The sequence below is a fragment of the Triticum urartu genome, chromosome 4A (genome assembly GCF_056163025.1).
Source record: "Triticum urartu cultivar PI428250 chromosome 4A, HENAU_Tu73, whole genome shotgun sequence".
Lineage (NCBI taxonomy): Eukaryota > Viridiplantae > Streptophyta > Magnoliopsida > Poales > Poaceae > Triticum > Triticum urartu.
Window position 1 is genome coordinate 592910163 of NC_141876.1, and position 72089 is coordinate 592982251.

The 72089-nt window shown below is 45.1% G+C and overlaps 2 protein-coding genes and 2 pseudogenes across 2 annotated transcripts; 2 read left to right on the top strand and 2 right to left on the bottom strand.

The window, feature by feature from the left end:
* Positions 1-1887: 1887 nt before the first annotated feature.
* On the bottom strand, positions 1888-2548 carry LOC125554944 (uncharacterized; annotated as a pseudogene).
* A 9630-nt stretch (positions 2549-12178) lies between these two features.
* Positions 12179-14465, bottom strand: LOC125535209 (uncharacterized; annotated as a pseudogene).
* Positions 14466-27032: 12567 nt separating this feature from the next.
* On the top strand, positions 27033-28779 carry LOC147976962 (zinc finger protein STOP1 homolog). The gene has a single exon (XM_087519112.1). The coding sequence runs from the start codon at positions 27336-27338 to the stop codon at positions 28590-28592; it is 1257 nt and encodes a 418-aa protein (XP_087375238.1). The 5' UTR covers positions 27033-27335; the 3' UTR covers positions 28593-28779.
* A 31648-nt stretch (positions 28780-60427) lies between these two features.
* LOC147976963 (uncharacterized) lies at positions 60428-63556 on the top strand. The gene is made up of 5 exons (XM_087519879.1): positions 60428-61252; positions 61636-62214; positions 62372-62514; positions 62605-62757; positions 63045-63556. The coding sequence occupies exons 2-5, from the start codon at positions 62175-62177 to the stop codon at positions 63402-63404; spliced, it is 696 nt and encodes a 231-aa protein (XP_087376005.1). The 5' UTR covers positions 60428-61252; positions 61636-62174; the 3' UTR covers positions 63405-63556.
* The last annotated feature ends 8533 nt before the right edge of the window (positions 63557-72089 follow it).

The following is a 72089-nucleotide window of genomic DNA, read 5'->3' on the forward strand; positions in this document are numbered from 1 at the left end:
GTCGGCATGTTACATTTTCAGGCCTTGATTGGAATGTCGTTTCCAGCGCTTTTACACCTGTAAAATATACAGACCACGATCCGTCGTTTTGATTCTCAGCTGGAATTAGCACACGGCCGGTAAGATACACTTGTAAAACAAATACAGGTGTAAAAAAATACACCGATTCCAAGCAGGGCTTCAGAGTAATTATTACTACCAACTACTCTTAAAACAATGCCACATGTATTTATCTTTTCTCATACGCAACGCATGCTCCCCGGCTCCCGGCGGATGGCCACGATAGAGAAATAATACCACTTAATTGTACACGTGACATGTTATCCAAACCAAGCTATAAAAGGCAGCATAGAACAAACATGACGGTTGCTACCAGATACGACCTAATAGTCAGAATAGAGGAAGGAATGGGAGAGCGCGAGCAAGAGTTAAGTTTGCCAATAAAGGAGGCAAATTTTCCAGAATTAAGTTTACAATGTCACGCATACCCGGACTCAGCCATACCACAATACGGGGGGTTCTCCTACGGTCCTACCGTAAGCAGCAAGAGCATGGATAATTTTAATTTGCGAGCGACAAATAGACGTAAAAGAAATGTCCCTAGTCTCAGCATCCTTCATCCTCTTAATCCCCTGAAGGTTCCTCGAATGATCCCTTGTCGAAGCGTGGAATATGTTCACAGTTTCTACACTATCCATCTCGATGAGAATGGGCAAATCCGTATGGTGCATGGCCAGCTCGAGCACCTCCCTACACACCGCCAACTAGGGTACGAACGTGGTGTGAAAGTACTTCCTTCCGGCATACGTTGTGACCATCACCAACATTTGCACGTCGCCTCGCATCACCGACGGCGTCATTGCATCGGCTCCCGAGAAGAATGGTATCTTCATCGTTCCTCCACATATCTCCTCGTCATGGACGAGTGCAAACGTTCATTGGTGACTGCAATGAGGAAGGCACCTGATGGTCATTGCACCATCTGGAAGACCATATAGGGGTGGCCTGCTCCCTCAAAGGTATGCATCTTCACATGGAGGCTGGTTTCCAACTCGCTTGCCACAGGGGCAAATAAATTCTTTCGTCACCTCGAGCTTTCTGACGAGTGTCCCCTTTGTGGTGTGGAATGAGAGAATAGCTTCCACGCAATGTGTAGGTGCCCCCTAGCAAAAGAGTTGTAATGTGCTATGGCGCTTGACTAGCCCATCCCCAAGGTGGAGAATATCATCCACACTAGTCTAGAATGGTTATTCTCACTACTGGAGCATCTACGTGATGCTACACGTATGATAGTCCTGATGACCATGTGGCGTGTGTGGTATGTGCGGAATGAATAACTCATGGCAAGTCCAACCTCCAACATAAGCATCTCGCAGATTTCTACAAGGTTATATCATTTTTTTGTTGTGCATTCATCGATGGCCCCAAAGATAACATGGAGAAAGTGAAGATGGTTGTTCAGGTTAGTGTTTTGGCGCCACAATAGCACGTTCAGCAGAATGTGGAGCTGCGGTGGACGCTACCCCCGGCCGGATGGACAAAATTGAACGTCGATGGCAGCTACATACCGGTAACAGGAGCAGCTGATGGGGGCATGGTTTTGCGGACAGACCAAGGGGGCATCATCTTCACTGCCGATAGATTTGGTCCTCGTTGATAGTGGCCATCAAAGACGAGTACAAATTTTTGTTGCAAGAGGGTCACGGTCAAACACTATTGAGCAGTACTGGCTACACCCGTCGCCCGAGACGTGCCTAAGCACGATGGTTGGATTTGGTTCTCATTGATAGCAGTCATTCGCAACAAAAAAGTAAAGTAGTCATGGAAGATGGGTTGTCGATCATACAAAGTTTTGCTGCACAACAGAGTCAAAGACACGGTCGGTCATTATTCATCATCAGCAGTATAGGTTGCGTCCATGAACTCCCCGTCCTCGATGAGCCTAGCGAGTGTCTCTGGGGCAAGGCACAGCTCCAGCGCCATGCTGCCTCCGACGCGTCGGCCCTCGTACATCGTTGTCTTCCCATCCACCTTGTTCTTCAAGCCGCTCCGGACGGCCACTTGCGCGCCCCACCTGAAGTCGTTTCCATACGCATCGAACCATAGCGACCTCCTTGTGAATGTCCCCGTCGGAACGGCGGCCACGAATGCGGGCAGGCAATTGAAGCTAGGCTCATGGGGCCACAATGCAAACTTGTCCCTAGTGTTGAGTTTGTCGCATGACGCCACGGTTCAGGAGCCAGGTCGCCCAGCCCAGGCCCTTGCCCACGATATTGCCGGCAGTGGACTTGGCGCTGACGTTCCCTGCCGCTTTAACCTGCGTAGGATGCCAGTATGCCAGCAACACGACCACGGAATACCACAAGGACAATGTATGATGTCTCCTAGAGTCTTGGTCTGGTGTGAACCGCTAGGCTCAGCACAAGGCGCGGCGTGCCACAGGCGCACGAGTAGGGCCTACAGTGAGGAGATGGTGATAGTGGTGTCGGCCGGAGATGGGCATCTGGGCAATCGCCTTCGCCTTGAGCTCATGCCATTGGTGCGACATTGCGTGACTCAATATGCTGGACGACACATTGGTGGTGACTCAATCTGATAGGGAATACCCACGACACTGCGTGATACAAACGTACGCCATCGAATTACCTATTGCATAACAAAGAAGTTCAATCAGTAGTATCACTTCTCATACACCAAGTGACACAGAAATGAGCCTACTTTTTTGCCTCAACTACTTCTGGCCAACCCTTCTCCCGTGCGATAAATTAATTTGGCATAGGCTTTAAACTTCAACCAAGCAAAATTAAGGTGACGATGAAGCTGAAATGATAAGGGCAGCAACTCATTAAACATTATCCCCCATTGGATTATAGACTTGATAAACATAATATATTATATCTAGATAAATTTGCTCCTTCTTTCCTGTATATCCCGTATTGTCTTATTTTTAAAACGGAGCAAAATCTTTACCTCATCTCGTTAATAAAATAGAAGAGAATTGTCCGGTTAACAAACGGAAAAACAGACGAAAACCATCACAAACGTCCACAAACCGGGCCGCACAAGCCAACTCTACCCACATTTTTCAAAGGGGCTTTTTATTACTTAAAAGATTTAAGTATTATACCGGCTCTGCACAACTAATATGCACACAACAAAAAAAATCCTTTCACATAAACGAAAAATAAAAACGCGAAATACAAAGAAACATGTGGAGTAAAAATCCTAAGATGGAAGGGGTCAATCCTAAGATCATACTGCCACCTATGTTGGGTAAAAATATTCCTCGCCGTGGCCTCTAATTATGTACACACCACCGTAAATAGGTCTCGATTCTCCATGCGTAGTAAGGAGGACCATAAATAAAGAGTCCCGATACATCTGTAGATAACCTGCATAAGAGAAGTAATTTTATCAAGAAGTGCATATATACTTGGCTACCCACATGAAACCCAAACACACCACCGAGAAAAGAATATCATCATGGCTGCCATTCAGCGCCATCATCGTCGCTCTTCCACGAGCCAGCGACTCCTGACTTCACCCTAGACTACCACCGATGAAGCTGTCGCCACACAGATGCTGGAACCCATGCCAAACAGTCAGCCAGCCATGCTAGCAACCAGACAGCCCTAACTCTAGTAGTGAACATTGTAGGAGAAAAAAGCAGAGCTGACGCCGACCAGACCCTGCAGTAGGCCATCCATCTCATGTCATCATCACTACCAAGGCCCCTTCACGGCAGCTCCGACTTCATGACAAAGCAACAAGGCATGGAAAGCACATTACACCCTAAGAGATTTGGACGAATGTGGCATGTTACATTTTCAAAGTAACTATTACTACTTACAACTCCTTTTCTTTTCTTTGCGAACCAACTACTACTCTTAAAACGGTGCCATGTGTATCTATCTTTCTCGGACGAGCAATTAAACATGCTCCTTGGCTCCCTGTCCATGGCCACCACAGAGATATAATACACATCCCTGTACAGACGACATGTTACCCAAAACAAGCTATAAAACATAGCATAGATCAACACATGGCGTTGGCTACTACTTCTCTGAATAGTCAAAATAGAGGAAGCAATGAAAGAGAAAATAAACAGGTTGAGTGAAGGCAATTTTCTAGCGGCTAAACTCTGGTAGGCTTGAGAGGCATCAGAAATCAGAGGATCAATTGCGACCCCCCAATGGGTTCACAGAGGCAATGATGAACTATGCTGAGTAACCACCGGCTTCGGCCGGTTTTGATGCATATCAGCATCAGATACATGCCTCGATGAACATACACTTTTTTGCTGCAAAAGAGAGACACGGTCAGTCATTATTCAGCAGTAGTGGCTGCACCCATGAACTCCTCGTTGGCGATGAGCCTAGCGAGGGCCTCCGGGCTGAGGCACACCTCCAGCGCCATGCTCCCTCCCATAGTAGCCGGAAACGGGGAACAGTGGGCCGTTCCTCGATCCGGATTCATCAACCCAGAATCAGATTCAGGAACAAAGGTCGATTCGGTAAGATTCCATGCGGATTCGGCGTTTCCGCAGTCGGATCGTCGATTCAGGTTCGGCGACTCGACAATCTTGGTTCTTGAATCGATCGAGTAAGCAAAAGGTCAGCCATATCAATCACGAACTCCTCGTTTTACTCTCTGCCCCATTCTTTTTCACTCCCCTAAATAACTCCTCGTTCTGCTCTCCAATTACTCCAAGGCTGCTAATAAATTTGCCATTGGGAAGGAGATGATTTATTTTAGTCTTCATGGATCGATGGGAGATGACCAACTAGTACAGATTCACGTTCCTCGTTCCATGGTACTGTACCGGATTCATCATACCGAAATTGATTGGATCGCGTTTCCGCTTTAGAAAAATCATTCTAGAGATGTATACCCCCGCTGTACCCTATTTTTTCCATCCTCCGACTCTCGTCCCCTGTTCCCGTTCCTCATTCCCACCGTACCGGAAACATGGCAACTATGCTCCCTCCGCCACCTCGGCCTTCGTACACTGTTGCCTTCCAATCCACCTTGTTCCCAGGGCTGCTCCGAACGGCCACTGGCACGCCCACCCGAAGTCATTCCCGTACACATTGAACCGGGGCGAGCTTCCCGTGATCGTGCCCGTGGCAGCGGCCGCCAAGAGCACGGGAAGGCACATGAAGCTAGGCTGCTGGGGCCAGGACGCGAGCTAGTGATAGCGCTGGCTTCGTCAAACGACGCAACGGTCAGGTTCAGGAGCCATGCCGCCCAGCCCAGGCCCTTGTCGACGATATCGCGGGAGGTGGACTCAATCTGATAGGTAATACCCATGACACTTCGTGATACAAACAAACGCCACCGAATTACCTATTGCATAACAAAAAAGTTCAATAAGTAGTATCACTTCTCATACACCAAGTGACACAGAAATGAGCCTACTTTTTTGCCTCGACTACTTCTGGCCAACCCTTCTCCCGTGCAGCAAATTAAGTTGTCATGCGCTTTAAACTTCAACCAAGCAAAAGTAAGGTGACAATGAAGCTGAAATGATAAGGACAGCAACTCATGAAAATTTACCTATTGTACCGAAGCAAAAGTGGATAAATGTGCTCCTTCTTTGATGTATATCCCATATTGTCTTATTTTTGAAACGAAGGCAAAATCTTTGCCTCATCTCATTAATAAACAAGAAAAGAATTGCCCGGTTAACAAACGAAAAAAACACATGAAAACCATCATAAACACTCACAAACCGGGCCACACAACCAACTTGGCTACCCACATGAAGCCCAAACACACCATCGAGGAAAGAAGATCATCATCGAGGTTGCCACTCAGCGCCATCGTCATCACTCCTCTATGAGTCATCGACTCCTGACTTCACCCTACACGACAACCGATGAAGCTGTCGCCGCAGAAAATGCTGGAACCCATACCGATCCATGCCAAACAGTCAGCCACCCGTGCTAGTGACCAGACAGCTCTGACTCTAGTGATGAACATTGTAGGAGAAAAAAGGAGAGCTCACGTCAACCAGGCCCGCAGTAGGCCATCCATCTCATGTCATCATCACTACCAAGGCCCCTCCACGGCAGCTCCGACTTCATGACGAGGCAACATGGCATGGGAAGCACATTACGCCATAAGATATTTGGACGAATCGTGGGCATGTTACATTTTCAAAGTAACTATTACTACCAACTACTCGTAAATGGTGCCATGTGTATTTATCTTTCTCAGAGGAGAAATTAAACATGGTCCTTGGCTCCCTGTCCATGGCCACGGCAGAGAAATAATACACATCATTGTACACACGACATGTTACCCAAACCAAGCTATAAAAGCTAGCATAGATCAAACATGGCGTTGGCTACTAGTTTTATGAATATTCGAAATAGAGGAGGCAATGAAAGAGAAAATAAACAGGTTGAGTGAAGGAAATTTTTTCGCCGCTAAACTCTGGTAGGCTTGAGAGGCATCAGAAATCCGAGGATCACTTGCTATCCCCATATGGGTTGACAGTGGCAATGATTAAATATGCTGAGTAACCACCCGCTCCGGCCGATTTTAGTGCATATCAGCGTCAGATTCGCGCCTTGACGATCTTCCCACATGCAGCTGACCTGCGAGATCAGTGAACTTGGCTTTGTACTAAGGTTGCTTTCTTGCCCCAGTGAACTTTGTGGCCGCGCTCTAGGTTCTACAATGTTCATCCCCGTGATCATGCCCGCTCTAGGTTCTACAATGCTTGCTTGTCCTGTGATCATGCCCATGGCAGCGGCCACCAATAGCGCGGGCAGGCAATTGAAGCTAGGCTCCTGGGACCAGGACGCTAGCTTGTCCCTAGCGCTGGCTTCGTCAAACAACGCAACGGTCCTGTTCAGGAGCCATGCCGCCCTGCCCAGGCCCTTGTCGACGATATCGTGGGCGGTGGACTTGGCGGTGACTTTCCCCCACAGCATTGCCCGGCGGTGACATCCTCCAGATGCAGAAGGGAAGAGCGATGGGGACGGCCCAACAGCTGCCGAGAAAACTCCTGTCGAACACGGGCAACGACGTGGAGATCATTACATCGTAGCCAGCGCCGGCGTTGTTGGCATGGCTTAGCTCGGACCAGGTGTTGAAGAACTGCCAGAATGCCGTCCCGTCGGCTAAGACGTGGTCCATCGACACGGCGATCAAGATGCCGTCAGCGAGCTCGGTGACCTGCGCTGCCACGACCGGCCGCGAGCCCACAGCGGCGTCTGCACCGAGCAGCCTATAGAGCAAGGTTTTTAATTTTAAAAACAAAATAATTTCGGAGCCAATTGAAATATGCGAATTTTCAGAAATTTCGCATATTTCGGAAATTATTTCGGATTTTATGATTTCAAATCTAGCTTAATTTTAGTGAATTCTAAAATAATTTAAATTCATTTGAAAATCTGTTTGAATCTTCATCAAAATTTTGGTGTTGATAATATTTCGAACCCCACTGAAATATGCGAAATTTCGTTGAAATTTTTAACCCTGCTGTAGAGGGGGAGGATGGACCAGACCACTCGCGGAACGACTAGCGAGGCTGTGACGTCCGCGACGGTGATGCCCGGTGCCACGGCGTGGACGAACTCGACGCCCTCACCGTTGCAGCGGAGGGAAATGGCGAGGCTCTGGCTCTGAGCCGCTACCTCAACTTTTGCCCTAGTCTAATTTAGAACCCCAAACTCCAATGACATCTACATTACAAACTTGAACTCTTCAAACCAGCCAGGATTCAACCCTAACCTCCCTGATGACCGGGTTAGACCCATGGACCATCCCGTCAGCAAGCCACGTCAGCAAAAAATTCTAGAAAATATTCAAAATAATCTGTAAAATAGAAAGAATCCTGAAAATATAAAATTTCTATAAAATAAAACAATTACATTCAAAAATAAAGTTTGGGGTCGTTTTCTGGAGAAAAAAATATCATAATTCTGAAAAATATGTAAAATTAAAAAAGTTCAAAAACTTTTCCAGATGCTTAGTATTGTTTTCTTGATTGTTTGGGTTTATTTTTTGACCAAATTTGAAGAACAAATTGGGTTGAAAATTTTGATTAAAATGATTTTTTAACATCTTCATTTTTTATTTGACATATTTTTTCCTTTTTATATTTTTATATTTTTATTTTTGAAATTTTACACAAATATTTTTTATTTCAGAGTTTTTTGTAAATATATTTTACGGATTTTTTTCTGGAAATTTTGAAAAAAAATTGTTCACATGGCTTGCTGACTGGACATGTTGACTGGATGGTCAACGGGTCAAAACCGTCAACAGGGAGGGGAGGGTTGATTCTGACTAGTTTTGCCAGTTCGGAGTTGTAATGTAGACGGTATGAAAGTTTGGGGTTGTAAATTAGACTAGGGCAAAAGTTGAGGATTGAAATGGTCACTTCTCTCAAACGATTTAAATGTCTATAGAAAATATTAGGACACCGCCCCCGATATCTGATCCTAATAAGGTGGTATACTGAGTTATCCCAATATCCTTTTCAGATTATCGGGGGATGTGCTTTTGCAGTTCGAGTAACTTGTCCATAATAATCCATTCTCTTATGCTGCTCTCTATGCATGTGCATATAAACACTATAAAATCTTCAGTTTCACATCGCCAAGTCAAAACATTATGTCTCTACCGCAAATAATTCAACATCATTTCAAATCTGCAATTTCCAAATGTAAATTCAAACATGTAACATAGGGCTCAAGCATAGAGCATTTGTAGTCCCATCTCTAATCCGACTCCCTCACACCCTTGATGCTTGCACATGCATTGATTCCACATATACTCAATGTGTTTCATCCGGCCCAATGTTGTCCATGAACATGAATTTCTATTCTGCTTGCTCCATATCTTCGCAAAGAGTTTATTTCCCGAGATCCTCAACTTCTCTTCAATTGTCATCTTACGCTCCTCATACGCCACCTTGTGCTCCACCATGCCCTTGACCTCCAACCACTTTAATTCCTTGTCTTGATTCCTCTGAGCACATCTCCCTCTTTGTTGTGATCATGCATTAAACTGGAGCGCAACACCATATCCTTTTTTCAATTTTTTATTTCTTCCTTCCCAAAGGCTTTTTTGGTGGTGTTATTGAGTTTGTAGTGGTACTTCGACCATCCTCCTCCTCATCTTGCTCATTGACTTACTCGGTGTTAAACTAGCGATAACGCCTCGCTTGACCTCTTCTTTAGTGGATGATGATCATTGCTTCTCCTTTCCCACTTCTCATTGTGGACCATTAACAAAAATGTGACATAGGAAACACCTTGTTCTTCTGTTCTCTTTGCTTGCAGAACTCATGGTTGTAGTTACTATGTCATTTTGAACAATTCATGGCAAATAAGGTTGAAATATTTCATATGAAAATATAAATCCATTATCTGACCATATTTGACTAATTAGATCATTAGCCGTCACTCCAATTTCATGGGGAATGATCAACGCGATGAACTAACCCCACCCACCCACCCACCCACCCGCCGGTTGCAACACTCTTGAGCTGAAGTCTATCATTGACAAAGTGAATTAAATGATCGGTGCGAGCTCCTTTTCACATTTTGGTAAAAGTGCTCCACAATGATCATTGAGTAACTCATTATGTTGTGATCATGTTGTAACCAAGAGGCTTCATTTTCCTTTACCAAATTATTGGCCAACCATAAACCATTTTGTCTTTGTACAAGGATTAGGTTTAACCTCAACAGCATCTTTGTCAGCACCTGAATGGATTGGACAAAGAGATAACATCTATGTTCATGGATTGCATGTACACAAATGTGCTGCTAAAGAAAACTACAATAATTTATGCCTACAATTGCTCAAATGCATAAAACTATAATCACAATCACTGTGCATTCTGTAAATTACCAATAAAAGAGGCAAAAATAAAAATTACAAACCTTGAGGGCATTTCATCAAACACATTGTGTGTGTCATCCATGTTGACATCGAACGTCAATGTCAAAGTCAATAGAGGTCACCGTTGTGGTTGCAATGGGTGGTGGCATAATATGAATATTTGTGAAATCATAAATTTGTTTCTCGGACATTTTTAACACATCAAGAATGATGACCTCACATTTACAAGGGACACGGTACTAGTTTGGTTTTTTCAAATGTCATTTCTCCCGAAAGAACATTTATACAGAGAGCTAAATTGACATTGAGAAATTTTGATGTAAATATTGTGGCTATAATAATTATGGGGGCCTCTGACAAATCAAATGGTGTGGAGGCAGGTTAGGCCCTAAGAGATATAGTTGAACATGCACATGTTACATTTGTAGAGTAGTAATTTCTACCAACTACAGTTAAATGATGGCATTTGTACTCTCTTTATATTTTCTCAGATGTGCCACATGCTCTCTGGATGCCCTATCCATGGCCACGATAGAGAGAAATAAAATTATCTTGTACAAGCGAGATGGTACCAAAACGATGTTATAAAAGGTGGTATAGAGCAAATATGATGTTGGCTACCGTATACTCCCTTTGTAAAGAAATATAAGATCCTTTAGATCACTACAATAGTGATCTAAACACTTTTATATTTCTTTAGGGAGGGAGTACTACTTAAAGAGATGAATGAATGGAAGAGGAGAGACAAAAACATTGTTTGCAGGCCGAAAATTTTAGCAGCTCAACCCTGGTAGGCTTGAGAGACATCAGATTCTCGCGGATCGCTTGTTTGATTGTTTGATTATTGATGGTGACAATTTTGGACTAGGTTGAGTAACCACCCACTTCGGTACTCATACACATGACATTAAAATCAATGCCTGAATTTTGCCCCCACGCGAAGCTAAGCTACAAGATCATTAAACATGGCTTTGTATTGTGCCTGCTTGCTACAATATTATCCAAGTCCTCTAAAAAGGGAATTCTAGCATGCACACGCTCGACGTAGCGTGTGCTAGCGGCGGGACATCAGATAGCTTGAGCTGTAGAGGACGAGGGGTAAGGAGCGAGCGTGCTGGGGAAAGGCATCGTGGCCGGGGGAGACGTGTGGAGCAGCATGGTCGACCGAGGGTGCGCGAAAAGGAAGAAGAGCTGGACGGTGACACGGGTGTTAGGAATAGGATTAGATCACATGTTAATTTACTAATTACCATGTGCTAATTCACAGGTCGCCTCAGTTGTTCCGAGTAGGAGTACTCTGTTCTGATAGTTCAAGGCGTGGATCGTAGACGGTGCGACCATTCGATTGATTCATCCGTTGGGATGACCTGGTCGGCCAGAGGAGGGTATGAGCAATAATCATTGTTGTTTGTCGTTGTTAAATATAAACATACATGTCAGATACAAAAGAATGCGAACAAAACGACTTTCAGATTATTCACTAGAGACCTTCTTTGAATAAATCAATTTTTTGATTGTTTGTTCTTTGAGCCTATGGATGCAGTTGGCCATTTCAGATTTTTATGTAACTTCCATTTTATGTTTCAAGTACTAGTCTACTTAATTCACGGTTGCAGTTTGTCTCTACACCAATGGCGCAATGGGTCGCTTGCTTAACTTCTGGTTGTAGTTGACCATCATGAACAGTCTCATCTCATCGAAAGAAAGTCGTCAAGATATAGCTATGGGTAGTGATTTTCATCAAGGAAAATATGGCCATAATGATTTGCAAACGGTTGAGAAAAGAATCTTTCAAGTAGTTCATTTAAAGTCCGGCCTGTAGTTGGTTACTATCTTCGTCCTGGTTTATTGGTCCCCATTATATTTTGTTACAAATTTTGACTAAAGATTTAGCTAATAAAATGTTAATGTATGTGACCAAAAAATATATCATTGGATTCGTATTTGAAATAGTTTTTGATGATATTATTTTTGATGACATGCATTAATATTTTGTTAGTTAAATTTTTTGTCAAAATTTAACATAAAATACATTGAGGACCAATAACCAGGATGGAGGTAGTAGTTCACTTAGCTCTGATTTTATGTTTCAAACAGTTCATTTAACTTCGAGTTGTATCTGGATAGTTGGTCTCTTCAAATAGTTCACTCGACGTCCATTTTATATTTTATATAGTTTACTTAACTTGTAGGTTGCAGTTGAATTCTGCACCAATTGGGAAGGTAATTGTACAAATGGAACTCCCACCAATGATGCCTGCCATTTTTTTCGAAACGGAGGCAAAAGATTTGCCTCATCAATTAATTAAGCAGAAGAGAATTGCCCAGTTAATTAACGGAAAACCAGGCGAAAACCGATACAGACCAACTATAGGTGGACTACTCACAGAGTGACCACCATATCCAACACCTAACGTCCACCAACCCGCACACTGTTACAACATGAAGACACCCCAACGAGAGTAACTCTGCCGAAAACCACGGGCACCACCAAATCCATGAAGACAAGCCAGACCATAAGGACAACCCAGGAGACTGGTAATCATCCATCAAGCAGCTGCGGAAGCCTTTCTTGTGGCGTCACTCTTCTTTCCTTTGCTCCTGAGAGCCTCCTCCACAATCGCCTTGCCAGATCCAGGGCTCACCCTCTCCAAACGTTTGAGCAAGCTGTGAAGCTCTATTTCGAAGAGAATCTCATTGAACTTGTCACGCACAGAAACCTGCCCAATGGTCACATGCGAGTGGGTGATTGCAACATCGGAACCTCCACGCTCAACAGAGGCGAGCGACTGGTTGGGCTCCGAAGGATCAGGCGCCAACACACCAACCGCCTCAACATCATTAGTCACGGATACCACTGGCACGATGGACTCAGGCGTCTCCAGTTGGTCACATGAAAGAGCCTCAGAGTTAGGTGCCAACACACCTATCTCATCAACCTCGCCACTCAAAGACGCCACATGCACAATGGCCATAGATGAGGCATTGACAGAACCAACCAAGTCTCCACAACCCGGAATGGCAGGCGACTGATAGGACTCTGACGGTGGTAGTGAAGGTGGCATGGCCACCACCAAGGACTCCAATGCGCTCAACTCCATCGGTAACACCATAGATAATTCCCCACAAAGCTCCTGCAACTCAGGCATAATCTGCAGAACTGGAGTTACGACCTCCGTGATAACCGCATTCCCACGAACAAGCGGCGTCACATGCAGAGCACGAGGAGAAAAATCTCCAAAGCAACATTCAGCATCCTCATCAATGAAACCAACCTGAAGCTCAGGCAGCAAAGGCACAACCGATGCAACCTCAAACTTGGCTAGAGCGTCGCGAAGCTCAATGCGGAGCAGCTCAACCTCCTGAAGGAGCTCCGTGCGCAGCAGGGCAAGCTGCGACTCCAAAGCAGACACCAAAGAGGTGCAGACATTGGAATCCTTGCAACACCCAGATTGAGACCTTGGCGGCACCGACACACACAACGACGAGTGGCCCACAACCTCAACCCAACTCCTGGCCAGCGAAGGACAAGGCTGGACGGGCGGGGAGCGGCTCCGCTGACGAGGAGCACATGTGACCGGAGAGCCACCGCGAGCGACCGGAGAGCGGTCGCGAGCAACCGGAGAGCGAGCACGACAGAACCTCTCCCGATGACCAGGGCGACGACAGCGAATGCATCTGAATGGATCACGACATGCACTGACTTGGTGGCCACGCTCGAAGCAACGAAAGCACCTTCCTCAAGCCCAACGCTTGAAGGCGAGGCTACGCTCGAGACCTTCCCTCGACGGCTCGGGGGGAGCTCGTTGGCCGGAATGTCACCCCCGACCCACATGCACCCAGCCCGCCCCGGCTACAATAGCGGCGGTGGCAGTAGAGAGGCCGTTGCATGCCGACACTAAAGATGGACCAAGCAGAGGAGAGCCCAACTTCTCTGGAGCCTCTGCCAGAGCATTGGGAGCTCCCTGCACTCCTATTGCCACATCTGTCACAAGCGCCGACACGACCGGCATCGAAGGCAGCAACAGCGTTTGAGGAGCCAGCCCCCCATCCACCTGGGCAGGGGCACGCAGCTGCCCGTAGGAGGGGCGCAGCAGAGCTTCTGTTTTCAGGTCCGTCTGAACAGGGGCTGACGATGAGGGCGGCAGCAGCAAGCCGGCGGAGGCGCCCGCAGAGGGAACCGCGGCCAGGGCAGCAAGGGCGGCGGCCGGTGGTGCCGGAGTGGTCGCCGTCGGTGCCACAGCAGCAGTCGGGGTTGACGGCGCGGCGCTGGCAGGAGCAGCGTCAGCACAGGCCGGGGACGGAAGACACACAAGCCCTCCATCCAGCAGGCCAGGGGCACGATCTGGAGCAGTATGCGCGACGTCTAGGGCGGACAACGCGGCGACGCCGGCCGGACGGGGGCTCAGCAGGGAGCGCAAGCTGGAAGGCGCCGTCGGAGATGCTGCCACATCCGGCCTCGGCGGGAGTCCGGCGCGGGACAGACGGCCACCAGCTGCCGGGGCGGCCCTGCGGGCGGCAAGTGCAGCCGCGGCCAGCGCGGCAGCAGCAGCCGAGGCGGCCGACGGAGCCGGAGACGACGACGCGGACGCGAGGGCCATGGGCAGCTCAGCGAGAGCCTGAAGGGGTGAAGGAGTGCATCTGAGAGAGGAGGCGAAGAGCATTCCGGATCTGGTCACGCCGGCTGGAATGGTAGCCGATGGAAGGAGATCGATGGGGCGCCGCGGCCGGCGGGCGCGGGGTCGCAGGAGCCATGGAGACTCGACCAGCCTTTTTCGTTTGTGTGTGTGTCCTCTTAGATTTTGGGGGATGCCTGCCTGCCATTTTGGGTGCCGAGTCGGCGTAATGTCATTTTCGATAGTCTATGATAGCTTCGTGCAGGATTGCGTCCATTTGCTTCTACTGCTCTCGCATGGGGCATATACGAATAACTTACTGTGCTGCCCGACTAGTATTCTTTTATGTTTTTCCATTCTGCTCTCCTATGCCTTCGCCTCGCCTTCGCTACCCAGCTCTCCTGTGCACGTCATTTTCCTACTCTGCTTTGAAGGCATCAGACGCCTGATGTCGCTGAAGATCCGTGCAAGCAAGAAAGGGAGGATCGGGGATGGCTCATGTGGAGTAGGGATGTATCTGGTGCACCGGGGCAATTTGTGCTACCGGTGCACCGGTCGCCCGTTACACATTTAAAAATATTCAAAAAATCTGGAAAAAAATCTAGTGCATTGACACAACATTAATGTACGTTGTCACAAAAATTTAAATTAATATTTGAAACATTGCTCGAGATACAAAAATAGCAGATTTGACACTGAATAATACATAACACAAGTTGGGCTTCAGGTTTGGCCCATTAGCACATTGAGGTCAAATTTATCATTTTTGTATCTTGAGCAATCTTTTGTATTTTGATTTAAATTTTTGTGACATTGATACATTGATGTTGTGTCGGTACACTATTTTTTTGAATTGTTTTTAATATTTTTGAATATGCAACGGGGTCCGGTAGAACCAATTGCCTTGGTGCACCAGATACGTTCCCATGTGGAGTAATCGATGGCCGTGAGGTCGATGGTGCCTACGGGTTGGTTTGTGATGAAGCTGGCGGTGAGGAACAACTGAAGAAGAATCGGCTCCTGAAACTGGTCCGCGATACATGTTATATATTCTCAGTGGCATAGGATGACTATTTGTGGAATCATAAATTTATTTCTCAGATGGTTTCAACACATTAAGGATGATGCCCTCGTATTTCCCAGGGCCACTGTGCTAGCTCATTTATTTAAAATGTACTTCTCCTTTTTTGCAAGAAATTCCTGATCTATTCATCTTCAATCATGGCAGTAAAAAAAACATAAAATATAATAAAATTTACATTCAGATCATTTTTCTCTGCTGGCGTGAGGTGGAGGAACCCTAAACTTTTTTGGGGAGAGGAGGCGACGGGGGCTGCGTGAGGTAACAGTGTAACACAAATTTCAAAATTATTTTTCTCCTGGAAGCGCATTTATATAGAGAATTAAATTGACATTGGAAATTTTCTATGCAAATAATGTGGCTTAACAATTATGGGCACCACCGACAAATCAAACGGTGTCGAAAACATGGACATGTTACATTTATAGAGTAACTGTTACTAACAAGTAACAAGTCATGTTAAACGACGTCATTTGCATTCTCTTTATCCTTTCTCAGACGTCCCACATGCACCCTGGTTCTGGTTGCCCCGTCCATGGCCACGTGAGAGAAATAATGAACGTGTCTCTTTTTTTTTGAGGGGTAGAGAAATAATGAACGTTGTTGTACGCACGATATGGTACTGAACGTCTGAAACCATGTTATAAAAGGTAGCGTAAAGCAAACATGGTGTTGGGTATCACATAAAACAGGGTAAGGAATGGAAGAGGAGAGGCAAGTAAGTCGAGTGAAGGCGGAAACTTTTAGTAGCTCAACACTGGTACGCTTGAGAGACATCAAGAACACGGGGATCACTAGCCCATCAGGTTGATGGTTCACAGTAACAATGCTGAACTAGGCTGAGTGACCACCCACTCCGGTATTCATACACATAAGCGTCTGGACGGTCTCCCCACGTGTAGTTGGCCTCTCGAACCATTCAGTCTGGCTCTCTACCGTCGTAGGACGCCCTGGCCCCAGGGCCGGCCCTGAGGGGGGGGGCAGGGGGTGCGGCCGCCCCGGGCCCCCGAGACGAGGGGCCCCCACCGAGGTACGTGCTGCGGTAAAGATAGGCCTGCTGGGCCTCGGTTGGATGGATGGAGTTTCCGTACGTAATTAGCGGAGGAATCGATCCTAAAAAAAAGGAAAAACTTAACGGAGACATCGCTGCACACGATTATTACTTTGACGGATTGACCGGACTCTAGGCACAACAGCACGATTGCACGAAGCAGCAAGAGTTGCCTTTTTGTCTTTTGGCGATTGGATCTGTCGTGGTTGCATCGCCCAAGCTGCTGATTGATTCGCGTACCGCCTGATCACGGCCGCCGCCTAGTTACTGCCAGGAAGAGTAGCGCTACAGCCTGCCGGCCTGAGAGGTGGACTTGCGCAACCGTTGGTTTCCATGTGACAATGTTGAGAAGCCAGATGCCGATTTGAGAGAAGGTATAGTGAGTTTGCCATGGTAATTGATATTTTTGGGGGATAAATTAATAGAGATTTTATTGGATTGATCTATATCTTTTGGTAATTTTAAATTGCTTATTTTTTACTTCAGCACTATCATGCGGTTGACGGTGATAAGAGAGTAAATAGCATAAAACTACTACTTTACAGGTTAGGGTTCCAAAAAACTACCGATTTTTAAATTTTCTCACATAACTACCAAATGGGATGTCGGCTATTTCAAAAAACCAAAATCGCTGATTGCTTATCAATTGATCACGATTATGACAGGTCAGGCCCACGCCTAAACGAAGCGTTATTTTGACCGTTAGTTTGACCATTGACTGACATACTGACATGTGGGGCCTATATGTCAGTGTCTCTTTGTCATAATTTAATAAAAAATTCAATAAAGCAATCAGGTCCCTGTAAAAATTGAAAAAAAGCAATCGGGTCCTGCAGACTTAAAAAAAGCAATCGAGTCCTCCCGTGCTCAAGCTCGCCCTCCCAGCCATGGCGCGCGGCTCCCGGCGCTCCTGGGCGCGGCTCGCGGCGGCCCGTGCCCGCCTTGCCCCGGTGCGGCTCGCGGCGTCCCGTGCCCGCCTTGCCCCGGCGCGGCTCGTGGCGGCCCCTCAGCACCTCCCGATGGCGCGCGTCAGCGCGGCGACCGTGCCGGAGCCCCATGGCGCGCGCGGCAGGGTCGCCGGCCTCTGGTATGCCTCCTCGTCTCCACCTTGCCACCAGGAGCTCCGGCGAGCTCCTACCATCAACAGCAGCGTAGGGGGGCTCGGAGTGGCATAGGGCGGTGGCCGGACGTGGCACAGAACGGCGGCATGGAGTGTGGTCGGCGGCCATGGCGGTTCTATGCTATTCCTGACGAGCAGGGAGAGTGGAGGAGAAGGGAGGCGGAGAGGAGAAGAGGAAGATAAGAAGAGACACTGACATGTGGGCCTCACATGTCAGTTAACGGTCAAACTAACGCTTCGTTTAGGTGTGGGCCTGACCTGTCATAATCGTGATCAATTGATAAGCACTCGGCGATTTGGGTTTTTTGAAACAGCCGACCACCCATTTGGTAGTTATCTGAGAAAAATAAAAAATCGGTAGTTTTTTGGAACCTTAGCCTGTAAAGTAGTAGTTTTATTCTATTTACTCGATAAGAGAGCACCTATGCATCCGTTGGTAGAATCAACTAAAGGATCCATTGATATTTTATAAGAGAACATGCATTAATCCACGACAAGTCGGTTGTATTCACTGCAGAGGAACAAACTAAGCAATCTAGAAGAAAATAATCCTAAAGAAGACAATGTGAACAACAACACGGGATGATAACAATGTGAGTGACCATGATCTCATATTTAATTCACCTGCTGCACGATACAATGTATATTTAGAGAAGGAACTTCTTTTTACTATGGATATTGATATTTACAAATCAAGAAATAGGGTAATCTTGATAAAACCTATATAACACGTGCATTGAATTGTATTTTCATATTTATACTAAAGGGCCCCACACTCTTATTTGGCCCCGGGCCCCCAAAACCTCAGGACCGGCCCTGTAAACAATCTCCACGATGATCACCAAGATAAAGCATCACAGACAATGTGATATTACCAATCCTTGTCAGACTTGCATACGCGGCCACAACAGTGACATACTTGTGGTTACAAGTGAGCATGCCATGCTTCTCATAATACGGGCAATCCTCCATTTTCCTATCCCTTGAATTAAAGGAGGCAAGAGTAGATGGTAGTAGTAATAGTTATTCTAGAAATGTAACATATCGCTTAGCTAGGGTGTAATGTGTGTCCACACCGTTTGGTTTGTCGGCGGTGCTATCATCCTTTTCAAGAAATAAAAAGAGCATGGTTGTTCACCAATTTTGTGCATTAATTTGCTTCGGTACGAGCAAGTGGTACCGATCAAGGGGTTGATCCTCGTTGATAGCAACCGCGGGAAATGAGTGGTTGACAATACAAATTTATTCCACAACCGATAGACATGATCATTATTATTCAACAGTAGTGGTTGCGCCCATGAACTCCTCCTCCGCGACGAGCCTAGAAACCGTGGAAAATGAGTGGTTCCTGCAGTGAATGACGTAACAATATATCACCCACAAATTAAAGATGATTGAATGCTCTTCAGCCATCATATTTTACTTGGTATAAAATTTGTCGCAGCTAGAGAACCATATTATATTTTTTTGCCAAAAAAAAGAGATTACCATATTATACATTCTCTGTGGCATAAGATGAATATATATGAAATCATAAATTTATTTCTCAGACATTTCAGCACATCAAGGATGATGAAGGGTATGAGGGCCACTATGCTAGTTCAATTTTTTTTTAAATATTTCCCATGAAAGCACATTTATATAGAGAATTAAATTGACAATGAAATTTTCTATGTAAATACTATGGCTATAAATTATTATGGGCGCCACCGACAATCAAACGGTATGGAGCATATTACGCCCAAATCGATCTGGGCGAATGGGAGCATGTCACATTTCAAAGTAAGTATTACTACCAACTACTCTTAAACGATGCCGTGTGTATTTATGTTTTCTCATACAGGCCACATGCTCCCTGGCTCCTCATCCATGGCCACGACAGAGAATTAATACGCTTCGTTGTACACGCGGCATGTTACCCAAACCAAGCTATAAAAGGCGGCATAGCGCAAAGATGGCGGTTGATACCAGCTACCACCTAATAGTCTGAATAGAGGAATGAATGGAAGAAAAAACAAAGAGGTTGAGTGAAAGGCAGAAAAAAATTAGCACCTCAACACGAGTAGGCTTGAGAGACATCAGAAACCCGAAGATCACACATGGTCAAGCTCGTATATGGGTTCACCGTTGCAATGCTAAAGTAGGCCGAGTAACCGTCCGCTCCAATTTTGATGCATATCAGCATCAGATAAGTCCCTGGACGATCATCCCACATGCAGGATGCAGCTGACCTCTGAGACCAGTGAACTTGCTAGTACATCCATAGGTAACGTGAGCTACACTTACCATGGCTTAAATTATGCGATCATGTCCCATGCCTCTGTTAGCTACGTACGAGAACAAGCATTAGGAGGAAACAATCCACCTACTTGTCTGGCTGCTTCTTCGGTACCTGCTTGCAACCCGTCGGAGGTAGCTATAGCTAGTTCGTTACATGCGTGTCTCCAGCCTCGGGTGTATACTAGGCGTGTTCCTTCGGAAAGCAATCGATTGGAGTGTCGCGTAAGTTATCATTGACCTTGTCGGAAAGTAGTCTACGAGGTCGGGGCCAGCAATTGGTAAGCTTTGGAGCTATGATGTGTTTTTTGAAAGGAACATAAAGGATCATGTCGAAGGAAGCATGCAAGGTGATCGTGGAAGCATCTGACGCGGCTAAAGTAATTGTCGTGCGCGGTTCGCCGTACCCGCGGCTAAATATATTGTTAAAAAGTTTAAATATTAATGAAATAATATAATTTTAAAATATATATTAAATATTGATTGTGTATTTTTCAAAAATGATATGTATAAGCAAAGGGGACTGCTACGCGTCGGCCGGCGGATCATTTTAAAAGATCCGCCGCCTCGCAGGTCGTTAGATGCGTCACAATCTACACTACAGCACGGACGACATTACGAAGCATTCTAAAACGCCTCTGTAGGACGCAAAAATGCCTCTGGATGTTTTTATTAGCGTTTCCCAAAAATGCTAGAATTGGTCGCGAAGGGAAAGGCCAATCGAGGTAACGCCTGCAAGATCTGGCATTTCCTTAAATTGCCACTAAAACTTCTCCGTGCATCTATACAGGTCCCCCCGTCCTGCGCACCTGTAACTTAACCCCTTCCCTTGCCCCCCATCCGTGTATATAATTAACTGTACACGTCTACACGCACCCTACCTAACCCTTGAATACAATGTAATAGCAAGAGAGCATTCACCTGTTAATCTGCTTTCTGAAACGGTACGCCCTCCTTCCATCTATATAGGGCCTAATGTGTTTTTTAAGACCGCCTTTGACTATCGACAAGATTAATAATACATGACATGCACAAAGTAAAAATTATATCATTGAAAACTCCTTTCACACACGAATTTAACGATGTGCTTTGTGTAAGTTGCATGTCATATTATTGCTTTAATATTTGGTCAAAGTTAGCCTCGAAAAACTCATTAGGCCCTATATAGATGGAAGGAGGGAGTACCCATCTTTCCTCCTTTTAAGTACGTTCAACTGTTATTCGCTATCCGGTATGGGACTAAAAATTTAAGTTAAAATGTCGCGCGAGCAATGAATAAAAGCAGCCAGTATTCGTACACAGCACCGCTTGAGACCAAGGTGACATTGGTTACCACTAGAATAAGAAAGCTATTCTTCTTAGGTACAAAGCATACAGAGTTAACTACACGGAGATAAAAGAAAAACCGATCTATTCTCCTTTTTTTTGTGAACGAACCGATCTCTTCTCCAACGCCAGCGTTCGGCTGCCCCGGCGCTGAGATTAAACGACGACGCCCAGGAGATAGAGTCTCTGTGTATGCGCGCAGCAGCAGCTCGGTCACCTGCCGCCAACGCACCAAGCTGCAATACCGGCCAGCTGCAACTGAATACGCCTCCAAATCTGCACTAATCCGAGGCGTTTCCCAAAAATGCCTCCAAAGCTCCACTAATCCGAGGCGTTTCCCAAAAATGCCTCCAAAGCTGCGTCAATCCGAGGCGTTTTCCAAAAATGCCACCAGAGGCGTTTTCCTAAAATGCCATCTTAAAGCACGATTTTGAGGCGTTTATAGGATGCCCTTACAAAAACGCCTCCAATTGACTACTGTGATGTAGTGCTAGCGGTTGAACGTATTCCTCCACTTCGCAACAGATGTCTTGTTGTAGAAACATTTACAACTGAAATTGTGTTGTGTATTTTTTTTCTCAACAAAAATTGTGTCGCGGGACTTTTTCTGCAACATAGGTTGTGTTGCGGATTTTTTTCCCAACAAATTCTTGTCGTAGATATTTCTTGCAACAGAGGTTTTGTTGCGGATTTTTTTTTTTTGCAACAGAGCTGATGTTGCAAAAGCTTGTCTAAGTTGGCGTCGCCGTTCGCCGACGTGGTTCGCAACACCGTTGTTGTTGCAAGATAAGGTAAACGTGTGTGAGTGTGTTTAAGGAGTGTGGATCAAGGACGATCCAACGGTTGTGCGGGTGGCGGAACTCTCGGCGCATCAGCCGGCAGAGCATTAGCGTTTGGGAAAAGCTTACCTTCTATCGGCCGATTGCGCGCACCTGTCTGCTGGCTCCGTAGCCGTCCGATCTATGTTTTATTAGATGGTAGAGAGCACTCTCGTGTCCGCGGGAGGCGTGTCTGTTTCCTGCAACTCACCTCTTGTTTCAGAACAGCCATTCCTGCAACTGGATAATAGAAGGGGGGTTTCATCCCACAGCAGCGTGGGCTCGTGTGGCTGGGAGTGTGAGCGGCTAGATTTGGGAGGGCGGCGGCGCAAGGCGTTGGGCGATCGGGGCTTATCCAACGCGGTGGTGTCGACGATTGGCTCGGGATCGGCGGTGGCCGCGATGACTCAAGAAGGAACGGTTCGGAGATCCCTTCTCCCATTTTCTAGCCGACGTGGCGATGGTGGTGCCCCCTGCTACTTCTCTTGTTTCTACAGCAGAGCGTTTCTGCAACAGAGCATCTGTTGCGGGAAGTAACGAGTGGGCATGCGGTCTTATTTATGCAACAGAGCGTTTGTTGCGGGAAGTAATGAGTGGGCATGCGGTTCTTGTTTCTGCAACAAAGCGTTTGTTGCGGAAAGTAACAAGTGGGCATGTGGTTTTGTTTCCGCAACAGAGCGTTTGTGGCGGGAAGTATGATAATGAGTGGGCACAGTCTTGTTTCTGCAATAGAGCGCTTGTTGTGGGAAGTAATGAATGGGCATGCCAGGCGCAGACACTACGTAATACGGCTATTAGCCCGGACATCCACCGACCATCGAGGCAGCGGATAATATGTAAACATCGGTCGGCGAACGCGTAGCAGCGCCCTTAGCGTTTTCCATAAGCAAATGGATTTTTATATGAAAAAATAGAGAAAACTGAAAGGAGAAAAAATTGCTAAACATAACCTAAACGAAAAAAGTGAAGAAAGAAACAAAACAATAAGCAAAACCGGTAATGGGCTGTCTCATCTACGCACGCCCATGTGTGTGTCAGGGCCACCGTTCGATGCAGTGAGTGTCGAATATGATTTGGCATGGCAAGATGGACTACACAAAAGGCAAATTGGGCCCTTTGGAAATGTCTGGCTCATTTAGCATCCAACAAAAATAAAAAAATGTACTGAATTTCTATTTTCAGCACTAGTTCCCTTGTTGGGCCATGAAAAGCCTATGACCAATATATTTGGGCCCATGATGCACCTTGATTCGAGTAGGTTGTACCTACCCTAAAAAAACATATCAAAATATAAGATGTACCTCTAAAAAAATCTTAAAATTTAAGACATTTTTTTGATATATTTTGTTACAGAGGGAGGACATTACTACTAGTATTTATTCATCATGTAGCCAAAACAACTTCTGTTTGCTTTGTGACAACGACGAACTAAGTAACACCTCATGAGCATACCAAGTCGTTGGTATAACAACTACTTCCTCCAATCCAAGATAAGTGTCGTGGTTTTAGTTGAAATTTGAATTCATGATGTGTGAGGGTTGGGAGATTCTGACCGGAGGGAGTATTAGATTGTACACAACCTGTTGGGAATTGTCGTCGTGACAGGTATGTTTCTGAATCAGTATGATGAGTTGGACCAAGCTGAGAGCAACGCGCAATCGTCACTGATGAGGTGTGAAGTTTGGGAGATTCCTGAAAGAGAAAGGTCCACCGCACTCCCCAAAGTGTAGATAGACATATATAAAAATAGAGTCAGGTGGGTTGAATCGGTCTACCGGTGTAGACGGAATCATGCACGTAGCATGATCGATCAAGCTCACGCGCAAGTGATCCACCGAACTGCGTATGCACTTTTTTACAGTATATGTATAAGGCAACAACATAGTAACTAATCATGTGACTTGAGCTAAGTGGTAATTACTTGGTAGTATTACGCACCAGGTGGACCAGGATAGCAGTAGTATAGTACTGTAGTACTTTCCCTTCGTAAACTAATATAAAAGCATTTAGATCGCAGTGATTTAAAAGCTCTTATATTAGTATGCTCTTATACTTCCTTCGCTTGAGACAAGCTTTTTCGGAAGGCGGAGGGAGTATTAGTTTACGGAGAAAGTACTAGTGATTAATCGCACACGTGCTACATATATAGCGAGCCGGTGGTTAAACAGTCACGTGATGAATTAATCACTGGGATAATGGCGCTCCGTGGCTCGAAAGGGCAAAATAGGCAGGTGGGAGCCTTTTTCCTTGTTGGCCTTCAAACCGAGCCAGAGAGTAGTTCACGCACCAACAGAAGGAAACAGGGGCAGGAAGGACAAAGCGCGCTTGTGTTTCGCCTTGAGAGAGAAAAACAAGAGAGGGCCATGCACACACTGTCTCATGTCCGATTTCGTTTTCCATCACTTCCTGATTATTCCTTTCCGGCCAAGCTGTATACCCTGTACAAAGACACGCCCACTTTGTTTTGTCTTTTATTTTTATTTTTTGGGTATTGTCTTTTCTCTCTATTTAATTTCAAAAATTGAGCATGCATGCAACTCCAACGCGGATCACCCAATCGATGGTCCGGTCCGGATACTCTTTAGCCATCTAACAATGCTTCTTCGATCGTATGGCACGCCAAAAATATGAATATTTCAAAAACAATATCGATAAGGTTCTGTTATTTGAGTGCATTCTGAACAATCTCAATAGAAATAATAGGAAGTTTTTGTCGTGTTATAACATCTACTACCGGACCCCTTCCAATGCCCCTTATACGTCCAGACAAACGTCCTACTCACTGCTCAGTCAAGAAATTGCCACCCAATCGGATACCCTATACCTAGACCAAACGTCTGGTCTGTTCGCCATCCTCAAACCCAGCCCATATCCGAACGCATCCGCCATGTCGGACTCGACAGGCCGTACCCATCCCAAATTTGCTTCAAATTGACCAAGTCCACCAAATCGACGTTCTCCTCCCGCGTCCAAGCTATCGGCCCCCTCCACCCTTGCTTCCCGTCCACACCGTCGTCGTCGTCCATCGTCCGATGTCGATGCCGAGGACCCCATCCCAACCCGCCGCCATTGACGTTGCCCCAGCGAAGTCCTTGTCGCTCCCGACCAACGTCTCTTGCAAGGCGGAGAACATCTCTCGAAGGAATCATTGCGCCAAGTAGTGGCTCTGGGAAGTGTCGGGAAGGCAGCTATGGAGAGGGAAGCTACGGATATGCCCGGTGAGGACATGGACTTAGGCGCAACCAGTATGGCGACTGCCACAAATCCGTCCACCATGGCAGCGAGAAGAAAGAAGCCGCCCGTAGACCCCGAGTCCGTTCCAGCATCCCAGTGGTCGGGCATCCCAGATGCCTTCACAGAAGACGCAACGTCATTGTTGGATGAAATTGAATGGAAGGCCAAAGTGGAAACCATCATTGAAGAGTGCAAAGGTGGTACGAAGAAGATGAAGAAGTACGATGGCTCTAGCTCCCCAGAATTTATTGGTTGGATGGCGAAGAGGAGAAAATTATAGGGGGCGAACATACATACTACCCTGCCAAAGAGGAACCGTTAAGTGATGGAAAACAAGTGAGAGAAGAAGAGTGTCTCACGTGATGGCGCGACAAGCAAAATGTCAGCCACATGGATGGACATTTTTTCTACCAATGAAGTGAACAAGGAGGAGAGGTACAAGCACTTATCGAATGTGCAAAGGGAGAAGATAGAGTTTCGACCAAGAGAGGGTGAAAGAAGTTGAGCATTGAGAGGGAGAACATAGATATAGAGAAGCAAGAAAATTTAACAAAATTGGAGCTTCAAAAGGGGATGGCAATGCACAAGACTTGAGCGAGAGAGAGAGAGAGAGAGAGAGGGGGGGGGGGAGAGGGGTTGAGGCATGCAAGGGACACGTAAAATTCTAGAATCAAGTTGCAAGACACTAGCCTTTTGGATGATGAAGGCAAGAAGTGACTCGAGATGAAATGGAAGGAGATCAACAAGCGCAAGAAAACACACGATATATTCATTCGTGTATTGGCTATCGACGTATACATTGTTGATATTTTTTTAGCATGTGTTGAATTGTGATTTACTTTGCTTTTATCAAACTGTTGATTCTATGATGAATTAGTGATACATAATGGACGTGCATGACTTTGCATGAAAATGGGGTTCCTGATACGAAGAATATGGTTGTCTGGGAGGACTTATGAAGGACCGCGATGCATCCAAACGTGACCGTGGACGTTGGATGGCGGATTTGTTTAGTGCTCTTAGAGCAATGTACTCTCTTTGTCTCAAAATGTACTCACCGTTTGCAACTGCTCCATTTGAGGCAGAGTGAATATATTTTAAGGTCTTGTTTGGTTCATAAGTCCTAGGACTTTTTTTAGCCCCAATTTATAAGTCCCAAGTCCCTAAAAAGTCCCTACATGTTTGGTTCCCGAGACTTATAAGTCTCTATAAGGCCATATTATAACTATAAGTCTCTATAAGTCCCTCCTTAAGAGTCTTATTCCATAAGTCCCAAATGTCCACTTTAAGTCCCTATAAGTCCTTCCTGTTTGGTTTAGATGGGACTTATAGGGACTTATTTAAGTCCCTAGACCAATAATTCCCTGAAAACAAACATCCTTTAAGATAGTATAATATATGGTAGAAAGTTGCAAAGTTCCCGGCCAATTTTGTTCCTAAAGTTACCAGATTCATCGGAGTTTAGTTCACATATGTTATGACAATTATGGACACTTTTGTTTCTAAAAGAAGAAATCCTGGACACCTACCGAGCTGATCATCCGACTCCCGGGGCAGTCCATCACTCCGCAAGTCAAGCTTCGACGCTTTGCGCTCCCGAACTTTCTGTGGTTGTAAAGGGGCAAGATGGCGTCGCTTTCGTGGCGCAAGGCAGTGGCCCAAGGGCCAGGAGCGCCGGTCAGCCCGTGCGCATTGACACATCACACATGCATATGCCCGGCCCTGCTCCGTCGTCTTCCCCACCCTTCGCTGTCGCCTCCCGCCTTCCTTCCACCTGCGCCGCGGCGCCGCCATGGAGCCCACCCACGCACGAGCCCACGCAAGCTCCATCCATCTCCACGCACATATATAACCAGCTCCACTTAGCTAAGCTCAGGCCAGACACACGAACTACTACTCCACATCAGTTCACCGCCGGCAAAAGCAGCGAAACAGAGTCCACGTCCCCATGATGTGCAGCTCCGATCATTTCGCCAGTAATAATCACTTGTACCTTCAGCACAATCACCAGAGGTCACCGGGGACTGGGGTCGTGGAGGCCTGCGATCTCGAGAGGATCCGGCACGAGCAGAGCCGGCATGGCCAGGAGGCGGAGGAGCACCGGTCGGACCCGAGCGCGGCGCTGACGACGTACCTGACCTTCCTGGAGCACAAGGTCGGGCAGCTCCGCGGGATCCTCTGCTCCGCGCCGCGCCACCCGCAGCAGCAGCGCGCCATCGTCTCCGCCGAGCTCCGCTGCATCATCGTGCAGCTCTCCTCCATCGCCAACGACCTCGCATCCGACTCCGGCGCCGGGGCGGCGGACGTGGCCCCGTACGAGCCCAGCGAGGAGAGGTCGCCGTCGCTCTCGGACGCCACGCACGACGACTCCGACGACCACGCCGGGGCTGACGACGGCGGGGAGGAGGAGGGGGAGGGGCCGTACGAGGTGGTGCAGATCGAGAAGGAGGCGATCCTGGCGCCGCACGCGCACTGCTGCAAGGTGTGCGGCAAGGGGTTCAAGCGCGACGCCAACCTGCGCATGCACATGCGAGGCCACGGCGACCAGTACAAGGCGCCCGGCGCGCTCGCCAGGCCCGGCTCGCCGGCGCCGGGGGCGGGGACGGGGAGGCGCTTCTTCTACTCGTGCCCCTACGCCGGGTGCAAGCGCAACAGGGAGCACCGGGACTTCCAGCCGCTCAAGACCCCCGTCTGCGTCAAGAACCACTACCGCCGGAGCCACTGCGACAAGAGCCACGTCTGCCGCCGCTGCGGCGTCAAGCGCTTCTCCGTGCTCGCCGACCTCCGCACCCACGAGAAGCACTGCGGCCGCGACCGCTGGGTCTGCTCCTGCGGCGTCTCCTTCTCCAGGAAGGACAAGCTCTTCGCCCACGTCGCCATCTTCGACGGCGGCCACACGCCCGCTCTGCCGCCCAGCGACGACGAAGCCACCGGCCACTGCACCGCCGCCACTGCCACTGCCACTGCCATTAACAGTGTCCTCGTGCCCGGCTCCGGTGGGTTGCTCCCGACCGGTGGCGAGGAAGCAGTGAACCTGATGGAACAGAGCTTCTCCGGTCAAATGCTCGACGGTCTCAACTGCTCCGGCGCCAAAGTGGGCATTGACGACGTCAGAGCAAAGCTCTCCTCCCCAGTCGGCATTGACTTCTGTGACTTCGATGGCTTCGACCTCTTGGGAGCAGTTGCAATGGACTTCAATTTCTGATACTCTCTCATCCTGATGAAAAACTAGATCTTTTTTCTTTTCTTTGGATAAGGAGGTTAATGTTAAACCAAATTGGTTGGCATTAGCATGCACAGCAATTAGGAAACTGTTGAACGGATTAAGACAAATATTTCTACTCCTGCAATTCAGCAACCACCATGACGATGACATTGATTATTTATATTTATCTGAAGGGAATTGAGATGCTGAAGTGACAGATAATGATCCAACTGAACTTAAGGAAAGCATTAGGAGATTTTGGGACTTGCTGCAGTTGCAGGCATTATTCAGTACTAGTTCAGAGGTCAGACTTCCATGTTCATCATATCTGATAATCATAATCATCAATAAGCGTGTACAGTGACTAGAGTTGTGCAATTTCAAGTTTACCTGGCAGGTAGATATATAACCTCCTCTGTAAACTAACTGAATTGATCTCATCTACCAAGAAAAGAAACAAAAACCGGAGAACTTTCGTGCCATTCACAGGCACTGGATATATTTATTGCAAACCCCTTTATACAGTGTATGGGTTAGATGTTCATGAAGATGTATAAAAGAAATTAGTAGGTCAGATCCGTCCATACAAATCTGCTTGGTTTAGATTGCGACAGGGTTTTCACATCCGTCGCTAAAACAGAGAGTTGGTAATGTATCATCTGAGCTTCTGAAGTTCTGCACAGTATTAACTAGAAAATTTTAGTGTTAAACAAAATTGGTTGGCACTTGGCATTAGCATGAACAGAACGGTGAACTGATTAAAGCAAAATATGTTTACTATTTTATTTACCCTTCGGACAGTCATGTGCGACACTTTTTTAGTTGAACTTTGTTATGGTCGGATGATAAACTTTGATATGATAAATAAAAGGCTGTGTGCATCACTCGATGCAGAGGCCGAGGGATGTCCCCTCTTTTCGAAAAAAAATAGCCGTAATGGTGATGGTATTGATGGATTTTTTGAAGGGAAATGAGGTGCTGGAGTTACAGATAATGATCCAAACTGAACTTAAGGACAGCATTAGACTGGAACTGGAATGTTTGCAATACACCAGCACATGCCAAGTTACTACCTGTACAAGGGAGAACTTAGGGACTTGCTTCAAATTGCAGGCATTAAAACAGTGAATCACGCCTTGTTATTCAGAAGCTGAGAATCATATGCTATCGGATGATTAGAACCAAATAGGCATACGGCAATACAATGACCAGATTCTGCACTGTCAGGGTTTTTTTTTTTGAGTGGTACTTTCTGGTTTATCATGACACTGAATTCTGAAGACACATCAAGTACAGTGGAAGAGTCACTGAGAAGGAGAACTCAAGTAGCAGCAATCCAAAACAGGGAGAGTCTATACCTTGCTTAGGGCGAGCTAGAAGCTCGGGTCGCTTACTATGAACCTATATCGAGCCAGCCCAGCAACGAAACTACTATACAGAGCAAGGTTCACCGGCTTTTCTGTTTTCTTATTTAGTCCTACAGTCTGGTTTTCCGTACGCCTTTTTCTCACCGTCTCTGGCATTTCCTTTTCCCTTTTCTAATTCTTTTTGTTGCTTTCCTGCTTTTCTTGTTTCTTATTCATTTTAGCATTACTTTTCCCCTCTTAATTTTTTCTTTCTTTTGAAAAACAATGCATACATTTTTTTAATATGCTTTCAGTTTTTAAATATACAGGAATAAGTTTTTTTTTATAAAATACTATAAACATGTCTTAATACATGATGAAGCTTTTCGAAATACATGATGAAGCTTTTCGAAAAATACAACAAATAACATTTTTTAACATGTGAAGAATAGCTTCTAAATATGTGATGAACATCTTTTCTTTTTAGTACACGATGACCCTTTTATTGATAAGAAAATACAGCATGAACAAGTTTTAATACACAAGAAACATTCTTTTCATGCACAAGGAACATGTATTAAAACATGTTCATCATCTATTAAATAATAGTTTCGTCTATTTTTTAAATATAAGACATATATTAGGAAAATGTTCAACATGCAATAAAAAAATATTTAACTTGTATCAATGTGTATTAAAAAAATTACGAGTATTCATAAAAATATTCACGCCTATTAAAAAATGTTCAACGTGTATTTGAAAAAAAAACTGAATAGAAAAACCAAATCGGGAGCATATTTTTTTCCTTTCCAAAAGAGGTATAGCCGTGTCTCTCGCGAAAGCACATGCCGAAGAAAAAAAAACAAAGAATGCATATTTTACATTTCCGAGAGGCACGGCTGTGCCTCTCGCGAAAGCACAACCGTTCCTCTCGTGGAAGCAAACCCGTGCTTCTCATGAAGAAAAAAACAGAAAACATTTTTTTTCCTTTCCAAAAGAGGCACCGCCTTGCGTCTCGTGAAGCAAAACCGTGCCTCTCGCGAAAACAAAATCCTGACTCTCGCGGAAGAAAAAAAATATAAAAACACATTTTTCACGTAAAGGAAAAAATTGGTCCAAAAGCTAAGGAAGACCAACGGAAAACAAAAAAGTTGAAAAAAACAAAAAAATCCGTTTAAAAAGCCAAAAATGCATGAAAAAAAAACAAATCCAGAGCGAGCGTCCAGAGTGCGACACATGGCGACGGCTGTGGCGCACTCGTAGCCCACCCCAAGTGATCATTGGGAGGCTCCCGAAGAGCGCTCGTCAACTAGTTGCTCTTCGATATCCAGGAGCAAGGCATCAAGCGTTCAACATGGCAATGGTTCCCGCAACCCGCGAACCCAGTGGTAAAAACCCTATTAGGGTAAGGGTGTGTGAAAAATAAATACCCATAGATTTAAAAATGGGAAAAAAATCCCATCAGGTAAGCCGATTACGGGTACGGGAAGGCAATACCCATATCCGCATACCCGCATATTAATTCCTTCTAATAGGTAGGTCCGATGTGTCATTCACTAAAGAAAAACAACCCTAGCCACTTTACCCTAGCCTAATGCAGCTGCTAGCCTTGACCCAAAATCCCCTCCCTTATCTTGTTTTGTGAACTTGTGGTTTAGTCTTTGATTTTGTTGATCTTATTATGTAGTCTTGTTCATTTGATCATTTTGAATTCAAAGTAGGGGCCGCAGAAGTAACTTCAACAAAATAAAATTAGAGAAAATTATGTCCCTCTTGTTTGTCTTGTAATTGGAGAAAAGAAGAATCTTTTTCTAAAAAGTTCACTTACAGGCTACTCATCCATGAATGTAATTCGACATTGTTTAGTGCCATCTAGTTTATACTTATTGCTAACCACTTTTGAAAATTAATACCATTTTTGTTATTCCACCGCACAACAAATTTTGATATGTATATATATGTGCTAAAATGCTAAAATATCGTTAACATATGTTGAAATGTTGAAGTATACATGCTGAAATGTTGTGTATATATGCGGAAATGCTGAAATATACATGGTGAAGTGTGAATGTGGTAATGTCACTGGTAGAAAAAGGCCCTATAGTCCCGGTTCGTAAGGGCCTTTAGTCCCGGTTCCTGAACCGGGACTAAAGTGTCGGTACTAATGCCCTGTACCTTTAGTCCCGGTTCAATCCAGAACCGGGACTGATGGGCCTCCACGTGGGCAGTGCGCAGAGCCCAGGCAGGAGACCCTTTGGTCCCGGTTGGTGGCACCAACCGGGACCAATAGGCATCCACGCGTCAGCATTTCTGTGGCTGGGGTTTTTGTTTTTTTTGAAGGGGGGGGTTGGGGGTTTTGGGGGGTTAATTTAGGTGTTTCATATATTGTGTTAGCTAGCTATAATTAATAGAGAGAAGTGTCCTCTCTTACGTCCGTACTTGGTCGACGCTACGTACTATACATACGTATAGAGAGGACTAGACACACTAGTTAGCTAGTAAGCAAACGAAGGAAACAGAAGATCGTCATGAACATATATGCATACAGAGAGAAGTGATATCGACCACCTCTCCTTCTCCGAGAGATTGGTCGAACAACAAGTTCTCGTATATCTATCCGACACTACCGGCTACATATATACAATAATTATCTCTTACAAATATAATCATACGGACTCATGGTCCACATAGTATTCTTCGTCTTCAGCGATCACTTGGTCAAGAAAGAATGCCGCCAATTCCTCTTGAATTGCTCGCATGCGAGCTGGTGCTAGGAGTTCATCCCGCTTCCGAAACATCTAATTTGAAGAAGGGGGTCAATACATATATATATATATGAATGAAACTCAATACAAATGATGGTAATAAAATAAAATTGTGAATGTTGTTATTTACGTACTTCATATTGTTCGTCAGAGTACCCGCCCCGCTCACAGGTCGTGTGGCGGATGGACTCGCAGACGTAGTATCCACAGAAATCATTCCCTTTTTCCTGCCACAACCACTTTACAAGAAATAGAGGTCAATCAAACTGATAAGCAAGAATGCTAATGGTATTGATGAAACTAGCGCTTGAATCACTAGGAGATGCGCGGAACATGCTACTATAGTACTTACTTTCGGGTGTCTAAATTCCAGCTCCTTCGGCAGTCCCGGAACTGTTCTGGTGAATTTTCTCCAAACCCTGCCGGACAAAGAAAACAATTACTTGATATCAGGAAATGAACAAAGTTGCTGATATGGTGGATAATGATCGATTTAACTTACTTCTTGAGGATTTCAGTCATGTCCGCATACTCCTGGGGATCTTTTCGTTTAGAGTCCAAGACGGTTACTACTCCCTACTCAAGCCTAATCTCTAGGAGAATATAGTGGAAACTGCACACGCATGCATAACTCATCAATTACATTACTATAACCTGGACTAATATATAAGGGAAACCGAATATGCACAAGACAGTAACACTCACTTGAAGTTGTAAGGAAAGAGTATTATATCTTTGTTTTCATTTTTTGAATGATCGTAGCAAGTTGGCCTCGGTATCTCCAGGACGATGTTGAACCTCAGTTGCATCTATGAGATATGTGTTAATGAACCCAATATCACCGATTTGTCTTTTCTTCAATTCGGCGATCTTCATTCTGCATAATATAGTGAGGATAATTATAAATACATGCAATGAAAGAGATGAGCTATATAGAGAGACTTAATGACAGAAGTAGTAGTACTTACAGACAGTAGCAGGTGATCGTTGTTTTATCGAGGGCCAATTGATTGAAAAACTGATAGAACTCCTCAAATGGAATAGGCAACAGTTCAATTCCAACGAGGTCATGCTCCGGTTTAACTCTCGCATACAAAGTACTCCTCCCACCAGACTCTCTGCAGATTTTCAAGTACCAATCATGTAATCTTCGCATCATCGTTGTTAAAGATTTTTCATCTTTGACGAGAGGCTTCCCGTACTCGTATCTGTGTATCTGCACCTCCATGGTATCATAATGTACATCGTCGGGCAGGTAATCGTCAACATTGCCATAACCGGGCACCATCCTCGGATCGACGATGTCGCTAGGCACCTTGAGGGGGGGGGCACGATTGCTTCGCTTGTTCGCCGAGCTGGGCAATTTGTTTCCCAGCTGCTCGTCGTTCTTTCAGCCTTTGATCACTGACTGTACTTCCCGACTGCTCTGCTTCAGCCCATGTCTTTGCAATAATGCGCTCATAGTTGCCTTTCGGCGGAGACTTGGGTGGTTTTGCCAGGGCAGCCAGAGTGCGCTTCACTTTCACCGGATCTACCTTCTCCTCCAGAGGTGGATTTCTCTTTGCTCTCAACCCTTGAAACCAGTCATCCACTTCAGTTCGCGCGATCTCGACGTTCTCCTCCGGGGTCCTCTCATATGGTAGCTTCTCTAGAGTCTTCAGAGAAGGACCGAATCTGTATGTCCTCCCGCCTCTGGTTGTACTGCTAGACGCCGACCGAGCAGAAGGAGCGGTTGTCTTCTTTACTTGCTTACGAGGCGGAGGAGAAGGACTACGACGCGCCGGAGCAGCTGGAGCGGCGGCAGGTCTCTTCCGCCCTTGCTGACGAGGCGGAGAAGGAGGAGGCTGGCTGCTCGGGCGTGTCGGCGCAGGCGGAGAAGGAGGCGGAGTGCCGCCACGCGCCGGAGAAGGAGCCGGCCGAGGGCCCTGATCGTCACTCGCCGGAGGAGGAGGCGGTGGAGGAGGCGGAGTGCCCTGACTCGCCGGAGGAGAAGGAGGAGGCGGAGGCGTCCAGTTCGGAAGATTGATCATCTCCTTCCGCCATAGGCATGGAGTCTTCAGAGCAGACCCCAGCCAAGTCTCCCCTTCACCGATAGGGTGGTCAAGCTGGAGGTCCTCAAATCCCTCCGTTATTTCATCCACCATCACCCTAGCATATACTTCTGGAATCGGCCGGCAGTGAAAAGTTGCACCGGGTTCAGTAGGATAAACAGAGCCAACAGCCGCCTTGACCTTTAAATTCATCCATTGCGTCATAAGGTGGCAATTTTGAGACTCCGTGATAGCATCCACGGGATAGCTGGCAGGAGCCATCAAGGCATGCTCCGGCTGAAGCAGCTCGGTGGAAGCCACGCTGCTTCTGCGCTGAGATGGCGGGGTAGCTTCGGGGGAGGCTTCGGCAGTACGTTTGCTGCAATTTGCTTCTCGTTCCTCTATCGCGTCTACCCTTGCTTGCAGCGCCTGCATTTGGGTCTGCTGCACTTTTTTCCTCCTCTCATGGGATTTGTAACCGCCTGCGTCCGGAAACCCAACCTTCCACGGAATGGAGCCTGGCGTGCCTCGTGTCCGTCCAGGGTGCTCAGGATTTCCGAGGGCCATTGTGAGCTCGTCGTTGTCTCTGTCTGGAAAGAACTTCCCTTGCTGCGCTGCTTCGATATACTGCTTAAGCTTCCTGACTGGTATGTCCATTTGATCGTTCGTCCAAATGCACTTCCCTATTATAGGGTCCAAGGTTCCACCAGCCCCGAAGAACCAAGTCCGGCAATGGTTTGGCCAGCTAATTGTCTCTGGTTCGATCCCTTTATCAACCAGATCATTCTCAGTCTTGGCCCACTTAGGCCGGGCTACGAGGTAGCCACCTGACCCCGTGCGATGGTGAAGCATCTTCTTCGCAGCATTTTGCTTGTTTGTCGCCGACATCTTCTTACTCTTTTCCGATGTCTTGTGGGCCACAAATGCGGGCCAATGATCTCTGATCTTCTCATATCTGCCCTTGAATTCTGGTGTCTCATTATTTTCGACAAACTTATTCATCTCTTTCTTCCACCTCCTGAATAGTTCTGCCATCCTCTTAAGAGCAAAAGACTTGATTAATTTCTCTTTAACTGGGTTCTCTGGATTATCCTCTGGCGGTAGGGTGAAATTTGACTTCAGCTCAGTCCAAAGATCATTTTTCTGCATATCATTGACATAAGACACCTCAGGGTCTTCTGTAGCCGGCTTAAACCATTGTTGGATGCTTATCGGGATCTTGTCCCTAACCAAAACCCCGCAGTGAGCAACAAATGCGCTCTTTGTCCGGAGGGGTTCAATCGGTTGGCCGTCGGGCGCGATTGCTATGATCTCAAACTTTTCATCCGAGCTCAACTTTTTCTTCGGGCCTCGTCTCTTTACCGAAGTTGTGCTCGGTCCGGAGGGCTAGAAAAAAGAACAAAGACTTAATTAATATGTGTACATACCAAAACAATGAATGCATCAATCAGCTAGTCAGCACAGGCTTAACTAATATATATACCTGGCCGGACTCGGTTCGGTCACCGGAGCCGTCATCACGGTCTCCTTCTTGCACCGGCATTGGGTCACCGGAGCCGTCCTCATGTTCTTCTTCTTGCACCGGCATTAGGTCACCGTAGCCAGCTTGTTCACCCTCTCCTTCCAGACCATCGGTTTCGTTGAGAAACAACGAGACGGCATCACTTCCTTCTGCGATTATGTCCCTCAACAACGCTTCTTTTGCTTCGTCTAGGGCGGTGTCCATAGTTTCTACAAATATTTACAACATGGCAATTATTATTCAAACATGACAGATGGATATATTAGTGCCAAACGTAGAACTAGCTACCTAATCATAGTAAGCTATCGGGAGGGGGTATATATCGACAACGACGACACTACATCTATGTCCCTCGACGACCCTCGTTCCCGATAAAAAAAAAGAGGAAGAAGAAGGAAAAAAGAGGAGAAGAAAGAATAGAGGAGAAGAACTCCTCTATTCAGAACTCCTCTATTCTTTCTTCTCCTCTTTTTTTTCTTCTTCCTCTTCTTTTTTTATCCTCTTCTTCCTCTCATGTTCGAGAGCATCGCCGAGGGGTCGGGAGGTTGCCTAGTGTCAAAGGATTCAACAAAACCATGTCTTCATCATTAGGCAAAAGTAACATGTGCATGATGGTACGAAGCTCTCCAAAGTTATTTTGGAACGGAGTCCTAGATAGGATAATTCGCTTTTTGGTACAAAGTTCAGCAAGAACCTTCCAAATATCGTTATTTGGAAGGCCTTTGCTGAAATTCATACAAGAAGGCAAATTATCCTATCCGGGACACCATTCCAAAATAATTTTGGAGGACTTCGTCATGCCCTGGTTACTTCTAGCTAATGATGAAGCCATGGATTTCTTCAATACTTTGACACTAGGAAACCTCTCCCGACCCCTCGGCGATCCTCGACCCCTCGAACCCTCGACGACCCTGGAACCCTCGACCCCTCGGCGATCCTCTTCTTCCTCTCATGTTCGAGAGGATCGCCGAGGGGTCGGGAGGTTGCGTAGTGTCAAAGGATTCAACAAAACCATGTCTTCATCATTAGGCGAAAGTAACATGTGCATGATGGTACGAAGCTCTCCAAAGTTATTTTGGAACGGAGTCCTAGATAGGATAATTCGCTTTTTGGTACAAAGTTCAGCAAGAACCTTCCAAATATCGTTATTTGGAAGGCCTTTGCTGAAATTCATACAAAAAGGCAAATTATCCTATCCGGGACACCATTCCAAAATAATTTTGGAGGACTTCGTCATGCCCTGGTTACTTCCGGCTAATGATGAAGCCATGGATTTCTTCAATACTTTGACACTAGGAAACCTCTCTCGACCCCTCGGCGATCCTCGACCCCTCGAACCCTCGACGACCCTGGAACCCTCGACCCCTAGACGACCCTGGAACCCTCGACCCTCGACCCTATAGAACCCTCGAACCCTCGACCCTGAAACCCTCGACCCTTGACCCCTTAATGACCCTCGACCCTCTACCCTAGTTCCCGACCCTCGACCCCTCGGCGATCCTCGACACCCTCGTTCCCGATAAAAATTAAGAAGAAGAAGAAGAATAAGAAGAAGAAGAAAAAAGAGGAGAAGAAGAAAGGAATAGCTAGAGGAGAATATCGAAGAAAAAAAAGAAGAAAAAAAGAGGAGAAGAAGAAAGGAATAGTGGAGAAGAAGAAAAAATAGAATATATTCTATTTTCTCTTCTTCTCCACTATTCATTTCTTCTTCTCCTCTTATTTTTCTTCTTTTTTCTTCTTATTATTTATTTCTCCTCTTCTTCCTCTCCTCTTCTTCTTCTTATTTAGTTCTCTCGACCCCTCGTCCCTCTCTCGACCCCTCGACGACCCTCGTCCCTGATAACATTTTTTTCTCCCCTCGACACCTCTCGACCTCTCGTCCCACTCTCGACCCCTCATCATCATCTATCACCCCCCTCGTTTTCCTTAGCATATATCCATGAACAAAATAGAGGAGAAGATCGAAGAAAAAAAAGAAGTCTTCCTCTTCTTATTTTCCTTTTTCCACTCCTTCCTTTTCTTCTTCTTCTTCTTCTTCTTCCTTCTTCCTTCTTCCTCTTTTCTTCCTTTTCCTTATTTTACTTTTTCCTCTACACTAACCTAATTAAAATGCACTAACCCAAAATCAATATCTACTAACAAACTAAATAAAAAATTAATACATATATGAAAAAACATATATAAACAAAAAATGCTATGAACATTATATTCATACATACATATATAGCCACATCCATTCATCATATAGCTATAAACAAAAAAATTAATACATATATGAAAAAACATATATAAAAAAAATGCTATGAACAGAGCCTCGACGGCGGCGGCTCACAACGGGGGCGGCCGGCGAGGGCGACGGCGGCGGCGGCGATGGCGTCGGCGACGACCACGGCGTTGGCGGGGGCGGGCGGCGGGCGGCGTCGGGGCAGCGCCTGGCGGCGACGGGGCAGGGGCGACAAGGACGGCGGGCTCGGGGCGGCGCGGAGCGCGGGCGACGGCGGGGGCGGCGACGACGTCGGGGTGGCGCGGGCGACGACGGGGCGGCGCGGGGCAGCGCCTGGCGGCGACGGGGCAGGGGCGATGAGGACGGCGGGCTCGTGGCAGCGCAGGGCGCGGGCGACGGCGTGGGCGACGACGACGTCGGGGCGGCGCGGGGCGCGGGCGACGACGGGGGCTGCGACGACGTGCGCGGGCGACGACGACGAGGAGCAGGGCGTCGGGGCAGAGGGCGGTGTCGGCGGCGGGGAGAATGAGGAACTGAATGAAATTTTTGACAAGTGTTGTATATATAGCAAGAGCATTGGTCCCGGTTCATGAAACCAACCGGGACTAATGCACCCCTTTAGTCCCGGTTGGTGCCACCAACCGGGACCAAAGGCCTCTTTTCAGCAGTCCAAAGGTGGGACCAAAGGGCGGGAAGCGGCGGCCTTTGGTCCCGGTTGGTGGCACCAACCGGGACTAAAGGGGGGCATTAGTCCCGGGTCATAGCACCAACCGGGACAAATGCTACCCTTTAGCCCCGGTTGGTGCCACCAATCGGGACCAAAGGCCTGTGCTGCCCCGAACCCAAATATTTAGTCCCACCTTGCTAGTTGAGAGGGAGGCGCACCTGTTTATAAGGTGCGGTGCGCCTTCCCTCTCGAGCTCCTCTCTAAAGCAGGCTTTCGGGCCTAACACTGCAATCTGTGCCTGTGGGCCTACTGGGCCTCCCGCGGGCCTGAATCCTGGCCCATGTTAGGGTTTCTAATCGTATTCAGGCCATGGGGGCCCAGTAGGTGGCACTTTTTTTGTTTTTTTGTTTTTTTTGTTTCTACTTAGAACTAAATACTTATAGTTTTGTAGTGATTTCTTTTTTATTTTAGGTCACAAAAATTATAAACTTTCTGTTAGTGCCATTAGTTTTAAATTTGAATAGTTTAAATTTGATTTTTTTTAAATTTGTGTGAATCACTAGTTTATGAATAACTTTACTATAAAAATTGATTTTTGAGCCAATCTTTTTCCTGCTATTTAATATTACTGTGTTTTATCATTATACTCAATTTGGTAATTTTAGTTAGTCATAACAAATATTATAGGGTGAGCCCTATTTTTTCCAGTTTTTTGTTTTGTTTTCTGCATTATTTATTTCCTTTTGTTTTTTGCTTTATTTTTTAATTCTTTTTGCTTTTAGTTTTAGAAAAATTATAAACTTTCTGTTAGTGCCATTAGTTTTCAAATTTGAAAACACTTTTTTAGTTTTTTTTGTTTTCTTTGTTGCTTTATTTATTTTATTTTGTTTCTACTTACAACAAAATACTTATTGTTGCTATTTTTATTTTTTTCCAGTTTTTTGTTTTGTTTTCTGTATTATTTATTTTCTTTTATTTTTTGCTTTATTTTTTAATTCCTTTTGCTTTTAGGTCAGTAAAATTATAAACTTTCTGTTAGTGCCATTAGTTTTAGAAAAAAATATAAACTTTCTGTTAGTGCCATTAGTTTTCAAATTTGAATAGTTAAAATTTGAACATAGATGCACCTATAGAGAAAATTCGATCTAAATTCATAGTTTTCAAATGAACTCTGAAAAAGTTGGCATAGCATACTCGTCTGTTACAAATTTGGCATGGTATCATCATAATAGTTGCGGGAGAAAGTCTTCACTTTTTCTTCGCTTGTGTCATTTGCTTATTGCGCCGTAACCATGGATAATCTTCATTGTTTATCAGGATGCTTGGGTCAGCCTTGACATTGAAGGGAGGAATTTCATGAAACTTTTCATAATCTTCAGACATGTCTGTCTTCCCGTCCACTCCTAGGATGTCCCTTTTTCCTGAAAGAACTATGTGGCGCTTTGGCTCATCGTATGATGTATTCGCTTCCTTATCTTTTCCTTTTCTCGGTTTGGTAGACATGTCCTTCACATAGATAACCTGTGCCACATCATTGGCTAGGACGAACGGTTCGTCAGTGTACCCAAGATTTTTCAGATCCACTGTTGTCATTCCGTACTGTGGGTCTACCTGTACCCCGCCGCCTAATAGATTGATCCATTTGCACTTAAACAAAGGGACCTTAAAATCAGGTCCGTAGTCAAGTTCCCATATGTCCACTATGTAACCATAATATGTATCCTTTCCGCTCTCGGTTGCTGCATCAAAGCGGACACCGCTGTTTTGGTTGGTGCTCTTTTGATCTTGGGCGATCGTGTAAAATGTATTCCCATTTATCTCGTATCCTTTGTAAGTCAATACAGTCAAAGATGATCCCCTGGACAACAAGTACAACTCATCACAAACAATGTTGTCACCTCTGAGACGTGTTTCCAACCAACTGCTGAAAGTCCTGATGTGTTCACATGTAATCCAGTCGTCGCACTGCTCCGGGTGTTTGGAGCGCAGACTGTTCTTGTGTTCATCGACATACGGGGTCACCAAGGTAGAGTTCTGTAGAACTGTGTAGTGTGCTTGAGACCAAGAATATCCGTCCCTGCATATTATTGAGTCTCTTCCAAGAGTGCCTTTTCCAGTCAGTCTCCCCTCATACCGCGATTTAGGGAGACCTATCTTGTTAAGGCCAGGAATGAAGTCAACACAAAACCCGATAACTTCCTCTGTTTGACGGCCCATGGAGATGCTTGCACTGGTAGAAAAAGGGCCTATAGTCCCGGTTCGTAAGGGCCTTTAGTCCCGGTTCAGGAACCGGGACTAAAGTGTCGGTACTAATACCTCCCCCATTTAGTCCCGGTTCAATCCAGAACCGGGACTAAAGGCCCTCCACGTGGGCAGTGCGCAGAGCCCAGTTAGGAGACCCTTTGGTCCCGGTTGGTGGCACGAACCGGGACCAATAGGCATCCACGCGTCAGCACTTCTGTGGCTGGGGTTTTTGTTTTTTTTTGAAAGGGGGGGGTTGGGGGTTTTGGGGGGGTTAATTTAGGTGTTTCATATATTGTGTTAGCTAGTTATAATTAATAGAGAGAAGTGTCCTCTGTTATGTCCGTGCTTGGTCGACGCTACGTACTATACATACGTATATAGAGAGGACTAGACACGCTAGCTAGCTAGTAAGCAAACGAAGGAAATAGAAGATCGTCATGAACATATATGCATATATACAGAGAGAAGTGATATCGACCACCTCTCCTTCTCCGAGAGATTGGTCGAACAACAAGTTCTCGTATATCTATCTGACACTACCGGCTACATATATACAATAATTATCTCTTACAAATATAATCATACGGACTCAGGGTCCACATAGAATTCTCCGTCTTCAGGGATCACGTGGTCAAGAAAGAATGCCGCCAATTCCTCTTGAATTCCTCGCATGCGAGCTGGTGCTAGGAGTTCATCCCGCTTCCGAAACATCTAATTTAAAGAAGGGAGTCAATACATATATATATATGAATGAATGAAACTCAACACAAATGATGGTAATAAAATAAAATTGTGAATGTTGTTATTTACGTACTTCATATTGTTCGTCAGTGTAGCCCCGCTCACAAGTCGTGTGGCGGATGGACTCGCAAACATATTATCCACAGAAATCATTCCCTTGTTCCTGCCACAACCACTTTACAAGAAATAGAGGTTAATCAAACTGATAAGCAAGAATGCCAAATGGTATTGATGAAACTAGCGCTTGAATGACTAGTAGATGCGCTTAAAATGCTACTATAGCTAGTACTTACTTTCGGGTGTCTAAATTGCAGCTCCTTCGGCAGTCCCGGAGCTTTTCTGGTGAATTTTCTCCAAACCCTGCCGGACAAAGAAAACAATTACTTGATATATCAGAAAATGAACAAAGTTGCTGATATGGTGGATAATGATTGATTTAACTTACTTCTCGAGTATTTGAGTCATGTCTGCATAGTCCTTGGGATCTTTTCGTCTTGAGTCTAAGACGGTTACTAGTCCCTGCACACGCATGCATAACTCATCAGTTCCATTACTATAACCTTGACTAATATATAAGGGAAACCGAATACGCACAAGACAGTAACACTCACTTGAAGTTGTAAGGAAAGAGTATTATATCTTTGTTTTGATTTATTATCAACGATTCTAGCATGCTGGCCTCGGTTTCTGCGGCATGAAATTTAACCTGAGTTGCATCTATGAGATATGTGTTAATGAACCCAATATCACCGACTTGTCTTTTCTTCAATTCGACGATCTTCAATCTGCATAATATAGTGAGGATGATTGTAAATACATGCAATGAAAGAGCTAAGCTATATAGAGAAACTTAATGACAGAAGTAGTAGTACTTACAGACAGTAGCAGGCGACCGTTGTTTTATCGAGGGCCAATTGATTGAAAAACTGATAGAACTCCTCAAATGGAACAGGCAACAGATCAATTCCAACGAGGTCATGCTCCTTTTTAACTTTCACATACAAAGTACTCCTCCTCCCAGAGTCTCTGCAGATTTTCAAGTACCAATCATGCAATCTTTGCATCATCGTTGACAGAGATCTTTCATCTTTGATGAGAGGCTTCCCGTACTCGTATCTTTGTATCTGCATCTCCATGGGTTCATAATGTACTTCGTCGGGCAGGTAATCTGCAAGATTGCTATAACCGGGCACCATCCTCGGATCATTATCGACGTTGTGGCTAGGCACCTTGAGCGGGGGGCACGATTGCTTCGCTTGTTCGCTGAGCCGGGCAATTTGTTTCCCAGCTCGTCATTCTTTCAGCCTTTGATCACTGACAGTACTTCCCGACCGCTCCGCTTCGGCAAATTCCTTTCCAATAATGCGGTCATAGTTTCCTTTCGGCGGATCAGACTTCGGTGGTTTTGTCAGGGCAGCCAGAGTGCGCTTCACTTTCACCCGATCTACCTTCTCCTTCAGAGGTGGATGTTTCTTTGCTTTCACCCCTTCAAAGAATTTCTTCACTTCTTCTTGCACGATCTCGGCGTTCTCCTCCTGGGTCCTCTCGTATGGTAACTTCTCTGGAGTCTTCAGAGAAGGACCGAATCTGTATGTCCTCCCGCCTCTGGTTGTACTGCTAGACGCCGACCGAGCAGGAGCCGGCCGAGGGCCCTGATCGTCACTCGCTGGAGGAGGAGGCGGTGGAGGCGGAGTGCCCTGACTCGCCGGAGGAGGAGGAGGAGGCGGTGGCGTCCAGTTCGGAAGGTTGATGAGCTCCTTCCGCCATAGGCATGGAGTCTTCAGAGCAGACCCCAGCCGAGTCTCCCCTTCACCGGTAGGGTGGTCAAGCTGGAGGTCCTCAAATCCCCCCGTTATCTCATCCACCATCACCCTAGCATATCCTTCTGGAATCGGCCGACAGTGAAAAGTTGCGCCGGGTTCAGTAGGAAAAACAGAGCCAACAGCCGCCTTGACCTTCAAATTCATCCATTGCGTCATAAGGTGGCAATTTTGAGACTCCGTTATAGCATCCACGGGATAGCTGGCAGGAGCCGTCAAGGCATGCTCCGGCTGAAGCAGCTCGGTGGAATCCACGCTGCTTCTGCGCTGAGATGGCGGGGTAGCTTCGGGGGAGGCTTCGGCAGTACGTTTGCTGCAATTTGCTTCTCGTTCCTCTATCGCGTCTACCCTTGCTTGCAGCGCCTGCATTTGGGTCTGCTGCACTTTTTTCCTCCTCTCATGGGATTTGTAACCGCCTGCGTCCGGAAACCCAACCTTCCACGGAATGGAGCCTAGCGTGCCTCGTGTCCGTCCAGGGTGCTCAGGATTCCCGAGGGCCATTGTGAGCTCGTCGTTCTCTCTGTCTGGAAAGAATGTCCCTTCATGCGCTGCTTCGATATACTGCTTAAGCTTACTGACTGGTATGTCCATTTGATCGTTCGTCCAAATGCACTTCCCTGTTACAGGGTCTAGTGTTCCGCCAGCCCCGAAGAACCAAGTCCGGCAACGGTCTGGCCAGTTAATTGTCTCTGGTTCGATCCCTTTATGAACCAGATCATTCTCAGTCTTGGATCACTTAGGCCGGGCTACGAGGTAGCCACCTGACCCCGTGCGATGGTGAAGCTTCTTCTTCGCAGCATTTTGCTTGTTTGTCGCCGACATCTTCTTACTCTTTTCCGATGTCTTGTGGGCCACAAATGCGGGCCAGTGATCTCTGATATTCTCATATCTGCCCTTGAATTCTGGTGTCTCATTATTTTCGACAAACTTATTCAGCTCTTTCTTCCACCTCCTGAATAGTTCTGCCATCCTCTTAAGAGCAAAAGACTTGATTAATTTCTCTTTAAGTAGGTTCTCTGGATTATCCTCAGGCGGTAGGGTGAAATTTGACTTTAGCTCAGTCCAAAGATCATTTTTCTGCATATCATTGACATAAGAGACCTCAGGGTCTTCTGTAGCCGGCTTAAACCATTGCTGGATGCTTATCGGGATCTTGTCCCTAACCAGAACCCCGCACTGAGCAACAAATACGCTCTTTGTCCGGAGGGGTTCAATAGGTTGGCCGTCGGGCGCGATTGCTATGATCTCAAACTTTTCATCCGAGCTCAACTTTTTCTTCGGGCCTCGTCTCTTTACCGAAGTTGTGCTCGACCCGGAGGGCTAGAAAAAGAACAAAGACTTAATTAATATGTGTACATACCAAAACAATGAATGCATCAATCAGCTAGTCAGCATAGGCTTAACTAATATATATATACCTGGCCGGACTCGGTTCGGTCACCGGAGCCGTCATCACGGTCTCCTTCTTGCACCGGCATTGGTTCACCGGAGCCGTCCTCATGTTCTTCTTCTTGCACCGGCATTAGGTCACCGTAGCCAGCTTGTTCACCCTCTCCTTCCAGACCATCGGTTTCGTTGAGAAACAACGAGATGGCATCACTTCCTTCTGCGATTATGTCCCTCAACAACGCTTCTTTTGTTACTTCGTCTAGGGCGGTGTCCATAGTTTCTACAAATATTTACAACATGGCAATTATTATTCAAACATGACAGATGGATATATTAGTGCCAAACGTAGAACTAGCTACCTAATCATAGTAAGCTATCGGGAGGGGGTATATATCGACAACGACGACACTACATCTATGTCCCTCGACGACCCTCGTTCCCGATAAAAAAAAGAGGAGGAAGAAGAAAAAAAGAGGAGAAGAAATAATAGAGGAGAAGATCTCCTCTATTCTTTCTTCTCCTCTTTTTTTCTTCTTCCTCTTCTTTTTTTATCCTCTTCTTCCTCTCATGTTCGATAGGATCGCGAGGGGTCAGGAGGTTGCCTAGTGTCAAGGGATTCAACAAAACCATGTCTTCATCATTAGGCGAAAGTAACATGTGCATGATGGTACGAAGCTCTTCAAAGTTGTTCTGGAACGGAGTCCCAGATAGGATAATTCACTTTTTGGTACAAAGTTCAGCAAGAGCCTTCTGAATATCGCTATTTGGAAGGCCTTTGCTGAATTGGTACCAAAAGGCGGATTATTCTATCCGGGACTCCATTCCAAAACAACTTTGCAGAACTTCGTACCAACATGCCCTGGTTACTTCCGGCTAATGATGAAGGCATGGATTTCTTCAATACTTTGACACTAGGAAACCTCTCTCTACTTCCGGCTAATAAGAATAAGAAGAAGAAGAAGAAGAAGAAGAAAAAGAAAGAAGAAAAAGAAGAGGAGAAGAAGAAAGGAATAGTGGAGAAAAGAGAAAATAGAATATATTCTATTTTCTCTTCTTCTCCACTATTCCTTTCTTCTTCTCCTCTTCTTTTTCTTCTTTTTTCTTCTTCTTATTTATTTCTCCTCTTCTTTTCGGTAGAGGAAACCCTAAATAGCTAGCAAGTATCGTGGGTGTGAGATACATGTGGCCTTCAGTGTCGGACACTACATCCACGTCCCACAAGTGACGTGGGCGTCGAAGCCCGCGCCACTTGTGGGATGTGGGTGTAGTGTCCGACACCGACGGTACATGTATCTCACACCGACGATACTTTCTATTTAGGGTTTCTCCTCTACCGCTCCTCGACCTCTCGACAACCCTCGTTCCCGATAAAATAAAGAGGAAGAAGAAGAAGAAAAAAGAAGAAAAGAAAGAATAGAGGAGAAGACTTCCTCTTCTTCCTCTCCTCTTCTTCTCCCTCTTCTTCCCCTTCTTCCTCGCCTCTCTCATGAATGTCCGACGTTCTCGACCCCCCCCCCCCATGTGTCGAAGAAAAAAAAGAAGAAAAAAAAGAAGAGAAGAAGAAAGGAATAGAGGAGAAAAGAGAAAATAGAATATATATTCTAATTTTCTCTTCTTCTCCTCTATTCCTTTCTTCTTCTCCTCTTCCTTTTCTTCCTCTCCTCGTCTTCTCCTTCTTCTTCTCCTTCTTTCTCTACTGATTTTCCTTTTCCTTATTTTACTTTTTCCTCTCCATTAACATCATCATATATATGAAAAAATGCATATATGAAAAAAAACATCATCATATATATCATCATCATATATATCATCTATCATCTATGAACAAAAATATTCCTAGATACATAAAAAATTTCTACAAATGAAAATAACCTAAAAAAATCATATGATCATCTATGAACAAAAAAAACATCATTTGATCATCTATCATCTATGAACAAAAAAATCATCATTTGATCATCTATCATCTATGAACAAAAATATTCATCATTTGATCATCTATCATCTATAAACAAAAATATTCCTAGATACATAAAAAAATTCTACAAATGAAAATAACCTAAAAAAATCATATGATCATCTATGAACAAAAAAACATCATTTGATCATCTATCATGCATCTATGAACAAAAAAAATCATCATTTGATCTCTATCATCTATGAACAAAAATTTGCAAAGGGATGGCGCCGGCGGCCGGAACAAGCTAAGGAGAGGTCGGCGGCGAGGATGGCGTCGGGGCAGGGGCGCGGGCGACGGCGACGGGGGCGGGCCGGGGCGGCCGCGTCGGGGCAGGGGCGGGCCGGGGCAGGGGCCCGGGCGACGGCGAGGGCGCGGGCGACGGCGGGCGACGGCAAGGGCGCGGGCGACGACGGGCACGGGCGAGGCGACGGCGACGGCGGGGCAGCCTGGCGGCGTCGGCGTCGGGGCGGTAACTGCGAGAGACGGGAGTGAAAATTTCCAAAGTCTGAACTTATATAGCAAAGCCTTTAGTCCCGGTTCGTGGCACAACCCGGGACTAAAGGTGGGCATTAGTCCCGGTTGGTGCCACCAACCGGGACCAAAGGCCAATTTTCGGCAGCCCAAAGGGCGGGAAGCGGCGGCCTTTGGTCCCGGTTGGTGGCACCAACCGGGACTAAAGGGGGGCATTGGTCACGGTTGGTTCATCGTGACCAATGCCCCCCTTTAGTCCCGGTTGGTGCCACCAACCGGACCAATGCCCTTGTGCTGCCCGCGCCCAAAAGTTTAGTCCCACATCGCTAGCTGAAGGGCGCCGGCACTGGTTTATAAGCGCTGATGTGCCTCTCCATTCGAGCTCCTCTCTAATGCAGGATTTCGGGCCTAAACTTGCTACTGCCTGTGGGCCTATTGGGCCTCTGCGGGCCTGAATCCTGGCCCATGTAGGGTTTCTAGTCGTATTCAGGCCGTGGAGGCCCAGTAGGTGGCATTTTTTTTGGTTTTTTCTTTTTTATTTCTACATTTTTTTGGTTTTTTATTTTTTTTATTTCTACTTAAAACTAAATACTTACAGTTTTTTAGTGATTTCTTTTTGCTTTTAGGTCACAAAAATTATAAACTTTCTGTTAGTGCCATTAGTTTTAAATTTTGAATAGTTTAAATTTGAATTTTTAAAAATTTGTGTGAATCACTAGTTTATGAATATCTTTACTATAAAAATAGATTTTTTTTCTATTTATTTTTTATTTATACTTACAGCTAAATATTTATAGTTTTTTAGTGATTTCTTTTTGATTTTAGGTCACAAAAATTATAAACTTTCTGTTAGTGCCATTAGTTTTAATTGATTGTTTTTATTTTCATAAAAGTTTTGTAGTTCATTCTGTTTGCTATTAATTCATTCTTTGAGCTAAATGACTCTGAAATTGGAAAGCATTTCAAAATGAACTCTGAAAAGGTTGAAAGTTGGCATGGTATCATCATTTCACCCACATAGCATGTTCCAAAAAGTAGATAGGGTTACGACAAAAACTTGATGCACTTCGTGTACAAAATGGACAATCACTTTCGTAGTATCAAAGTTTCGAACCATAAGACATGAAAGCATTTCAAATGAACTCTGAAAAAGTTGAAAGTTGGGATGGTATCATAATTTCACCCACATAGCATTTGCTTATTGCGGGAGAAAGTCTTCACTTTTTCTTCGCTTGTGTCATTTGCTTATTGCGCCGTAACCATGGATAATCTTCATTGTTTATCAGGATGCTTGGGTCAGCCTTGACATTGAAGGGAGGAATTTCATGAAACTTTTCATAATCTTCAGACATGTCTGTCTTGCCGTCCACTCCCAGGATGTCCCTTTTTCCTGAAAGAACTATGTGGCGCTTTGGCTCATCGTATGATGTATTCGCTTCCTTATCTTTTCTTTTTCTCGGTTTGGTAGACATGTCCTTCACATAGATAACCTGTGCCACATCATTGGCTAGGAGGAACGGTTCGTCAGTGTACCCAAGATTTTTCAGATCCACTGTTGTCATTCCGTACTGTGGGTCTACCTGTACCCCGTCGCCTAACAGATTGACCCATTTGCACTTAAACAAAGGGACCTTAAAATCAGGTCCGTAGTCAAGTTCCCATATGTCCACTATGTAACCATAATATGTGTCCTTTCCGCTCTCGGTTGCTGCATCAAAGCGCACACCGCTGTTTTGGTTGGTGCTCTTTTGATCTTGGGCGATCGTGTAAAATGTATTCCCATTTATCTCGTATCCTTTGTAAGTCAATACAGTCAAAGATGGTCCCCTGGACAACAAGTACAACTCATCACAAACAGTGTTGTCACCTCTGAGACGTGTTTCCAACCAACTGCTGAAAGTCGTGATGTGTTCACATGTAATCCAGTCGTCGCACTGCTCCGGGTGTTTGGAGCGCAGACTGTTCTTGTGTTCATCGACATACGGGGTCACCAAGGTAGAGTTCTGTAGAACTGTGTAGTGTGCTTGAGACCAAGAATATCCGTCCCTGCATATTATTGAGTCTCTTCCAAGAGTGCCTTTTCCAGTCAGTGTCCCCTCATACCGCGATTTAGGGAGACCTATCTTGTTAAGGCCAGGAATGAAGTCAACACAAAACCCGATAACATCCTCTGTTTGATGGCCCATGGAGATGCTTCCTTCTGGACTCCCATGAACCTCTCAAAGGGGAACATATTGTGTAGAAATACGGGCCCAGGATGACAATCTCGTCGACTAGATGAACTAGGACGTGCGTCATGATATTGAAGAAGGATGGTGGGAACACCAGCTTGAAACTGACAAGACATTGCGCCACATCACTCCTTAGCCTTGGTACGATTTCTGGATCGATCACCTTCTGAGAGATTGCATTGAGGAATGCACATAGCTTCACAATGGCTAATCGGACGTTTTCCGATAGAAGCCCCCTCAATGCAACCGGAAGCAGTTGCGTCATAATCACGTGGCAGTCATGAGACTTTAGGTTCTGAAACTTTTTCTCTGGCATATTTATTATTCCCTTTATATTCGACGAGAAGCCAGTCGTGACCTTCATACTGAGCAGGCATTCAAAGAAGATTTCTTTCTCTTCTTTCGTAAGAGCGTAGCTGGCAGGACCTTTATACTGCTTCGGAGGCATGCCGTCTTTTTCGTGCAAACGTTGCAGGTCCTCTCGTGCCTCAGGTGTATCTTTTGTCTTCCCATACACGCCCAAGAAGCCTAGCAGGTTCACGCAAAGGTTCTTCGTCACATGCATCACGTCGATTGAGGAGCGGACCTCTAGGTCTTTCCAGTAGGGTAGGTCCCAAAATATAGATTTCTTCTTCCACATGGGTGCGTGTCCCTCAGCGTCATTCGAAACAGCTAGTCCACCGGGACCCTTTCCAAAGATTACGTAGTGTAAATTATTGACCATAGCAAGCACGTGATCACCGGTGCGCATGGCGGGCTTCTTCCGGTGATCTGCCTCGCCTTTGAAATGCTTGCCTTTCTTTCGACATTGATGGTTGGTCAGAAGAAATCGACGATGGCCCAGGTACACATTCTTCCTGCATTTTTCCAGGTATATACTTTCAGTGTCATCTAAAAGTGCGTGCATGCGTGGTATCCTTTGTTTGTCTGTCCTGAAAGGTTACTGAGAGCGGGCCAATCGTTGATGGTCACGAACAGCAACGCCTTAAGGTTAAATTCCTCCTGTCTGTGCTCATCCCACGTACGTACACCGTTTCCATTCCACAGCTATAAAAGTTCTTCAACTAATGGCCTTAGGTACACATCAATTTCGTTGCCGGGTTGCTTAGGGCCTTGGATGAGAACTGGCATCATAATGAACTTCCGCTTCATGCACATCCAAGGAGGAAGGTTATACATACATAGAGTCACGGGCCAGGTGCTGTGATTGCTGCTCTGCTCCCCGAAAGGATTAATGCCATCCGCGCTTAAAGCAAACCATACATTCCTTGGGTCCTTTGCAAACTCATCCCAGTACTTTCTCTCGATTTTTCTCCACTGCGACCCGTCAGCGGGTGCTCTCAACTTCCCATCTTTCTTTCGGTTCTCACTGTGCCATCGCATCAACTTGGCATGCTCTTCGTTTCTGAACAGACGTTTCAACCGTGGTATTATAGGAGCATACCACATCACCTTCACAAGGAACCCTCTTCCTGAGGGGCTCGCCGTCAACATCACCAGGGTCATCTCGTCTGATCTTATACCGCAACGCACCGCATACCGGGCATGCGTTCAGATCCTTGTATGCACCACGGTAGAGGATGCAGTCATTAGGGCATGCATGTATCTTCTCCACCTCCAATCCTAGAGGGCATACGACCTTCTTTGCTGCGTATGTACTGTCGGGCAATTCGTTATCCTTTGGAAGCTTCTTCTTCAATATTTTCAGTAGCTTCTCAAATCCTTTGTCAGCCACAGCATTCTCTGCCTTCCACTGCAGCAATTCCAGTACGGTACCGAGCTTTGTGTTGCCATCTTTGCAATTGGGGTATAGCCCTTTTTTGTGATCCTCTAACATGCGATCGAACTTCAGCTTCTCCTTTTGACTAATGCATTGCGTCCTTGCATCGACAATGACCTGGCGGAGATCATCATCATCAGGCACATTGTCTGGTTCCTCTTGATCTTCAGCAGCTTCACCCGTGGCAGCATCATTGGGCACATCGTCTGGTTCCTCTTGATCTTCACCAGCTCCCCCCGTTGCAGCATCACCATATTCAGGGGGCACATAGTTGTCATCGTACTCTTCTTCTTCGCCGTCTTCCATCATAACCCCTATTTCTCCGTGCCTCGTCCAAACATTATAGTGTGGCATGAAACCCTTGTAAAGCAGGTGGGAGTGAAGGATTTTCCGGTTAGAGTAAGACCTCGTATTCCCACATTCAGTGCATGGACAACACATAAAACCATTCTGCTTGTTTGCCTCAGCCGCATCGAGAAACTCATGCACGCCCTTAGTGTACTCGCGGGTGTGTCTGTCACCGTACATCCATTACTGGTTCATCTGCGTGCATTATATATAATTAAGTGTCCAAATTAATAGAAGTTCATCATCACATTAAAACCAAAGTGCATACATAGTTCTCATCTAACAACATATAGCTCTCTAGAGCATCAATTAAACCATACATTGAAACTATGTAAAACATTTCAATGCGAAAACAAATGCGATCATAATCGCAACCAAGGTAACAATTGATCCAACGGCATAATGATACCAAGCCTCGGTATGAATGGCATATTTTCTAATCTTTCTAATCTTCAAGCGCATTGCATCCATCTTGATCTTGTGATCATCGACGACATCCGCAACATGCAACTCCAATATCATCTTCTCCTCCTCAATTTTTTTTATTTTTTCCTTCAACAAATTGTTTTCTTCTTCAACTAAATTTAACCTCTCGACAATAGGGTCGGTTGGCATTTCCGATTCACATACATCCTAGATAAATAAAATCTATGTCACGTTGGTCGGCATAATTTTCATAAACAATAAATGAACCAATAGTTATAAAGATAATATACATACCACATCCGAATCATAAACAGGACGAGGGCCGACGGGGGCGGATACCAAAACCATCGCACTATATAAGATGCAATAATAAATGTAAGAAAATGATACAAGTATCTATCTAAACATACAAGTAAGAATATTTTTCCTTTCAGAAAGAAGATAAGAACAAGAGGCTCACCACGGTGGTGTCGGTGATGAGATCGGCGCGGGTGATCGACGGCGGTGAAGACGGGGACGGGGCGTGACGGACCGCTAAATCTAGACAAATCTCGAGGAAAATAGAGCTTGGAGGTCGAGCTTCGAGAGGAGAAAGCTTAAGTAGTGTGGCTCGGGCATTCCATCGAACACCTCATGTGCATAGGAGGTGAGCTAGAGCACCACAAAGCCCTCTCCCCCTCGGCCAGAAAAAACAAAGCACTGTGCTCTGCTCTTGCGCGAGGGGGTATATATAGGCACCTCATTGGTCCCTGTTGGTGACATGAGCCGGGACTAAAGGGGAGCCTTTGGTCCCGGTTCAAGCCACCAACCATGGTGGTGGGCCAGGAGCGAGGCCCATTGGTCCCGGTTCATCCCACCAACCGGGACCAAAAGGTCCAGATGAACCGGGACCAATGGCCCACGTGGCCCGGCCGGCCCCCTGGGCTCACGAACCGGGACCAATGCCCACATTGGTCCCGGTTCTAGACTGAACCGGGACTAATGGGCTGACCCGGCCTGGACCATAGCCCTGTTTTCTACTAGTGTTCCTTCTGGCCTAGCGCGATTACGGACATATTTCTTTAGGACTCCCATGAACCTCTCAAAGGGGAACATATTGTGTAGAAATACGGGCCCCAGGATGACAATCTCGTCGACTAGATGAACTAGGATGTGCATCATGATATTGAAGAAGGATGGTGGGAACACCAGCTCGAAACTGACAAGACATTGCGCCACATCACTCCTTAGCCTTGGTACGATTTCTGGATCGATCACCTTCTGAGAGATTGCATTGAGGAATGCACATAGCTTCACAATGGCTAATCGGACGTTTTCCGGTAGAAGCCCCCTCAATGCAACTGGAAGCAGTTGCGTCATAATCACGTGGCAGTCATGAGACTTTAGGTTCTGAAACTTTTTCTCTGGCATATTTATTATTTCCTTTATATTCGACGAGAAGCCAGTCGTGACCTTCATACTGAGCAGGCATTCAAAGAAGATTTCTTTCTCTTCTTTCGTAAGAGCGTAGCTGGCAGGACCTTTATACTGCTTCGGAGGCATGCCGTCTTTTTCGTGCAAACATTGCAGGTCCTCCCGTGCCTCAGGTGTATCTTTTGTCTTCCCATACACGCCCAAGAAGCCTAGCAGGTTCACACAAAGGTTCTTCGTCACGTGCATCCCGTCGATTGAGGAGCGGACCTCTAGGTCTTTCCAGTAGGGTAGGTCCCAAAATATAGATTTCTTCTTCCACATGGGTGCGTGTCCCTCAGCGTCATTCGGAACAGCTAGTCCACCGGGACCCTTTCCAAAGATTACGTAGTGTAAATCATTGACCATAGCAAGCACGTGATCACCGGTGCGCATGGTGGGCTTCTTCCGGTGATCTGCCTCGCCTTTGAAATGCTTGCCTTTCTTTCGACATTGATGGTTGGTCGGAAGAAATCGACGATGGCCCAGGTACACATTCTTCCTGCATTTGTCCAGGTATATACTTTCAGTGTCATATAAACAATGCGTGCATACGTGGTATCCTTTGTTTGTCTGTCCTGAAAGGTTACTGAGAGCGGGCCAATCGTTGATGGTCACGAACAGCAACGCCTTAAGGTTAAATTCCTCCTGTCTGTGCTCATCCCACGTACGTACACCATTTTCATTCCACAGCTGTAAAAGTTCTTCAACTAATGGCCTTAGGTACACATCAATTTCGTTGCCGGGTTGCTTAGGGCCTTGGATGAGAACTGACATCATAATGAACTTCTGCTTCATGCACATCCAAGGAGGAAGGTTATACATACATAGAGTCACGGGCCAGGTGCTGTGATTGCTGCTCTGCTCCCCGAAAGGATTAATGCCATCCGCGCTTAAAGCAAACCATACATTCCTTGGGTCCTTTGCAAACTCATCCCAGTACTTTCTCTCGATTTTTCTCCACTGCGACCCGTCAGCGGGTGCTCTCAACTTCCCATCTTTCTTTCGGTTCTCACTGTGCCATCGCATCAACTTGGCATGCTCTTCGTTTTTGAACAGACGTTTCAACCGTGGTATTATAGGAGCATACCACATCACCTTCGTAGGAACCCTCTTCCTGGGGGGCTCGCCGTCAACATCACCAGGGTCATCTCGTCTGACCTTATACCGCAATGCACCGCATACCGGGCATGCGTTCAGATCCTTATATGCACCGCGGTAGAGGATGCAGTCATTAGGGCATGCATGTATCTTCTCCACCTCCAATCCTAGAGGGCATACGACCTTCTTTGTTGCGTATGTACTGTCGGGCAATTCGTTATCCTTTGGAAGCTTCTTCTTCAATATTTTCAGTAGCTTCTCAAATCCTTTGTCAGCCACAGCATTCGCTGCCTTCCACTGCAGCAATTCCAGTACGGTACCGAGCTTTGTGTTGCCATCTTCGCAATTGGGGTATAACCCTTTTTGTGATCCTCTAACATGCGATCGAACTTCAGCTTCTCCTTTTGACTAATGCATTGCGTCCTTGCATCGACAATGACCCGGCGGAGATCATCATCATCGGGCACATCGTCTGGTTCCTCTTGATCTTCAGCAGTTTCACCCGTTGCAGCATCATTGGGCACATCGTCTGGTTCCTCTTGATCTTCACCAGCTCCCCCCGTTGCAGCATCACCGTATTCAGCGGGCACATAGTTGTCATCGTAGTCTTCTTCTTCGCCGTATTCCATCATAACCCCTATTTCTCTGTGCCTCATCCAAACATTATAGTGTGGCATGAAACCCTTGTAAAGTAGGTGGGAGTGAAGGATTTTCTGGTTAGAGTAAGACCTCGTATTCCCACATTCAGTGCATGGACAACACATAAAACCATTCTGCTTGTTTGCCTCAGCCGCATCGAGAAACTCATGCACGCCCTTAATGTACTCGCGGGTGTGTCTGTCACCGTACATCCATTGCCGGTTCATCTGCGTGCATTATATATAATTAAGTGTCCAAATTAATAGAAGTTCATCATCACATTAAAACCAAAGTGCATACATAATTCTCATCTAACAACATATAGCTCTCCAGAGCATCTAATTAATTAAACCATACATTGAAACTATGTAAAACATTTCAATGCGAAAACAAATGCGATCATAATCGCAACCAAGGTAACAATTGATCCAACGGCATAATGATACCAAGCCTCGGTATGAATGGCATATTTTCTAATCTTTCTAATCTTCAAGCGCATTGCATCCATCTTGATCTTGTGATCATCGACGACATCCGCAACATGCAACTCCAATATCATCTTCTCCTCCTCAATTTTTTTTATTTTTTCCTTCAACAAATTGTTTTCTTCTTCAACTAAATTTAACCTCTCGACAATAGGGTCGGTTGGCATTTCCGATTCACATACATCCTAGATAAATAAAATCTATGTCACGTTGGTCGGCATAATTTTCATAAACAATAAATGAACCAATAGTTATAAAGATAATATACATACCACATCCGAATCATAGACAGGACGAGGGCCGACGGGGGCGGATACCAAAACCATCGCACTATATAAGATGCAATAATAAATGTAAGAAAATGATACAAGTATCTATCTAAACATACAAGTAAGAATATTTTTCCTTTCAGAAAGAAGATAAGAACAAGAGGCTCACCACGGTGGTGTCGGTGATGAGATTGGCGCGGGTGATCGACGGCGGTGAAGACGGGGACGGGGCGTGACGGACCGCTAAATCTAGACAAATCTCGAGGAAAATGGAGCTTGGAGATCGAGCTTCGAGAGGAGAAAGCTTAAGTAGTGTGGCTCGGGCATTCCATCGAACACCTCATGTGCATAGGAGGTGAGCTAGAGCACCACAAAGCCCTCTCCCCTCGGCCAGAAAAAACAAAGCACTGTGCTCTGCTCTTGCGCGAGGGGGTATATATAGGCACCTCATTGGTCCCGGTTGGTGACATGAGCCGGGACTAAAGGGGAGCCTTTGGTCCCGGTTCAAGCCACCAACCGGGACCAATGGTGGTGGGCCAGGAGCGAGGCCCATTGGTCCCGGTTCATCCCACCAACCGGGACCAAAAGGTCCAGATGAACCGGGACCAATGGCCCACGTGGCCCGGCCGGCCCCCTGGGCTCACGAACCGGGAGACCAATGCCCACATTGGTCCCGGTTCTAGACTGAACCGGGACTAATGAGCTGACCCGGCCTGGACCAAAGCCCTGTTTTCTACTAGTGTGTGGTCGAGATGGGTATATTTACCCACAACGGATCGGGTATGGGCATGGGAACAATTTGGAACCTGAGGTGCGGGTACGGGTACAGGTTTGGGCGAAAAATATTGTGACGGGTACGGATTTGGGCGAACATTACCCGCAACCGAACCCGGCAAGTGCCATGTTGATCATGCATCGTCTTTTCGTGCAATCACCGGCTGAGGGTACCCTCCGCAAAGATTACTCGTTAGCGCCCCCACGCAACAAGGTCATGTCGTCGCGGCTCGAGATATTTTTCCACGGTGCTTTGCGTACGACATTTGTTGCACAGGGAGGTGCCTGTGCGTTCTTTCCGATTTTCGGTTTTCACTTTCTGTGTTTTTTTGTTTTTCCTTTTATACTTTAGTCCTTATATTTTTAAATTTTTTTATATGAGTTTCATTTTGTTCCTCTCATTCGTCTTCCTCCCTCGCGCTCCTTATGTCAGCGCTGGCTACTCATATTGTTGTTTCTCCGCCTCCACCCTTCCGATGATCGTTTTATCCCTTGCTCGCAGTGACGATTGTGTTCTTTGTTGGTTAGCATTGTCTGTGTTTCTTTTCCATTAAATTTCAGGGTAATGGAGTTTTATGGGGTAATTGCGGATGGGGGCTTCCCACACTATTAAATGATAGCTTTCAACTCGATCATATTGTATATTTATTGAATCGGATATTAGTAAACTATTTTTTGTATGTTCTATGCAGCTATGTCTTGCCCTTCTTGCGGAAGATCAAGTGGTCCTTGCGCCATTAGTGGTGTTTCTCTGGGTCGGCTCACTGTGGTGCTGGATGGATAGTGTTTGAGGCGTGTCATAAGTTCAACAATTTCCTTTTGGTTAAAATTGTTGCTAAAAATTATTTTTAAAATTGTTGGTCGTGCATAGTTATTTCTAGTTTTTTTGTTAATGTTGTTTCGAAGAGTTAGAACTCTATGTTTTGTTTTCTAGGTTATGTTTCTTTCTGCAGTATGCTCCTGCAATGTTAGAGCTCATCTTGCTCGGTACATTGAGCATTGAAGGGTTTTAGCCATTCGGAGGGGCAACAAGGATGTTGAACTTGCCCTTCACAACCGAGGATGTATTATATTGGGTTCTTTTCAGGCATGGTGAAGTCAGCAGCAAATTCAATTGTCCTACCTGGGAGGAACTAGTCACATATTATGGTCTCTGTTGTCATGATACAATGACTGATAGAATTGAGCACTATGGAACGGTTCTTGGTGTTGATTTTAATCGTGGTGGAGATTTTTTGTCGCCTTTACCCGGGTAAGTTGTTAGTTTTATTTTTTATTTTTAAACAATTATTACCGTAGCTGATATGTTTCTTGATGGACACTTTTTCCTCTTGTTAGAACCTCTTTTGTAGCTCTCGAGGGCTTGAGTGAATCTGAAAGGGACCTTGTTGGCACCTGTTTTTACACTTATGGGGTCAATCTCAATTATCAGCAGATGTTTTGTATGTCAAGTTCTATTTTTGCTGACAGCTACATATTGTGTCGTCCTTTTATGCACGAGCTTAGTTCTTATAATGTCAATCGTCCTGTCATGGTCACTTTATTATTTTTTCAATTTCTATTTTGTTAACTTAATCTCTATTTAGTACAAAAATCTAGAATTGTGCTTCTTCAAATAATTCCAAACCTTGTGGTACCAAGTCTGAAGAATTTTGTGCCTGTTCCTAGTTCTGACATTTTAACCCTGGTAGTTAACTTGGAGTATTATGAGGGATGATGTCTATGTGAGTATTCCTTCTTCCCACTTCATCATTTCGGGTGGAAGAATGGTGTTGAAGAAGCAAGGAATTTAGTGAACTTCTTCAAGCATCATCTCAGCAAGAAAGCATCTTTGTGCTTAAAACCTTCACAGAGGTTGATGGGATGCTAGCCGTTATCTTCAGCCTCCTGGCGCAGTGGTGCGACTTATAGTTCTAGACTATGAAGGATAACCATTATGTGATTTATAACTGTATCTTGCGGGTGTTTTAAAGTTATTTTTGATGTATTTTGCTATGGCACTTCAAATGGTACCTCAGATGTTGTTTACGATGATCAAACAAAGTTGTGGTTGTTTTCAGCTATTTCTCGTTCTATAATTTCAGACTGTGTTGTACGTTTGTTTTTCTTTGAGTATCTTTGTCTATATTTTTGTTGAAACTTTAGAGTTCTGTTTTTTGTTTCCCCATATCTAAGAGTAATCAGAACATAAAAATCATAAGCACACTTGCGCCTCCGCGGCACATAAAGCTGAACTATTCCTCACTACATGTGCTTCTTGTGCACATAGAACTGTGCCTCTGCTGGAAACAGAACTGTGCCCCAGCAGACGCTGATCTATGCTTCCGGTTACATTTTACCCGGACTTTGTTGGGGAGCACATGATGTGCTTCTTTCATCTAGAGGCACAGATCAATGGTTCTCGAGGAGCACATGCAATGCTTCCATCGTTAGTTTTGGAGGCGTAGATCAACTGGTACATGGGTGGATCCGGGGTGTCCGTCGCATACGTGGCAGCAATTTGGACGCCTGAAAAGCCCCCTAATTTGTGGAAAAGCGGACATCCAAGACTGGTCTGCGGGCAGATGGGGTACCATATTGGATAAAAAATCACGTCTAGACCGTCATGCGGTTATGTGGTCACCATTGGAGATGCCTTTACTTCCACACAACAACAGTGTGAGCAACTCCTCCTCGTCTCCCCGTGTTCCAGCACCCCCGCCTTTCTCCCGGTCTCTCTTCTCTTTGTCGCTGCCGTCTCCCGGTCTCGCTCCTCTACCAAGCTCTATGTTTTGGTAGCGCATTTTTCGAATGCCCGTGTGAGCCCCGTCTTGCCAAGCTCACCGCCTGCCTGTCGTGCTAACCACGAGGCTCCATCCGGGTTTGTTTCAGATCTAGTTTTTTTAATCAAAAAAGGCTTTCCCTACTTTGTGTATAAAGCAGCGACCAACATATCTAATACAAATAAACACACGCACACACCCAAAGCAAGACACAAAGTCATTGACAAACAACCATACCATCCTAACAACTCCAAGCAGACAAAAGATGAATAATAGACAACACTATGGAGTCCATGAAGCCCTCGCATACGGTCAAGCCACCGCGAAAAGGCGAAGCTGAACGTCGACGAGGCATAAGCTCCGAGGCGGTGCCTTCAGAAAAGCCACGGCATCGAAGCACCGCCACCGTCCGTACAATTTCATCCCCACAACCAATCGAGCCTTCAAAAAGGGGACGACCCCAACGGACGCCGAACCACGAGCTCCGCCCACGAGCACAATGGCTCCCTCCACAAGGGTCGCCGGCTCGCCGCCCTGCATCCGGACACCCGAGAGCCCAGATCCCATCCATGAGCACGACCTTGCATTGATCGGCGTGGCCCGAGCATCGATGGCGCCGCCAACAACCGGCTTGACCAAAATCGACGCCTGATCTGGTACTGGAACCAAGGGACACCAGGCCGAGGAAAGGGAGAGGATAGGGAGTGGACCACGTCCACGACCGGCGCCCCCTGAATCGGCGGACCAGCTATTCATACCTGCGGCGTTTTCCGCTCCATGTTTTTGCTCTTTCTTCCTTAAGTTCCCACCTTCGCTTCTCTGTATCGCGTCTTGAGATTCCGTCTTCCCTTCTTTGCTTGCTGCCGCCGCCGCCCCCTGATAATGCAATTCGAGTCGGGATCCGCCAAGAACTCGATCGGACATTGGTTCCTCTCCGACTCAGTTTGAATCGGGATCGATCCGCCAAGAACTCCTGCCGTTGTCGCTTTGTATATATTTGTATAAATAACGAGCGTGCTTGTCGCCTTCCCCTGCACGAGCTGAACTGACCGGAGTTGGCAGATAAATCAGTTTGAGCCCAAAGCCCGACTACTTTAATTGAAAGTTCATCCGTTTGCATCTCAAGTTTCTTCCTGTATATTGCAGTTTCATTGAAGAAGTGAAGCAGCATGTCCCTTGTCAGTCGGGTGCCTATGGATCTACCGTCTGACCACGATGTGAGTTTATTTTCTACTCCAGTTTACTGCTTTACTCTTTCACTTCGCCATTAGAGTGAATGAAAATCAACAGATTGATTATGTACATATCATCATCATCATCAAAATAAGTTTTTCCTGCTAGGATCTGATTGTTTGGATTCGTAGGCTGATGACCAGGTCACTTGTTTGGCATTGTTATTTTGGTATGAAAGTTTGCTAGCCAAAATAATTGGATAGATGTACCAAAACAAATGCTGCATCTGAAGCAGCATCATTGATTTCAGACGAGCAAATATCTTCGATACTGACAATCTTGTCGACTTGAGCTTTTCTTACCATTATTTATATCTTACCAGCCCTTTTTTCATGGTTTTTTATTATCTTTTTTTCTCATGATTTAGGAAACCCAACCTGAAGAAGAAGATAAGCTCAGTGCGCTCCCTGATGACATCCTTTGCATCATCCTTGAACGCTTGTCTGTGCACAATGTCATCCAGGCCAGCACCCTTTCAAGGCGATGGAGGCACCTCCCGCTCATGCTCACACGCTTGGTTTTCCATATCAATGACTTCGTGCAACGCTCTACTCGCACAGTGGGTAAAGTGATGGCTACGTACTGTGAAGCAACAAAGAAGCTGCTGGCAACGGCAAGTGCCATCAAGGATCTCCGCCTCATCTTCTACCTTGCAGACTCATCTCACCTGCACAACATTGGGCAGGCTGTTGGCAATGTCGTCCAGAGTGGGAACATAGAGTTTCTTGAGTTCAGCATATGGCCTGAGATCAGAGGTACTATATGCACCGACGAGCACCTGATGACGTTTGGCCGGCGCTTCATGTCTTTCTTAGATGCCTGCCCCAATACATTCAGATGGCTTAACAGCATCATCCTGCGTAATCTTCAATTTGGTGAAGCAGACATGCCAACCATATTGAACACATGCGAGAAGCTGCAGGCTCTGACCCTGCACTCGTGTCAGGTGAGCCAGCTAGATTCTGTACTGAAGATGGATGCACCTAGCTCCCAGCTAATTGCACTAAATTTTATAAAATGCTACTTTGAACATGTTGAGTTGGTCTGTCTCCCTCAGTTGGCTAGTCTGGTCTATGATACCTGGTTGTCTGTTGACCCTCCAGTGCGATTTGGCTATGTCCCACGGCTCCATTACATAAGAGTTGCCTCCGCTCTATTGTTTTGGCAGACACCATTCACATTGAGTGGGTGTTTATCTAACGCCAGGAACCTTACAATTCTTCATTTGGATTTCCATGATGAAATGGTATGCATTCTCTATTTGAACATGTCTCTGATATATTGATTTTATTTTACTCGTTGGTTAAACTGGTTTCTTTCATTTCTTCTGATGCAGGTTTGGTTTCAACCTGAACATCCTAAAAAGCTTGTTCCTGTATTCAGTAATTTAAAAGTTGTATATCTGTATAATATTTTTGCTGACTGTGACCTTAAGTGGACTTTATTATTTCTTGAAGCCGCGCCTTCCCTCGATAGCTTTTATGTCAAGGTATGATTTTTGGCTCAACGACCCCCTTTGTACCTGCAAAAAACCAGTGTCACTGCAGTATTTTACTAGCAAATCAGACTTGGTATTTTTGTATGTTTGGATTGCTGGGATTTGGAGTTTAAAGGCTGACTAGGCATTAATAAGGAAAGAAAAAGGAAACCTAATCGATAAGGTCCTGACGCTGAATGCATGTCCGGACAATCCTATTATTGTCATTAAGACATATTGAAATAAACGGTTTGTTTCACTTCTATGCAGACTCTAATTTTTGCCTACATCTATTGTAGATATCACGTCATATGTGTGGACGATACAAGCATGCATGTATTGATAATGCTAAAAAGACTAACGTGCTGTGGGAACCATCAGATTTCAAGCATTACAATTTAAATCTATTCGACATTAAAGGTTTTGAGAAGGAAGAGAAGCTGATAAATTATGTAAAGTTTGTAATGGAGCGAGCTGTGGCTTTGAGGAAAATTCATCTGCATGATAAGGAGAATTGTAAACAGTGTGGCTGTATAAATAAGCAGGCTCCATCACCAATCAGTTCCAAGTTTCCAAATAACGAGGGAGAGAATAATTTAATAAGAAGGCTGCTCGCCAATGGATCTTCATCATCACCCATAGAGATCGTTATAAGATGATGTTGTTAATAAGTCAATTGCACATGTGCTTGCAAGACAGTGCTACACCTTCTATGATGTAGACTAAAGCTGCACTTGTTACTAGACTGTTCTATGTTCAGTATTCAAAACTGAAATATTGTAAAACAACTATGTTAATATTTCAAAGTATATTGCTGGATGAAGTATATATGCACTTGCACTGTATCTATCTTTTTTTTATCGATAATTAACCACTGCAGATTTGTGAACCTCCTGGAGGGCATGGCCTGTTCAAATGATCAAGCCTTTGTGAGACTTTTTAAGAGTTGGTTATCAAAAGAAAAATGGACTGTTAAGAGGTGTATATAGTATTTTTCATGTATCAGTTGTGCAATACCCTCAGACATTGTTTGGATGTCGACATTGCTGAGATGAATTATGTTGTTTGGATGGTAATCCATGACATTGATATTGAGATTGAACCTGAATTAGGTTTCAAGCAATTGACACTTGGAATGAATTATGCTGTTTGGATGTTCAAGCACTTGGAATTTGGAGGAGAGACCAATTATTATGCTTGTTTGGATGGTCATCGATTGGAATTGCTCATATGTATGAGAATGAACATTGTACTTTGCTGTAATGTTTTAAACTAAAGTCTGTACACCATGTAACTTCAAGATTTTTTTTAAAACATGCTAATAAGATTGGAAAATGTTCACATGAAAACAATCATGTTAAAGAAATAATGCAAAAATGAGTCAAATTTAAAGAATGAATACAACATGGGTCTTTCGACCAAGATTCAACTCATATACCTTAAACAGGTAAAGAATACAAATGTCTTAAGAAGGCTTAAACAAATGCAAAAGACGTCCATATCCCTACTCAGCCCGTTGTCTGTGGGCTAACCAGCTAACGTCGTCCATCAACAAATGTACTTTTCGAACTACTACTGGCTGTATTGGCGGCAATCAAGGGAAAAGAGTAAATTGAGCAAGGTGAGTACTCAGTTGTACTCGCAAGACGTAATTACCGTAGACCTGCACTATTTATGCATTACGTATCAAAGGGGATAAGTGCTTAGCGGCATCAAACACTAGCACCTATAGAGACACGCTACAACTTACGTCTACCCGAGATAAGGAAAGAGAGTGTGTAAGAACGATCTACAGAACAAAATGAATTAGGTAAATTAGCATGAGAGGGTATAGTTTTGGTCCTCTCTATGAGTGTCCTATTCATTCTGTCTACAAGATCATTGAGCTGGGGTGATTTTGGTGGACTCTTCTCAAGTCGGTTGCATACTCTCTGTAGTACCTTTCAAAAGGACCTTGGTACTCACCACTGTTGTCTGATCCCATCACACACGCTTCAATTTCCTGCTAGTTTTTATTTCAAGTTTGCATGAAACTTCTTGAAGGCTTCGAGTGTCTGGTTCATGTGTTTTGGTACATACACAAAAATCTTTCTGGAATGGTCATCAGTGAAAATCATAAAGTATATTGATCCACCATGGGATTCATTCATGAAACAAGCATCAGTGTGCATAATATCAAGAACATTTTCTACGCGGTATGAAGGGTTGTAGCAAAAGCAACCCTATATTGTTTGCCAGCAAAACAATGTGCACAAGGTTTCAAGCATATACCTTTCAACTCGGAGAGGTACTCAATGTGATCAAGAGTGTGCATGTCCTTCTCACTCATATGCCAAGCCTCTTGTGCCAAAAGTCAGCTAAAGTCTACTCAACAACGTTAACACCTCATTGCACAATTTGGTTTTGATCACATAGAGAAAAGCTTTGCCTACCTCCTCGAGCCATGACCAAAGATCCTTTGCTAAGCTGATACGTCTTAGACGCGGCTACTTTTCTAAATACTTTTGATATGTTTTTGTCCTCTAATTTGCATAACTTGAATGAAAAGTGGGACACTATTTTCAGCAAGATTTCGTTGGTGTTATTGTTTTGTGCAGAAAGGTGTCCAATAAATTGAGAAAAAAATACTACTCCCTCCGATCCATAATAAGTGTCGTGGTCTGAGTTCAAATTTGGACTAAAACCACGGCCCTTGTGATGGATTGGAGGGAGTAAATTTTTTGGGTAGAAAAGAGCCACAAAGGCAGAAGATGGAGGCAAGGGGGCATCTTCAGGGCCATGCAGCCATGCGCCGCAAGGGGAGGGCGCATAAGGCCCATAGGTACCGCCTCTCGACGCACTTTGGCCTATATTTATTATTTGTCCTGGAACCCTCGATGTGATTTTACGAGATTTTCTATGACACTGAGCCGCTGTCACCATAGATTATCTTCCTAGAGGGGTGTGTGGAGGCTAATCTAGACTCCAGAGAGGGGGATTCTTCGCCGTTGTCATCACCAACCTGTTCTCCATCACTACTACAGATTTAAATAGCATTAATCGGCTAAATAGTACCTACCATAGTGACGCGTGAGTGGCCAGCCATCACCAACCTCTTCCCCTTCACTACTACATATCTAAATAACACTAACCAACTAAATAGTATCGTCACTTACGCTCAGGGGCAGTAATGAAGTTTTCATCAAATACGAGCTATTTGGTTGGTTAGTAATGTTCCACGCCACTAACTGGTTGACCCATTGCTTCCTCTCAGTTAGGAAGTTGTTGGGCCCCCAAGTGCAAGGGTTTGCAAAGCGGAAAAAGTAAAAGTAAGGAATTAAAAGAAAGTAAATTGATATTGAAAACTTTATGGAGAAAAGATGGACCGGGATCCTTATATTCATTATTAGTCTCTCTCAAAAGATAAGCAACAGTGTGGTGAAAAAATTACAGTTGGGAAATGATTAAATTGCAATATTTATGAGTATGAATATTCATGGCATAATTAACGTATGAGTATCATGTCTATAAATCTATAGACCATAATCCTACTGCGTCTGTAGCTAATACTCCACCCCAACGCCGCTATATAGCATGCATCTCAAAGTATTAAGTAAAACAGAGTATTGCAATAAGTACAGTGACATGAAGTAGATGATATATTGTATTCGCTTTGCATTCAAAGGAGAACTACATAATCATCTTTTTATCCTTAGTGGCAAAAACACAATACAAGCCTTTTCTACTTTCTGTCACTATAGTAGCTTACTTGCAAGGTTGAAACCAACTACCATATACACAACTCCCTTTGAAGATAAAACCGAAAACTTGGCCATAGAAAGAGAGAATAGATCGGAGAGCACATATGAATAAAAATTACTCGGCAATGAAACTAAATAGATGTAAAGAAATCATGAATAGATCTGATCATAAAGGTGATAATTCATCATATACCAACAAACACACCTGGAAAATTACATCAGATGGATCACAATCATGTAGGGTAGCTCATGTCATCGTTGTATTGAGAAATGAGGGAGAGAGAGAGAGAGCTAGCTACTACTTATGGACCCAAAATCCAAATAAAACTACTCACGTCGATGATGAAGGCCTTCAAGTTGATATAGATGGCCATCGAGAAGATTTTTCCCCTCCGACAGAGTACCAGAAAGGCCTTCAGATTGGATCACGACGAAATAGAGGTGTGCGACGGCTAAAGAATTAGGGCGTAATAATACCGAGGATTTTGGGAAGTATATGAAGGCACAGAGACCAAGAGGCGATAGACCAGAGCATCAGGGGCCCACACAGCAGGGCCACGCCCCCCGCTCCCCTCGGCTCGTGGGAGTGGCGCATGGGGCCCATAGGTATATGCATTCTTTCATATTTTTTGTATTTTTTCTTTCATGTTTTTATTTTGCTTACATTATTTTATTTTATTTCAATTTTTATTTTCGTGAACATTGTTTAAACTTGCAAACATTTTTTGAAATTCATCAACATTTTTCAAACCCAGGAATAATTTTTAATTCATGAACAATTTTGGAATTCACGAACAAATTTTAAAATTCGTGAATAGTTTTTGAAATAACAAACTTATTTTGAATCCATGAACATATTTTCAGTTTATGATTTTTTTATTACATGAGCAATTGTTTTGAATTTGTGAACTTTTTTAAAAATTAATGAATAATTTTTCGAATTTCAGGAACATTTGTGGAATTCACAAATATATATTTAAATCATGAACATTTTTTAAACTTGTGACACTTTTTTAATTTGTGAAAAATTCAAACTAGCGAACATTTTTTGAATTCCATAGCATATTTGAAATTCATGAATATTCTATGAAATTCGGTTTTGTTTGAAATCGGGAACATTTCTTAATGAAGTGAAAAAAGCTTAAAGGAGAACAAATTGGGGTACAAGAAATATTATTTGCACATTTTTTGTACGCATATTTCTAAATTTTTTGTATGCACATTTAAAATTTTGTGTATGTAAAAAATATAGGTTTATTAAAATTTTAATCTTTTATTTGGGAAATGTAACATGTATACAGTAAATTTTCCTATGTATACAAAAAAATGTATGATGTGTATGAAAAAAGTAGAAATTAAAACAATATGATTTAGAAAAAATGTTAATCATGTATTTGATTTTTTTAACGTGTGAATAAATAATGTTCCTAATGCATATGAAAAATGTACAAAGGAAACTAAGAAAACAAATTATAACCAAAAAAGGAATAACATAAACAAAGAAAAACAAAGAAAGACAAACAAAAATCAATAAGAAAAATAAGAAGAAAATAAAATAAAAACCGGTAAAAGCAATGAATAATAGGTGAAAAACAAAAGAAAACTATGAAGAAACAAAGAAAACCTAAAGTAAAGAAAAGAAAAAAGAAAAAACGAAAAGAATGAGCGAAGCGCAGCTGCAGTGAAGGAGGGAACGAAAATGGGCTTGCTTTGTAATATAGCACGCATGAAAAGTCTTCAGGCGAGGGGAGCATATCCGCGAGGTATCATGCGCCGTCATTTCGCCTTGCGCCCACGCGCGCGCACACAGAGATCGTGGCAGATAGCTTTGCTTGAGGAGGAGGCCAGATCGCAAGGGACACGTCTGCGCACCTGAGCTCAGCGGCGGACCAGCGCTGCGTCTCGTCTGTGGAGGTGAGTGTTGTCGGACGGTCGATGTTGGTATCATTAACTGTTATGTTTCTGCGTTTACCAATGGCGTTCCTATGGTTTAGACCTCGAAATGATCAAGAACGAAGAGCGAGTTTCTGGATGCTGATGATGACCGGTATTTTTCCGATGAGTCGAGCAATGACGGTACAAATATAATGGGGTAATTCATGTTGCAAATATGAGCAAGTTACTACGAGATTTAATCCGAATAATTAGAAGATAAATCATGACTACAGTAGCAGAGATTAAGCTAATCATGCGAACTAGCATAGCAGATGAACAGATCACATCTAGGGCACATACTAGAAACATGAATTCTACCACGATCTCAAACAGGAATGATAGAATCACATACGGTGCAGCGGGAGCAGCACCGCCGGTGTTGGCGTTGTCGCCCATGTCGTCGAGGATGAGGTTGCCGAAATCGGGGAAGAAGTCGTCGTTCGCGAAGTCGTCGCTGCCAGCAGTCGCGCGAGTGCGCTTCCCAAAAACCTGATCGCCCCTCTCCCGTACAGGATCACGAGAGGCGGGGTTCCGGAGGCCTGCTGTCCCTTCTCCCGGTGCACGCCGAAAGGAGGGATGGAGAAGACTTGCTTGGCGGCGCAATGATCTGAAACGGTGGTGAGAAACCATACGAAGCGACGGCGGCTAGGGTAGACGTCTGCCTGATTATATAGTGCGGGCCAGGTAGGTCGTGGGAGTAAACCCCACATTCGAGTCGTCACGATCCAAAAGAATCGGAAACGGTTCAGTAATTAACGCGTCCGTTAATTATTAATTAATGACTCATTAATTTTTCCCGAGCCGCAAAAATATAGACAACGTGCATAGCTCTGTCCTCGGCTCGGCTCAATCCCGCGGCGCGGCGCGGCGCGTCGTGACGAGGCGAGGCGAGCGAGGAGGAGGAGCGCGCGTGTAGATCTCCTCTTCTCATGCTCATACAAGTGGTAGAAGAGCTCACCTTATAAAGAGATGCAACTCTCTCTCAACTTCCGGGGTGGGACTAAACTTTAGCCTCATTCACTCCACTCACATGTGTGCATGAATGGGCCAAGATAATTTCAGAATTTTAGTTGGGCTTTGGGCCAAAGGCCTACTAGCAAAATTCCGACAATCCCCCACAAAGTCTCATTGGCACATCTCATCATTTAGTTCCAAAACATTGTTTATATACCGGTGCTTAGTGGAGACTGTGAAGTTGAACTTCCACTTAGAGATTTATGCTACACTAGATCACAACTTGAATAGTGGACTATGCCTTGAACTACAAGTTTTCTGCGAGACTAATTTCACACAAATTCTTGACCGATACTGGGCTGCCGCAAGGCTTCCCCGCGGGTGGAGCGTATACGTCATACTCCAGGGCATTTTCATGAATTTATTGGAGAACACCCAATTCTCACAGACCGCGACGTTAACAGTCAAATTCATATAGGTGTGTTCCTCGGAAGATGTTCCGCAGGACAACATCTCTGCTTACCCGAATAAGCCACTTGGAACACATTAAGATAAGTATCAACCTGCCATGCAGATCAGGAGAGTATTGCATCTTCATGGAGTGGGATAGGTAATATAGGGATACTCTCCTCCCAGCTGACCAATAGCTTGTCTTCCACTTCTACTTCACGGGATCTCCGATCACATAGAGTGGGTTACCACTATGGACAACTCATGCGGTGGGTCTCAGACCCATCTCCATCGATGCATTATCTATCACATTACGTAATACACCCTTTGTGAAGGGATCTGCCAAATTTTTCGACGTTGGGATATAATCCAACATAATAACTCTGGAGTTCCTCAATTTTCTGACAGATTTCAGTCTCCTCTTCACATGCCTTGAGGACTTCATATTGTCCTTTGAACTATTTATCTTGACGATCACAGTTTGATTATCACAATTCATCAGGATAGGGGGTATTGGTTTTTCAACCATAGGTAAGTCCATCAAGAGTTCACGAAGCCACTCTGCTTCAACAATGGTGGTGTCTAATGCTGTGAGTTCTGCTTTCATAGTTGACCTCGTTAAGATGGTCTGCTTGCAAGACTTCCAGGAAACAGCGCCACCACCAAGTGTGAAAACATAACCACTTGTGGCCTTAATCTCATCAGCATCAGATATCCGGTTTGAGTCACTATAACCCTCCAGTACCCTTGGATACCCCGTGTAGTGAATCCCATAGCTCGCGGTGCCTTTCAAATAGCTCATAACTCTCTCAAGCGCATGCCAATGATCATCTCCCGGTTTTGACACAAACCGACTCAGCTTGCTCACAGCAAAAGAGATGTCAGGCCTCGTGGCACTCGCCAAATACATAAGCGAGCCAATAATCTGAGAATACCTCAGTTGATCTCTAGCAATCCGTCGATTCTTTCGAAGCAACACACTAGCATCATATGGAGTTGGAGAAGGCGTGCAGTCGCTATACCCAAAACGACTCAAGACCTTTTCCACATAGTGAGTTTGAAGCAATGTGATCCCACCATTCTCATCTCAACAGCTTGATGTTCAAGATAACATCAGCTACTCCTAGATCCTTCATCTCAAAACAGCGAGATAAGAAATCCTTAACCTCCTTGATTAAATCAAGTTTGGTTTCAAAGATCAGTATGTCATCGACATACAGACAAAGAATAACTCCTTCGCCCCCACCATAGCGATAGTACACGCACTTGTCACCATCGTTTACTACAAAGCCGGCAGCAGTTAATGTTCTTTCGAACTTCTTATGCCACTCCTTAGGAGCTTGTTTAAGGCCATATAAAGACTTTAATAACTTGCACACCTTTCCTTCCTGACCAGGTACTACAAAACCATCTGGCTGATCCATGTAAATTTCCTCCTTCAACTCTCCATTGAGGAAACCTGTCTTAACGTCCATTTGATGAATGAGAAGACCATGTGAGGCAGCCAGTGATAGTAGCACCCGAATTGTGGTCAGTCTAGCCACGGGTGAGTAAGTATCAAAGAAGTCTTCACCTTCTTTCTGGGTATAACCCTTGGCCACAAGCCGCGCCTTGTACTTTTCAATCGTACCATCAGGTCTAAGCTTCTTCTTGAACACCCACTTACATCCTACAGGTTTGCACCCATAAGGACGGTCAGTGATCTCCCAGGTACCATTAGCTAAGATGGAATCCATCTCGCTACGTACATCTTCCTTCCAGTAGTCAGCATCAGGAGATGCATAGGCTTCTGAAATAGTCCTGGGTGTGTCATCCACGAGGTACACAATGAAATCATCACCAAAGGACTTTGCAGTCCTCTGTCTCTTACTCCTCACAGGAGTTTCATTGTCACCATCAACAGGATTCTCAACGTGTTCCATCGCAATGGTGGGTTCAGGAATTACAGTGAATTCCTCACTAGATGGAGTAGGTATCTCCTGATTTGATGAACTCGACATATCCTTCATAGGAAATATGTCCTCAAAGAAAGTTGCATCATTCGACTCCATAATAGTACCAACATGCATGTCGGATACCTCAGATTTTATTATCAAAAATCTATAGCCGATGCTATGAAAAGCATAGCCCAGAAGAACACAATCCACGGTTTTTGGTCCAAGCTTGCGCTTCTTGAGAATTGGTATATTGACTTTCGCCAAACAACCCCAAGTACGTAGGTAAGAGAGTTTCGATCTTTTCCTTTCCCATTCCTCAAACGGAGTC

Excerpts from the sequence above, each read along its gene's own strand:
- LOC147976963 (XM_087519879.1), top strand. The coding sequence starts at position 62,175 with ATGCGAGAAGCTGCAGGCTCTGACCCTGCACTCGTGTCAG. Across the intron at positions 62,215-62,371 it reads TGACCCTGCACTCGTGTCAG|TGCGATTTGGCTATGTCCCA; the intron begins GTGAGCCAGCTA and ends TTGACCCTCCAG. Across the intron at positions 62,758-63,044 it reads TCGATAGCTTTTATGTCAAG|ATATCACGTCATATGTGTGG; the intron begins GTATGATTTTTG and ends CATCTATTGTAG.
- LOC147976962 (XM_087519112.1), top strand. The coding sequence starts at position 27,336 with ATGATGTGCAGCTCCGATCATTTCGCCAGTAATAATCACTTGTACCTT.